This window comes from Zingiber officinale, chromosome 10A (assembly GCF_018446385.1).
Source record: "Zingiber officinale cultivar Zhangliang chromosome 10A, Zo_v1.1, whole genome shotgun sequence".
NCBI lineage: Eukaryota > Viridiplantae > Streptophyta > Magnoliopsida > Zingiberales > Zingiberaceae > Zingiber > Zingiber officinale.
In genome coordinates, this window is record NC_056004.1 from 54,247,576 (window position 1) to 54,319,664 (window position 72,089).

Consider the following 72,089-nt stretch of genomic DNA (forward strand, 5'->3'; position numbering starts at 1 on the left):
TTCTCTTTTTTCAATTTGGAAAGTCGTTTCTGTTTAAGAGAGGAGAAAGAGCTGTGTTGAATCTCTCAAGTTGGGCCATTGATTACTAAAATAGAAAAACTAGAAAGAGGTATCAAGACTTAGTCTTGTATTAGTAGTGCTTGAGGAGGAAGAAAAAAATATTGATGACTCATGTGGTGTTGCACCAACTTCAAGTAAAAAATTGAACGAAAAATAATTATCTGAAGAGGTAAATTTTACCAATTCAAATAAGATATAAAAATCAAAATAAAAAAATGGTTCTCCCAGCATGATTGGTAGTTGCACCAATTCAGAGCAGTACCTGCTCTAATACCACTTGTTGGATTGAGATGCACGTGAGAAGGGATGAATCATGTGATTTTGAAAACCTTTTTATTTTCAATTTTAAAATAAGTACGCAGCAGAAAAAACATGAAAATAAAAAGCAAGTAAAAATACAAGTTCAGTTTTACTTGGTTCGGAGTTTTTGTCGACTCCTACTCTTAGACCCAAGTCCTGCAGATATATATCAACGAGTAATCCACTAATAACCTCTTTCAGAACCGCCGGAAGAGGGGATTGAGTACAAAAAGAATTGGAAGATTGCTACATGCTACACTTTCTATTTACAGAAATTAAGTGCAGAACTTAAGCTTTGTTGCCAAACACTTTTTGTAGACAATCAGCTTGAGATCGGTGTTTGGACAGCTTCTTGGCGGTAGTCGAGCATAGTAGTCATAGTAGGACATTAGTAGGAAGCTGGAGCAGTCAAAATGTCAATCAGACGTGTAGAAGCTTATATAAGAGTTGTTCTTGAATGCATGGTCGAGCACCTCTTTTAAGGGGGATGGAAGACACCTTCTGTTGGATCATGAATTCGATAGAGGAGGGGTGAATATCGATTTAAAAATTTAAGCGAGTAAATACGCAGCGGAAAAACTGAAAAGAGAGAGCAACGCTAACACAAGTATTTTTTTTTTACTTGGTTCGGAGCCTTTAACGACTCCTACTCAAAAGCCCGCACTCGTTGAGTGCTTTCGTTGGGCAATTCACTAGCAATTCGAAAAGTATTACAATAGTAAAGTACAGAACTACTTTTAAGAAATTAATACCGACAATAAGAAAAGGAAAACAATAGCATTTTGTCGGAGAGGCGTCGCAAGAGCACGGGAGAGCAGATCGTTCGTTGTTCCTTTGCTTCAGCCTTCACCATCCTTATATAGGAGGTTCGGGGCGCCCGGATCCCTTCGAGGTGCCCTGAATGTGACATAGCCAAGCCAACCAGGGTGCTCCACATGGCGATGCTCATTTGGGGATAAAACTTGTCTCCGGGCGCACAGAGGTCCGGGCACCCGGATTCCTTCCGGGCGCCCAGACCCTTGTTTTCTGCAATCTCCTTCCTGCAAGAAAACATTAGTCCAAGGCAAGTATAAATTATATCCTGCAAAACAGAATCTTAGCATAATTTATAAATAAGCAGAATAGTAATTAGATTCCGTCTCCTCAAGACCGGAATCTAGTACCGATCTCGACTTAGATATCTGAAATGGATCTAAGTCGGATCGGCGCCTAATGTTCCCTTCCCAGGAACGCTTCCTCACAGTCACTCCCCTCTAGTGACTTACCTTCACTTATCTGCCAGACATCTTGTCAGCTCTTCGACCCGTTTGGACTTCGTGCCAACTATTCGGTCAGCCCGTCGACCTAGCTGGACTTCGTGCCAAATGTTCGGTCAGCCCATCAACCCGTTTGGACTTCGTGTCAGCTATCCGGTCGGTCCGTCGACCTAGCTGGGCTTTATGCCAGACATCATGTTAGCTCATCGACCTGTCTAGTCTTCTCCTGCACACTCGATCAGAGTGTTAAATAACAACGAAACTAACTTAACCTATTTTGTCATTCATCAAAACTTGAGTTAGATCGTTAGTACTAACCGCACTAACAATCTCCCCCCTTTTGATGCAATGACAACCTGATTAAATTAGTGAAAAACATATGCAAGTAAAAGCAAGCATTTATCAGGTTGTTAAGTTAGATTTGTTTTAAATTTTGTTGTTTAACTAACTTAAAACACCTAACCCTCCCCCTTTGGCATTCATCAAAAATAAATGCAGAGCAAATTATAACTTGAAATGCAAGGAAGTCTACAAATGTAAGTCAGATTAACTTGAGGGAGTTTAAGGTAGAAACATAAAAAGATAATTTTTGTTTTAAGCTTTTATCTTTTATCTTTTTCAAAAAGTAGCTAAATTAACTTTAGAAAGATGACTTAAAAATAGTGAGTTTTTAAAATTTGTGATTTTAACTTAATTTTTCAAAAGTTTTGCAAATTGAAAACATAATAAATATAGAATTTTTACAAAAGAAAAGAGATTATTAGGGCTAAGTCCAATTTTCAAATCGAGTTTTCAAAACTAAATAAGATTTTATTTCTCAAGACTTAGTTTGTAAAATCTAACTAAGTAAAATCTGTTTTCAAATCTAAGTTTGTAACATCTAATTTTTAAAATAAATCTTTAAATATATATTTTTAAAACCAAGTAGAATTTCAAAATCTAAGTTATAAGCCCAAATAAAGTTTTATTTTTCAAAATCAACTTTTTTTAAACCTAAGTTTGGAAGGTCTAAATTTCAAAACTAAGCTTAAAAAATATGAATTTCAAAATTAAATTTGAAAAGTTTATAGTTTGAAAATAAAACCAATTTTCAAACCTAAGTTTAAAACAATCCAATTAAGGAGATCTAAGTTTTAAAACTAAGTTTGAAAAATCCAAACAAAATTTTAAAGCGCTTAGTTAGTGTTAAACTAATTTAAAAAGAGATATTTTTCAAAAATTAATTTCAAAATAAAAATAATTAATTGTCCCTCTGAACCTGACATTACAAGAACTATCTAACCAGTTAGCTACTTACTGACTATTAGAGGATAACAACTTTTACTTGGTTGGTCAGGTTAAGTCTAATCATAATCAGTTAGTGTTTAACTAAACTGAAAGACTTAACCTGATTAATGTCTGTTTGATATTTAACGCTCAGACTTATGTCGATGCACTGAAATAAGCATCTTACGTCTAGGTAATTTGCCTATGCATCTCACTCCTTTCTATGTTCGACAATCACAAACAAGGGAATCCTAGGGTGTTGGTGAGATGCTCAAGTACTAGCCCAAAGGGAACATGCCTTCTAAGGAATTGTCCTAGTCTAATGTCACGCCCCAGCTAGTCCCTGTCCGAAGAAATTTCGGCAGCATCTCCCCTGTACGGGTGACAATATGAATCCAGAATACATATATCTATACCTCGGCCACACACGGCCGGAACAATACAATACAAATAAGAAACAAACCACGCAGTTTATATCAACATTCCACACAATTCAACATATAATCAATCCACGCAGTTTAATAAGGAAAGACGATATAGAATCTCGAAGATATATGTAAACATCCTACTCCACTACAACGAGGAAAGACAAAATCCACGAAGTAATGAAAATATATCCGCAGTAGAAAACCAAAAGTAGTAAACCCAAGTGTTCGATATAAAGTCCACAATACAAACCCACAATACAAGTATATAAGATGCAAAAGCAAAATATAATCCGACAAAGAAAATCCTCGCGATAATGGGGCTAGCGACTGGAATATCTCCTGACGGCCTCAACCTGAAAAATAGTAACAACGGGGTGAGTCCAAAGAACTCAGCAGGTAATCCAATAGATATGTACAGCAACATATAACTACCAGCAACAATCCTACGGTACAACATCCTAACAATATGCATATATAGTGCAGTCTCCTAAGTATAACAGGTATGCATAACTAAATAAACTGCAGTAACCAACAATAAGCATGAAATACAATCTACTGCAAGAATATAAGAAGTGCATAACTGAAATAAACTGTACTCACCTACGAGGCTTGGGCGAATGACTGTGGACATACACAGATAAAGATAGTCAGAGCAAATATGCATGTATCATGTATGCATGTCAATCATATGCAGTCACCCAAGTGCACCATCCAATATGCAACAATCACAATAAATGCAATTTGTGCATATGATGCAATATGACATGGTCACCCCTGACGCCAGTCAGCATCTCACGCACAATGGTGAGACCGCGTGGGTCATGCACTCTGCCGTTACTACCCCTGAAGAGTGACCGAGTGGACGGGATGCACCGGAGTACACCTATCCTCCAACCTCACCTATAGGAGGGAGCGCAATGCTCTCATCTCCCGGTACACAATGACGGGGAGGGACCCCGGTGTGCTACCACGCTACCTATCACACTACCCATGAGTGGAGCCTCCAGCGGAGCACCACCGGGCAACCTACACACCCTGTGTGCTGTGCCACTACCCATGCAGTGGTCACGTGGTGCGCAGGTCAATGTAGCCGGCCGACGAGCTCAACAATAATGGAGTCGTCAATCGCCCAGCATGCAATCATGCGATATGGTGCATGCGGCTACAATATGTCATACCTGAACATATCCTCCATATGTGTAGATGCCAAACAGACAAACACATATATAACAATGATAATAAAGAGCATAAACCCAACATCACATATCCAGCATGTATAACAACTAATATAAGCAACGCAAATCCAACAACATATAACAAGTATCTCCAGCAACTAATCCTGTGTAGATAAGCACTATAAATATCCATCTCTATAAACATACGTACACATGGTAAGCAGTAAAGGTATATCATACGAAAGTATAGCAGATAACAGTAGCAACATGTATCAAGTATCAAATAACTAAACCAGGGAGGTGCTAAAGCTACCAATACCACTAGTCATATATATATACTAGACTAACATATAGCAGACAACAGTAGCAACATGTATCAGGTATCAACTAAGCTAACACTAGGGAAATGCTAAATCTACCAATCACTAGTAATTATATATAAGTTACACATATCATAAGACAATATCAAAAAGATAAGTCAAAGGGTACCCGCCTCAAATAGAAGGTACAATCCCAAATCTGAAGTCAACGTCGAGACGCCTGTCTCGAATCAGAATCCTGTGTCAAACAACATATATATTTTATTTAGCTAAATCCAAATGAAATAGCTAAATAAAATTCCCAAAACTAAATAAGGGCAAAACCCTAATCACCACAATCACAACTTATCTAGTAATCATGTCATCTCCAACTCAAACCTACACATAAACCTAATTCATCCACAACAGGCATAACCATCTAAAATAACCAAACTACAGGATGATCTACAACTAAGATCATTTATCCTAACTAATCATAATCCAAAACATACCTAATTCTACACACTGCTGTTGATAGCTGGAACCAGAAGAGCTACTGGATGAGGTGGCTGTCGTAACCAATAGAAACCCCACAGAAACAGGACCTCAATTCACTGCCCTGATTGTAGATCTACAGCAAGGATTGTTGCTGCCGGTAACAGGATGAATTGCTGGATCAAAGAACTCACAGCATTCAATTTGAAATCCACAGAACAGGTCCTCACTGGAATAAATCGGACGAATCAATGAATTAAACTAGAATTCATTGATCAGATTAAGATTGAAGATCACAGAGCAAATAATAGATCACACCATGGAAACCATAGATCAAACAACACCCTAATCTTACCTCAACTGATTGTCTCCAGGAGGTGTCGCCAGATTCGATTCTATGTTCCCGAAAATTCCTCTGCCCCTCAATCAACAAGAAGGAAGGAATCTACGACCTAACCTGAGATCGCCAACAATCAATGAGGAAGCGAGCAAGAATCGGTAAAGAAGATTCGAACTAGGGCACAAATCAGAGAGTCGAAGGATACCAAAGAATCGACTTAGCTTTAACCCCTTCAAAGCTCCAAGATCCACTCCTCGCCGGCAACACCAAGAGACGGAGAAAGAATCGCCGATCGCCAAGAACTGGTGCGTCGGTGATCTAGGGCAGAGACATGAGAGGGGGAGGGAGGAGAGGATCGAGCCGCCCGGTAGCCAGGGACCCTGACGTTGGTGAGACTCCAGAGAGGAAAACCTCCATCGGCGGTGAGCTCGCGGAGATCGGCGACGACGCGAGAGAGGCTCGGTGGAGAGGAGAAGAGATCGAGAAGAAGGGTCGGGGAAGAGAGGGTGGATCGGCGGTTTTGGGGAAGAATTAAAAAGAAAAGGAAATATTTAATTAAAACATTTCCTCACTTAAACATGTATCCCCAAACAGGCTTTATCCGAACCCATCAATTCGTCCCCACAATACCCATCGTACAAGCTCCGAAAAATTTCCAGAAAATTTCTAAAAATTCCGGAAAATTCCTATAAGGCTATTTTTAAATCACCCTATTTATTTAAATTTTCCGAGATCTCACATCCTCCCCTACTAATAAAAATTTGGACCCCAAATTTCACTATAACTAACAGCAAATACTATAATATAACCAAACAGTATAAATGCTGAAAGAAACTCCAACCCACATACCTCAAGTAAAAAGATGAGGGTATCGAGCTTGGATCGTATCCTCCAGCTCCCAAGTAGCCTCCTCGTCAGAATGATGCTGCCATCCGACTTTAACCAGTCGGACAGTCTTGTTCCGCAGCTGACGCTCTCTATGGTCCAGAATCCGCACTGAAACCTCCTCATAAGTGACGTTAGGCTGAATTGGAACTGATACATCTGACAGAACATGTGCCGGATCGGATACGTATCTCCTCAGCATAGATACATGGAATACATCGTGGATGCCAGCTAGAGATGGTGGTAGCGCCAAATGGTAGGCTACTGCTCTAATCCTCTCCAAGATCTGGAATGGCCCAATATATCGTGGAGCTAACTTACCTCGGAGACCAAATCTCTTCACCCCTTTCGTGGGTGAAAATCTAAGAAATACATGATCACCAATGGAGAACTCCAGGGGTCTCCGTCTCTGATCAGCATAACTCTTCTGACGGTCCTGAGCCTCTGACATCCTCCGTCTGATAGTACGAACTAACTCTGCATCCTGCTAAGCTCTCTGAGGTCCTACCAACTGGGCCTCCCCAACCTCTTCCCAGAGGATGAGTGTTCGACAAGACCTACCATACAACGCCTCAAACTGTGTCATCTGGATAGCCGAATGATAGCTGTTGTTGTAGGTGAACTCCACTAATGGCAGGTGGTCCTCCCAACTGCCTCCGAAGTCCATGACACAAGACCTCAGCAAGTCCTCCAATGTTTGAATAGTCCGCTCTGACTGCCCATCGGCTCGCGGATGGAATGTCGATCAAACGGCTGTGCCCAAGGCTCGCCGCAGATTCTCGCCGAATCGGACGTGAACCGTGGGTCTCTACCGGATATAATGCTCAACGGAACTCCATGCAATCGATAACCTCTCGACAATATAACTCACTAATCGATCCAGAGAATCGCCTTCCGGATCGCTAAAAATGCGGATTGGTTAATCGACAACGACACCAAACCGCATCACGGCCTCGTCGAGTCCTAGGCAATCCTACCACAAAATCCATAGTAATACGCTCCCACTTCCACTCGAATAGGATCCTCTCAAGTAAACCAACAGGTCTCCGTGCTCTTCACCGCCGATGACAAGACATCTAGCTACAAACTCTACGATGTATTTCTTCATACCTTTCCACCAATAGAACGCCTCAAATCACGATACATACGGGTCCCACCGGTGGATAGCAAATCTAGAACGATGAGCCTCCTGAACTCCTCCATGATCGGGTGAGACCGAGGTACACACATCTACCTCGAATAAACAATACCTCGCTATCTCGTAAACTCGCTCATCTAAGCTATCCGTCGCTAATGAATCAGAATGCCGATCTCCTACCGAGCCTCGAATCCTCATCCCGATCGACGATCGAGCAATCATGGTAACAAGAATACCCCGCTCTGTCCGTCCCTCTCCTCAAGACCCAACTCGAGAATTTTCGAATCAAGTCCGTGACTAAAACTCTGTGACGAGCTAAAGTCCCTCTTCCTGCTAAGTGCATCAAGAACCACATTAGCTTTACCCGGATGATAGCTAATAGTACAATCATAGTCCTTCAGAACTCCATCCATCTCCTCTATCGGAGATCGAGTTCCTTCGTGTAAAAATATATTTGAGACTTAGTGAGAATCTCAAAAGTAATACCATAAAGATGATGTCGCCAAATCTTCAAAGCAAAGATAATAGCTGCTAATCATGTACTCGGTAGTTCTTCTCATGCTCCTTCAAGTGACGAGAAGCATAGAGACTACCCTATCGTGTCGATCAAAACAATACCAAGCCCTCAAGAGACGCGTCTGTAAAGTACGAATCCATCACCAAAAGGTAAAACCAAACTGCATCGATACTAATCTCCGCTCACTCCCTGAAGTCGGTCTCGCAAGCCTCGACCACGTGAACTTCACGCCTTCCCGTCGACGTGTCAATGGCATAGCAATGCTGGAGAAACCCTCAACGAATCGTCGGTAATATCCACCAAGCCCAAGAAACTACGAATCTCCTGGACTGATTGCTCCCAACCGGTGATAGCCTCGATCTTCCGAGGATCTATCAAATACCTCTGCTAGAAACCACATGTCCTAGAAAACCAACCGAAGATAGCCAAAATGCACACTTCATGAACTTCGCATACAGATGATGTCGTCGCAGAGTCTCCAAGACTATAAGACGTTGTTCCTCCTCGGAACGCGAATAGATCAATATATCATCGATAAACACAATAACAAACCGATCTAGGTACTCCGGAAAGATACGGTTCATCGATCCATACTTCAGGAGCATTGGTAAGCCCAAACGGCATTACCAAAACTCGTAATGTCCGTATTCAGGCGAAATGTCCGAATATCGTAATCTCTAACTCTTAGTCGATGATATCCGCATCGCAGATCAATCTTAGAATACACCGATGTATCTTTAAGCCGATCAAATAAATCCTCAATCCGTGGCAAGGGGTACTTATTTCCGATAGTCACTGCATTCGGCTACCTATAATCGATGCACAACCTCGAGTATCATCCTTCTTGACGAATAGTACAGAGAACACTAAGGCGGAATACCGTGGGGTTCTCCACAAGGATACCGAATGCTCCTACCTGCACGTCATACGCACAATGCCGCAGTGGAGTCGCCCTCCACGACGGTGTGAAGATTGGCTTCTCGCTGAGTCCCGGACTGACTAAACTGTCCTCCCGAACCAGAGACCTCGGAGGCTACATGCTGAGCCTTCAGCGAACAATCTCGGCTCAAGTGCCCAGGCAGTTTGCAATAATAGCAAACTGGTTGTCCTAGGGTGCACGCAGAGGTGATGTGGTCTCGGGATCCGCATCGGATACAATGAGGGTCATCGACGGACTATTTCCAGTTCTATTGAGAAGACCAAAAACATCCTGATGAAGATCGTCCTGACTTCTGGGGTCGGCCAGATGACCCAGAAGTACCCTGACCCGTCTGAGTGCGACTGCTCTGCTGCTATCCCGTAGTTTGTGTCTGCTGGATCTGTCCGGAAGTCCAACCAGTCTGTGTCCTCTTCTTGTCTACTTCACTCTCTGATGAGTAGACTCAATCGTAAGCGCTCTATCCAGTGCCTCTATGTATGATGCAATACCAAAACCGGCAATCTTCACCTGAAGATGCCCGTCTAGTCCCTCGACAAACTAGAGCATACGAGATCTGTCCTCGGCAATTAACTTAGGACAGAATCTGGCCAACCAATTTAAATTCGGCATTATAGTCCATCACTGAGCGGTTATTCTGCCGAAGACTCAGAAAATCCTGCCGACGTGTCATCTGATACGCCCGGGGAAAATACTGACTCTCGAATGTCTCCCTAAATCTAGTCCAGGTAATATGCTGCTCGCCTATAATCGAGCACTGCGTGTCCCACCAGATCTCTGCCTCATCTCGTACCTCAAGATCGCAGTAGTAGGCACGACTGGAGTGGGTGCCGAGTATACTAAAGGTGATACCACTAGTGGTACAGTCGAGGTATGCACCTCTGAAGTCGGAACCGTCTGGATCTTATAATCCGACGTGCCTATAATATCCTGACGAGTCTGTCCCTAACGGACAAGCTCGACCCGAGCAGATCTCTCCGGGGACTCTATCTCCAGAGAATCTATCGACCACTTACGTGGGCGACCACGTCTCGGTACCGGAACACATGTATGTGTCATATCTGTAAACAAAATGTTACCCAGATATCACTACAGGTATAAGAACTGAAAAATTACCTAATTTACCTATTTACCGTCTGGAGATATCCTGTCGCTGCTTAGCCCCCAAATAGAACCAATAAAACCTCGTCAAAATACCTCAAAATTCTGAAACAAGCAAGTTGACGAAAAATCGTACAAATCCGAAAACACCCAGATAAACTCGTAAATTCCAGAACACGAGAAACAAGTATCAGAAATCCGCTCTGATACCAAATAAATTGGTATCAGATAAAATCCCGAAAATCCAGATACGCTAACAAACTCCAGGACATGAAAATCCGAAATCGGAGCCTAGCTCTGATACCAAATAAATTGGTATCAGATAAAATCCCAAAAATCTAGAATACAAAAAACATGTATCATAGACCTGGCTCTGATACCAAATAAATTGTCATGCCCCAGGTAGTCCCTGTCCGAAGAAATTTCGCAGCATCTCCCCTGTACAGGTGACAATATGAATCCAGAATACATATATCTATACCTCGGCCACACACGGCCGGAACAATACAATACAAATAAGAAACAAACCACGCAGTTTATATCAACATTACACACAATTCAACATATAATCAATCCACGCAGTTTAATAAGGAAAGACGATATAGAATCTCGAAGATATATGTAAACATCCTACTCCACTACAACGAGGAAAGACAAAATCCACGAAGTAATGAAAATATATCCGTAGCGGAAAACCAAAAGTAGTAAACCCAAGTGTTCGATATAAAGTCCACAATACAAACCCACAATACAAGTATATAAGATGCAAAAGCAAAATATAATCCGACAAAGAAAATCCTCGCGATAATGGGGCTAGCGACTGGAATATCTCCTGACGGCCTCAACCTGAAAAATAGTAACAACGGGGTGAGTCCAAAGAACTCAAGAGTAATCCAATAGATACGCATGAACATATAACTACCAAAGAACAATCCTACTAGACAACATCCTAACAATATGCATATATAGTGGCCTCCTAAGTATAACAGTACGATAACTAAATAAACTGCAGAACCAACAATAAGCATGAAATACAATCTATCGCAAGAATATAAGAAGTGCATAATCAAATAAATCAGACTCACCGCGAGGCAGCGAACGATCGTGGACATACATGTATAAAGATAGTCGAGCAATACGATGTATCACGATGATGCCAATCATACGCAATACCCAAGTGCACCATCCAATACGCAACAATCATAATAATGCACTCAGGTATACGATGCAATACGACACGGTCACCGACGCCAACAAGATCTCACGACAATGGTGAGACTGCTGGTAGGCGACACCGCACTCGTCACTACCTCAAGAGTAACCGAGTGGACGGATGCAACCGAGTACACCTATCCTCCAACTTCAACTATAGAGGAGCGAACGCCTCATCTCCTACACAATGACGGGAGGGACCCCATGTGCTACCACGCTACCTATCACACTACCCACGAGTGGAGCCTCGGTGAGCACCACCGGCAACCCACACACCTCAGGTGCTATGCCACTACCCACGCAGTGGTCACGCGCAGGTCAACGAGTTACCGACGAGCTCAACAATAATGGAGTCGTCAATCGCCCAAAGATGCAATCATGCGATATGGTGCGGCTACAATATGTCATACCTGAACATATCCTCCATATGTGTAGATGCCAAACAGACAAACACATATATAACAATGATAATAAAGAGCATAAACCCAACATCACATATCCAGCATGTATAACAACTAATATAAGCAACGCAAATCCAACAACATATAACAAGTATCTCCAGCAACTAATCCTGTGTAGATAAGCACTATAAATATCCATCTCTATAAACATACGTACACATGGTAAGCAGTAAAGGTATACCATACGAAAGTATAGAAGATAACAGTAGCAACATGTATCAAGTATCAAATAACTAAACCAGGGAGGTGCTAAAGCTACCAATACCACTAGTCATATATATATACTAGACTAACATATAGCAGACAACAGTAGCAACATGTATCAGGTATCAACTAAGCTAACACTAGGGAAATGCTAAATCTACCAATCACTAGTAATTATATATAAGTTACACATATCATAAGACAATATCAAAAAGATAAGTCAAAGGGTACCCGCCTCAAATAGAAGGTACAATCCCAAATCTGAAGTCAAAGTCGAGACGCCTGTCTCGAATCAGAATCTTGTGTCAAACAACATATATATTTTATTTAGCTAAATCCAAATGAAATAGCTAAATAAAATTCCCAAAACTAACTTAGGGCAAAACCCTAATCACCACAATCACAACTTATCTAGTAATCATGTCATCTCCAACTCAAACCTACACATAAAACTAATTCATCCACAACAGGCATAACCATCTAAAATAACCAAACTACAGGATGATCTACAACTAAGATCATTTATCCTAACTAATCATAATCCAAAACATACCTAATTCTACACACTGTTGTTGATAGCTGGAACCAGAAGAGCTACTGGATGAGGTGGCTGTCATAACCAATAGAAATCCCACAGAAACAGGACCTCAATTCACTACCCTGATTGTAGATCTACAGCAAGGATTGTTGCTGCCGGTAACAGGATGAATTGCTGGATCAAAGAACTCACAGCATTCAATTTGAAATCCACAGAACAGGTCCTCACTGGAATAAATCGGACGAAGCAATGAATTAAACTAGAATTCATTGATCAGATTAAGATTGAAGATCACAGAGCAAATAATAGATCACACCATGGAAACCATAGATCAAACAACACCCTAATCTTACCTCAACCGATTGTCTCCAGGAGGTGTCGCCAGATTCGATTCTATGTTCCTGGAAATTCCTCTGCCCCTCAATCAACAAGAAGGAAGGAATCTACGACCTAACCTAAGATCGCCAACAATCAATGAGGAAGCGAGCAAGAATCGATAAAGAAGATTCGAACTAGCGCACAAATCAGAGAGTCGAAGGATACCAAAGAATCGACTTAGCTTTAACCCCTTCAAAGCTCCAAGATCCACTCCTCGCCGGCAACTCCAAGAGACGGAGAAAGAATCGCCGATCGCCAAGAACTGGTGCGTCGGTGATCTAGGGCAGAGACATGAGAGGGGGAGGGAGGAGAGGATCTAGCCGCCCGGTAGCCAGGGACCCTGACGTTGGTGAGACTCCAGAGAGGAAAACCTCCGCCGGCGGTGAGCTCGCGGAGATCGGCGACGACGCGAGAGAGGCTCGGTGGAGAGGAGAAGAGATCGAGAAGAAGGGTCGGGGAAGAGAGGGTGGATCGGCGGTTTTGGGGAAGAATTAAAAAGAAAAGGAAATCTTTAATTAAAACATTTCCTCACTTAAACATGTATCCCCAAACAGGCTTTATCCGAACCCATCAATTCGTCCCCACAAAACCCGTCGTACAAGCTCCGAAAATTTTCTAGAAAATTTCTAAAAATTCCAGAAAATTCCTATAAGGCTATTTTTAAATCACCCTATTTATTTAAATTTTCCGAGATCTCACATCTAAGGTTAAAACTAATTTAAAATTCTAGAAATGGAAGATTTTATAAAAAAAAATAAAGATTTTATCCTAGAATTTGAAAACACTATTTTTGAAAACAGTTTTTGTAATTTAACTATCCTAGTCTATTAAACACATCAAGATAAATCATTGTCAGAGTCGAGATATAACTAAGTTGGAGTAAATCAGAATAGCATAAGTCAATGTCTAAGTCAAAATACAACGATCATAATAAAATATACATAGTGATGATCAAGTCTATCGAGATGAGGAGGAGGGTGGTCCGGACCCCAAGGAACGTAACATCTCGATCAACTCAGTATGATGGGTCCGGTCATCCTCTCGGGAGCTGGATAGATCACGTCGAAGGTCGGAGATCTCCTGTCTCACATCTCATCGCAAGTCGGAGACCTCCTGCCACACCTCCCGTCGTAGGTCAGTGACCTCCTGCTGTATGCCTCGATGAAAATCGGAGACTTCCTGACGGATGCCTCGATGAAAATCGGAGACCTCCTGATGGAGACTCATCATGGATAGCTCGAGTCTGGCAACTTGGTCGCCTAGAGTGCGAGGAATGGGATGAGGTGCTCGACCTAGAGGTGGAGATGGTACAGGGGTCGGAGCGTCCTCGCCGAATAGTGCGACCATAAACTCATCCCGCTCTGCCTCCTCCTGGGTATATGGGTCTGGCTGGTGTTGTGCCCCCCTCCGCCAAGATAGGACACCCTCATTATCTATATGGGCACCTCAAGCAGTGGTGGTGACTCCAGCTGAGTGGATAATGGTTTGAAAAATATGTAAACTAATATCTATGTCTAATCTATGTCAAAGGGCATACAAGAGAAAGGAATGAAATGGATGCATCATCGCTTTGTCGCGAGTGGACAACGGTAAGATGCAGAAGACTAAAACCCTATAGAGTACATAATCATGAACTTCAAGGAATACTAACCTAAACATATTCACAGTGGGTACTCGCTCTTCCCCAAAAAAATACGAGTAAATCGTATCCAGAGTAACGTGCGAGTAAGGATCACCAAATGGTAGATCCCTAGGAGGGTAACACTGAAAAGTGCACGTAGATGGTCATAACTTTAAAAAGGCCTGGATAATGGTAGGAGATAACGTGATATCCGTACCAGCTATCCTAGTAGTATAAGTAAGATCATCTACCCTAACTAAATTATTATAAAATTCAGCACATAAACTTATGTTTACTGAACTGGTACAGTAAACAAGGTTCTGTAAGTTATAGTGGTTAATGACCTCTACAGATGGAATACAAGAACACAAGAAAAACTATCTATCTAAGCACCTAGTCCTAATAGGCATATAGATGGTAGACTTAAACCTAATCCTAAGTTCGTCAGTAGGGAACTTAGGGTCAACACTAGCAGTAGAGGGCCCAACACCAAATCTAGAATGTTTCCTAAATTAAAAAAACTATACTAAGTATAAAAAAATAAGTGAAATATTTAAAAAAACTTAAGGGGGAAAAAGAAATTTACCGAGGCATTGTGAATAAGATTTTTAGAAATGACGACCTCGGTTGATTCGCAACCACGTAATAACCGAAGAAACGAGAAAAAATTTTAATTAGCACTTCCTCTCTCGTTGAGGCTTGAAGAAAGCCTTTACAAGAGATGAATAAGTGAGGTGCAAGAGGAGGAGGAGGGGGGCCCCCCCCCCCCCCCCCCCCCCTTCCTTTTATTGAGGGGTCCGGGTGCCCGGAATCAGTCCGGGTGCCCTGGTTTTAGTTGATCGGGGCACCTGGAGTACCTTCCGGGCGCCCCGGGTTACTATACCAGGGGCGGCCGCCCCTGGTTTTTGATCGGGTAGATTTTTTTTTTTAAGATTGAAAATTAAAATGAATTTTTCAACAGTTTGAAAATGAAATTTTAAAGAGTTTTAAGATAAAAAAAAATTAAAAGAAATTTTAAAATATTTTTAAAAGATTTTAAGAGAATTTTTAAACGAATTTTTTAAAGTTTTTTTTTAAGAAACTTTAAAATAATTTTTTAAAGTTTTTTAAAAAATAATCTTTAAAATAATTTTTAAAGTTTTTAAAAGAATTTTTAAAATAATTTTTTAAAGTTTTTAAAAGAATTTTTAAAATAATTTTTAAAGTTTTTAAAAGAATTTTTAAAATAATTTTTTAACAGTTTAAAAAATAATTTTTAAAAGTTTTTAAAAGAATTTTTAAAATAGTTTTAAAGGTTTTTAAAAGAATTTTTTGAAATAATTTTTAAAGTTTTTAAAATAATTTTTAAAATAATTTTAAATGTTTTTAAAATAATTTTTAAAAGTTTTAAAAAGAATTTTTAAAGGTTTTAAAATAATTTTTAAAGTTTTTAAAAGAATTTTTAAAAGAATTTTTAAAAGAATTTTGAAAATTTTTAAAAGAATTTTTAAACTAATTTTTAAAAGTTTTTAAAATAATTTTTAACATTTTAAAATTTTTAAAAGAATTTTTAAAGTTTTTAAAAGATTTTTTAAAATAATTTTTTAATAGTTTTTAAAATAATTTTTTAACCGTTTTAAAAATAATTTTTTAAAAGTTTTTAAAAGAATTTTTAAAATAATTTTTTAAAGTTTTTAAAATAATTTTTAAAGTTTTTAAAAGAATTTTTAAAGTTTTTAAAAGAATTTTTAAAGTCTTTGAAAGAATTTTTAAAGTTTTTAAAAGAATTTTAAAAATAATTTTTTAACAGTTTATAAAAGAATTTTTAAAATAATTTTTAAAAGTTTTTAAAATAATTTTTAAAGTTTTTAAATTTTTTTTGAACATTTTAATTTAATTTAATTAATTTTATTTAATTCCTTAGTCATCTCACCCGATCTATGTTTTCAATCAGGGAATCTTATAATTTTGTGAGATGAATTAAGTTCAGTTTTAGGGTTTGGTTTAACTTTGTGTTAGATTCAGGTTTAGCATTGAGCTCAACAAATAGACATTCTTCGGATAAATTTCTGGGCTATGGTGAGTCACTTGGACATCATTAGAGTAATCATGCCTTTGAGGTTTTTCAAATAGTCATATCCACTAAACTTAATACAAAACCTTGGTCTAACTAGTTAAGATCCGTAAAGGGTAGCTTCGGTTAGTTCCACTAAGACAAATGCATCAGGTCGAAGCCATATCTTCTTAGACATGCATAGACATAGTTTTCCTAACATACTATCATCCAAAAGTTTACCAGTACAATAAGTCAAGTTAAACTGTTGTCTCTTTTTAACTAGTCCTAATTACCCTGCCGGGTAGGTTAGTTTGGTTACCCTGTCGGGTAGATTATTTTTGGAGGTGCCAGCTATTCTGGAGCCTCCCCCTGAATTATTGGCCTTTATTTTTGAATTTTAGTTCTTGGTTTATGTCTATTATTTTTATAGTTATAATTGACTTGATGATATTCTAAATTTTGATGGGGTTTAAAATATTTGGATTTTGAATTTGTTGGTCTAGATTTGTATTTTGGTTTTTGATTTGATTTATTTACATAATATATTTTTTCTTTGGGTATGTAATATTGGTTAAGTCCTACTTACGTGGTTAAGCACACTTTCGGAATCCAAGCTTTACTTAATTATTTGTGTTGGGTTATTAACGATTTAAATGTTTTATTTGAACTTGACTTGTAGCCAAGTCCGATTTTGTTGTAAATTACCTTTTGATTATTTAAAATTAAATCTAAATTCTTGGATCTTATTGTAAATTTCTCTAAAAGATCTTTTAATTTATTAATTTCTAATTTTAATGTTAAATTTTCCTCCTCAAGTGTAAAGTCTTGAGTTGGATTAGCATATATGATTTGTTCCTTGAGGTTTTGGTTTTCCTCAAGGAGCAATTTGTTTTTATTTTCTATTGTAATTAATTTCCTATTTAAACATGCATTAATTTTAAAGAACATTTATTCAAATTAAAGTATACCTCTTCGGGACCTTCAGAAATGAGTACGGACTCGTGGCTCGATTCGGGTTCGGACCCGTCTTCCGATTCGTCCTCCGATTCTTCTTCGAGGGCTATCAGTACAAGGTGACTCTGGTGCTTTTGATCTTCGGCCTCCGATTCTTTTGATGAGGAGTCATCCCAGGTTGCTTTGAGAGCTTTCTTCTTGGATGTCTTCATCTTGTCTCTCTTCTGTTAGGATCTTCGGATGGCTAGAGAGGGGGGGGGGTGTGAATAGCCTCCTCTAAAAGCTTAAAGAATTTCTTCCTACAAGTCGTTAGCGCAGCGGAAATATGCAAACGAAAATATAATACAAGAAAAAGAGACAAACACCACTAACACCAGTATGTACGAGGTTCGGGGATAACTTGCCCCTACTCCTCGGCGTGTCCGTAAGGTGGACGATCCCTTGATCTTTCGGTAGATCACACCCCGGATAGATTCCGACTAAAGATTTCCTCCTTCTCGGTGGAGTAACCTCTCCACAAAGTCTTAGAAGATATGTAAATAAAGCACAAGACTTACAATGATCAGTGGCTAAAGAGAATGAAGAATATGCTCACAGCCACGCAAAGACGACAGTGAAAGCAGAGCGCAAGAAGGAAGCAGGTTCTCAGCCAAGAGCTCAAAGCTTAGCACACTCGCTTGATCGACAGAGAGTTTTTTCCTCTTTTTTTTTCGAACATCTCTTCATCCTTCTTCTTATGCCTCTGCTTTTCCACTGCGTTCAGCCTGTACCGAATCGCTATCAACCTGCACCGAATCGCTGCTGCAAGCTAAAGCGTCGCCAATCACACTTCCTCCTCATCTGATTCTTTGAACTCACACCAATAGAACTCATGGTCTTCACAGGTGTCTCTGAGCTCGAACCAATAAGCAGGAGTCAAGTTGATTGCCAGCTGATCGCAGCCAGATCGCAGCCAGTAAACGTTGATGCTCCAATTGCACCATTTGCAACGAAACACAGTAGAAAGAACACTTTGTCTTATTCTTCTGATGGACCTTGATTTGAATTTAAGCATTAGCATGATACCTGCAACCTACAGATTTAAAAAGCTCACAGCAGATGGTTAAATCAGACGAATTAGAAGTTGTAGAGAAATAGCAGAAACTACAGACATTATTATGGATCGGTCAGCAGACTGATCCACAGACTTTTTGACCGATCAGGCTACAGCCTGATCGGTCCAGGAGGGCTCTGATCAGTTTGTGGACCGATCAGGCTATAGGTGGATCAATCCACAGACCGATCCCCCTATCCTTTCTCCCGAACTCCGTTGCCTCCTGATCGATCTACAGACCGATCAGTAATTCTCGGTGAGTTCACAGAGAGTTACTGATTGGTTACTGATCGATCTGGTGACCGATCAGATAACCATAGTATCACTGGATCGGTCAACAGACTGATCCAATGCCTATGTAAGTTTAGAGCTTCCCAGCCCTAAACCCTAAAGCCTTCCTGGTCTAGAGAACGAGCTACCGAGCCCTCTCTGACTTAGTCCGGAGAACGAGCTACCGAGCCCTCTCTGACCTAGTCCGGAGAACGAGCTACCGATCCCTCTCTGACCTAGTCCGGAGAACGAGCTACCGAGCCCTCTCCGACTTCGTCCGGTCCAGAGAACGAGCTACCGAGCCCTCTCCGACTTCGCGTGCCAAGTTTTCATACTTGGACTTTTCCCTTCCACCTAATCAACCTTGATCAGTAATCAATCTGAGTTTAATTAATATCTGATACAAACTTAAATCAGTGTCAACATCAAAATAACAGCCAGGTCAGACTGTATCAACATCTTCAACCTAGGGCACTCGTTCTTGTAGTGACCCTTCTTGTTGCATTCGAAGCAGGTCACATTCCTCGGTTCGTTTGGGGAGTTAATCTTTTGCAGGTCCTTCTTGCTGAAGCTCTTCTTCCTCTTGGTGAACATCTTCCTTACCAGGTTCACTAGGTACTCTTCGTCTTCAGAATCCTGGTCAGACTCATCTTCAACCTCAGACTTGGTCTTTGTTCTTTCCTTAGAGGAACCTACAAATAAGGTAATACCTTTCTCGGTCCCGGTGTTAGTTTGCTCGTGTAATTCTAATTCATAAAATAATTCATCTAATTTTAACTTAGATAATTTTTTTGAAATTTTGTAGGCATCCACAATAGATGCCCACAAAGTATTACGCGGAAAAACACTTAACGCATACTTGATTAGATCGTGATTCTCCATTTGATGGCATATCGCGTGGAGTCTATTGAGGATGTCTTTGATCCTCGCGTGAAGCTGACTCGCAGTTTCTCCTTCCTGTATTTTAATATTAAATAATCTGTTTAAATGAAGGTCATGTTTCGTTACCTTGGCGTCGCTCGTTCCTTCATGTAGCTCGATCAACTTGTCCCATAGTTCTTTAGAGTTTTGATGCGGTCCTACTCGGTTCGACTCTTCCTTCGTCAGTCCGCATTGTAGCGTGTTAAGTGCTTTGAAGTCTGTTGACGATTTTTTCTTCATGTCTGGAATCCACTATTTTGGGTCCAGTGGAATTTCGGAGTTGTCGACCGGCACCTTGTAGCCTCTGGTGACGCTGAACCAATGGTCGAAATCGGTCATCAGGTAGACCTCCATCCGCTTCTTCCAGTACGAAAAATCATCCCCATTGAATAGGGGAGGATGTACTGTGTTGAACCCTTCAACTTGAGACATTTTTTAACCTGCACACAATTAAATAAATAGACGAAGGGTCCCAAGACTTGGTCTTGGATTAGCAGTGCGGAATAAAATAAAAGAAATCAACTGAATTGGTGTTGCACTAATTCAGATTAAATTACAATGAAAAAAATTCCCAAAAAGGTAACAATACCAGTTTGGAATATTACGAAAAATAAAATAAAAGAATGAACCAAAAAAAATAGAAGGGAATTTCACCCTTGTCTGATTGGTGGTTGCACTAAATCAGAGCGGTAGCTGCTCTGATACCACTTTTTGGATCATGAATTCGATAGAAGGGGGTGAATATCGATTTAAAAATTTAAGCGAGTAAATATGCAGCGGAAAAAGTGAAAAGAGAGAGCAACACTAACACAAGTATTTCTTTTACTTGGTTCGGAGCCTTTAACGACTCTTACTCCAAGACCTGCAATCGTTGAGTACTTTCGTTGGGCAATTCACTAGCAATTCGAAAAGTATTACAATAGTAAAGTATAGAATTGCTTTTAAGAAATTAATACCGACAATAAGAAAAGGAAAACAGCAGCACTTTGTCGGTGAGGCGTCGCAAGAGCACGGGAGAGCAGATCGTTCGTTGTTCATTTGCTTCAGCCTTCACCCTCCTTATATAGGAGGTTCGGGGTGCCCGGATCCCTTCGGGGCGCCCTGAATGTGACATAGCCAAGCCAACCAGGGTGCTCCACGTGGCGATGCTTGTTTGGGGATAAAACTTGTCTCTGGGCGCCCGGACCCTTGTTTTCTACAATCTCCTTCCTGCAAGAAAACATTAGTCCGAGGCAATTATAAATCATATCCTACAAAATAGAATGTTAGCACAATTTATAAATAAGCAGAATAGTAATTAGATTCCATCTCCTTGAGATCGGAATCTAGTCACGATCTCAAGTTAGATATCCGAAATGGATCTAAGTCGGATCGGCACCTAATGTTCCCTTCCTGGGAACTCGTCCTCATAGTCACTCCCCTCTAGTGACTTACCTTCACTTATCTGCCAGACGTCCGACCAGCTCTTCGACCCGTCTGGACTTCGTGCCAGCTATCCGGTCAGCACGTCGACCTAGCTGGACTTCGTGCCAAACGTCCGGTCAGCCCATCGACCCATTTGGATTTCGTGCCAGCTATCCGGTCGACCCGTCGACCTAGCTGGACTTTGTGCCAGACATCAGGTCAGCCCGTCGGCCTGTCTGGGCTTCTCCTGCACACTCGATCAGAGTGTTAAATAAAAACGAAACTAACTTAACCTATTTTGTCATTCATCAAAACTTGAGTTACACCGTTAGTGCTAACCGCACCAACACCTTCCATAGCTCTAAAGGCGCATTCAACCCAAATTCTATCCCCTTCAGAAGCAGCTCCTTATAGTTAACAACGTCTCTACCTTATCCAATGGAAGACACCTTTTATAGCATCGAAGTCATTTTCTATGAATAGTGCTCAAGGCGCCTTCCATGTCCTGGAAGGCACCTTCGAGTATTGTTCACCTGAGATAAATTTTGCTCCTTTTATCTTGCAAGTTTATGTTAGCTTAAACGAATAATAACCTATAAAACAAAGTTTATCACAATAATAATATGATTAATTTATGACTTAGACCCTGCCCTTCAAACCAAAATCTAATTAGGGTTTCAATTTAGATTTTTTAAATGGACCTATATTGGACCGACGCTTACTGTCCCCTCAACTGGGACGCGCCCTCACAGAGTTGCTTTCTTCCAGTGACTTACCTTCACTTATCATGTGTCAATTTATCTCCTTGATGTCAATCTGACCCACCAGGGCTTCCTACCAGAATTGTACATCTGGACTTCTCTAACTGGGAATTGAACATCCCGATCTCCTGCCAAAATCCCATATCTGGACTTCGCCAATCGAAAATCACACATCCCAAATAGACTTCCTGCCTAGTGTTAAGTCCTCTTGATCCATCAGGTTAGTCAACCCTGCACACTCGATAATGTATTAAATCATGATAATACGTAACTTAACTCACTTGTCATTCATCAAAATCTGAGTTAGACCGTTAGTGAAAATTACACCAACAACCTGTACCAACACAGAGCTACCAAGGAAAGACTTCTCTTCGCCTCCTCTTCATTGGCGTCAATGTTGGCTAGGAGAGAGCTCAAGCCAGTTGGAGAGTGGGCCTAATAAGGAATTCCATGGCCAAAATAAATACATGGTAGAGAAGAGCTCAGGCTAAGGGAAAGAGCTACCTCTAGGGGTGGTGATAACTATATAGGAGTGGGAGGACTCGGTGATCGAGGACGAGGAGGAGAAGTTGGAAGTGGACTTAGGCTCATTGATAGCCGAGAGGAGCTTGGCTCAACAGGATGCTTCAAATGTGTACTCTTCTTGCAAGGGCATAGATTTTTCTCAGACTCTCCCAAGGAGATAGTGTGAGGAATTAAAAAGGTCGAGGGCTTGGCTCAGCCGAAGAACCTGACTTGGTAGTGGTAGGAGGTGTGGTTCAGTTGCAGCCAACTTTATGGCCTTGTTGAGGGAAGCACACCACATCTTTTTAGTTGTAAAAGAAAAAAAAAAGGAGAACTTGTTAGTCCTCCCCGAAGAAGGACAAGATTCCCACTTTACATACTTAGGAGAAGGGCGAGTTTTGTCTCCACAAGACTCAGCCTAAATGTGGTCTAGGTTAGATTGAGGTAGAAGCTCAATTTGCCAATCAGTCACCCATGTGTAGGGAGAAGAAGATCGAATAAAGAAATAATGGGTCTTTCAATTCTTGTGGAAGGTCGGGTATTACTCTAAGAATTGGGAAGAAGGTGAAGCAGTAAAGTAAAAGATCCTGGAGTACTCACTTTTCTTGGGATAGAAAAAATAGTGGAAAACAGTTGGCATAAGGGGGAGATTATAAAAATGGAAGACAATCACAACTTATAGAGAAATTGGAAAGAGTTTGGGGTTGGTTGTTGAAAAGGAATATGAAAGTAAGAAGACATTGTCTCAAAGAAGGGAGAAAAGGGAAAACGGAGTTTACCAACCATCTGACGGTAAAAGATGGTAGTATATTGGTATGTGGCAAATGGGGGTATTGGGAGGGATTGGGAATCTGAATGTGATGGTCAAAAGGGATGTTGAAGGTGGCATGGAGAGTTGAATTGCCAATTTTTGTATAAGACAGGGTGTGTCAAACCAAAAAGGAGAGGCCATGGAGAAGCAAGAAAGAGGAGTGACAATTTAGCAAAGGAAATAAGAACATGGAAATAGACTTATGAGTCATAGGAGATCACCAAAGTTTAGGGAAAGCAAAAGGCCAGGAGTATAAACATGAAAAAAAGGAAAAAGGTGACGACTATAGAATCGAGAGTGACATTGGTCAAAGAAGTCTCTGTCCTCATAAAGGACTAATCGGCTATAGGGAGCAGTCAGATCTAGGCCTGGCTATTTGGTGAGGCGGTCAGATGAGGCACAAGTGGATTAAGGGTGACCTTCAAGATATAAAACAAAATGGGGAGATTAGTAGTTAACAAGAAATCTACGCGTGGCAGAGGAGTCACGAACTCCTTAGGCAAATGATAGCATATCGACGTTTCATTTTCCAAGGAGGATATCTAACAATTGACAAGTCGACAGAGGTGATGGCTTACCAAGGTAAGGCAGCATGCCGAGGTTGTTTTAGGCGATGAGGAGGACATGTCATGTGGATTTTGATGTCAGGAACTCTGGAATCACTAATACGACAACGGTTTAATTAGTTAAACTGCTTCCTCCTTCAACTAGATTTAAAAGGGGGCTTATGATGTGGTGGGAACAACATACACCATATGGAAGGACCAAGACTTAGTCAACGTAAATCCCGATCAGCCTGATATAAGACATAGTTTGGGTCATGTCGGCCTAGCTCACAGTGAGCTCGAGTTAGGTTGGACCAATTCTTCTGAGTTCAACTCTAGTCAACACAGAACCAATCCAACTTAAGTCAAATCAACTCAACAAGGCATCCAAGCTCAAGTCATGTCCAAGTTAAATTTGACTAGTCAGACTTATGACTGGGTTCAACCTATGCTTCGCCTTGAGCTCAGATGCAATAATGTAGTTACATAAAAGGTGTTAGTTACAGAGAAGACATCAATTATAGAGAAAAGCGTCTGTAATAATGGTGTACGCTACAATAAGTGTTGGAATGACATTAATTGAAGGAAGAGGTGTGACAATTATAAAGGAAGGGGAGTGACAGTTATGGAGGTGCACCCTTTAGAGTCGCACACTTATTCAATCCCTATATAAGATAATGGTGACAGTAGGAGAAGGGAGGTGAGATCATATTGTTGTTTTTCATTTCACTATCTTTCTTTTGTCTCTAACATCTTTTCTCTGAATCTGAATTGAGTAAACCTGTTCTTAATCTTTTTAGTTGCTAGTACCAGAGGTCTTCGCTAGCGTCATTATGTTGCCTTGCCCGATGGGAGCGGACTTGATGATGATAGATAAATTCAATAAGCGCTAACCCAACAAAAGCCAACTCGACAAAAGTCGACCACAAAAGTCGATCTAAAAAAACAGACGTACATTCGACCTCCTGAGAAAAGCGGCTGTGGATCAATAAGTCGTAGCCTAAAATTTCGTTTAATACACAAATATACTAGTGTGGTTTGAAAACATCAATCAAGCTTATAACTTAACGAAATGGTAAAAAACAAATACATTCGTCCCCAACATCTTATCAATTCATCATAAAATTAACATGAAAAAATAAATTATTAATGGATATTAACTTTTAGAATAATAATTAATATATAAGAATGATATTTACTTTAATTTTATCGAGATTCGAATCCAAATCTTATAACCCAATCAGCATACATTTTGGACATTCTTCCACCCGTACGTCGGTTTATAATGATATGTCATTGCCACCGTCATTTACTTCAATTATATCGGCTTTCCTTTAAGAGAACGGGACGTTCCCAATTCCTTCGATCTTCGGCTACCGATTGCTACGAGTCTCGTCTTCAGGCCGAATGGTCATTCCTTCGATCTTCGGCTGCCGATTGGATCGAGTCTCGTCTTCAGCCGATCTCGATTAGTTCCAGTTGTATCTTCGTTCGGCGTTGGATTTGACTAACGTGTTGGGTTGATATATGGCGGCGGCGATGAGCAAAATCGACACGGCCCATCAGATGTATCGCGAGGGGCGGCACGAGCAGGCGCTTGGTCTCTACACTGAAGCCTTGGCGATGGCTAAGAGCAAGGCCCAGAAGATCGCTCTCCACAGCAACCGAGCCGCCTGCTACCTCAAGCTGCATGAATTCAAGAAGGTTTCCTCGTATCCTTCCATCTCTTTTTTCGTTCGATTCAATTTTCTGCTCATCTCTTTCGACCTTTTTTATTCATATTTTTGTTTGACTTAACGGATTGCTATTTACTTCGATCAGTGATTTGGAAAAAGGTGAACTTGTAGCTTGATGGGAGATACCGTCATGTTAAGACGATGTTGATTTTATTTTTTCTTTTCTTTTATTTTATTTTTGCAAATATAAACACTGGGAAGTTGCATGACAGAAAAGTACAGCTTTTGCTCGAAGAATTATAAGACATTGAAGTAGTTATTATTCCATTCGCTAGGTTGTTGTGTCATTTCTGGTAAACTCATTAGAATTGACAATGTTCTTAGGCTGCGGAAGAATGTACATCTGTTCTTGAGTTGGATCATCAACACACAGGAGCTTTAATGTTACGTGCACAAACATTAGTGACCCTCAAAGATTACCAATCAGCACTCTTCGATGTCAATCAACTGATGGAGTTGAACCCGTCATCAGAGGTGTACCAAAATTTGCAGGCCAGGTTGAAAACACAACTGGTAGGCTTCTTTGCTTCATATTCCTGATTATGATGTTTCAGCAACTAGTCTTCTTTCTTCGAGAGGGTTCCTCTGTTATCACTGCATACATGCCACATCTACTTGGGTGACTTGGATCTTATTGCTCAATGAACTTTATTTATCACTATATCACTGGTAAATTCAAATATCTTAGGTTTCTTTTAATTACATTAGATTAGATTTTCTTTTATCTCCTTCTACCTCTTATATCTTCCTAATTAATTCAAATTACTCTTCATACATTGCAGGCTTAAAACATAATGTTTAAGAAATTCAAATGCAAGTGAGAAATCCATTCTGTCGTTTAGGGAACCTATTTGGTGATATAGTCTGTTTATATTTGAATAATCAGATCTGTCTGCTGTTGTCTAGATGCAGACCTAGCTGTGGTTCATTTAGAAATCAAACTCTACTCGTTACTACAGTTTGTATGAATTATTCGTATCTTGACCGAACTATTCTATCCTTCCCAAGGCTCATTTGAACTGATAGTTCCTTGTCTTATTCGATCATGTGATCACTACATATCCAAACTAGATTCAAATGCTGAGATAGACCAAGATGAGTTAGTCCTTTACATTTCCCTAGCTATTATTGAATTAGATCTCCTAAACAATTTTCTCTTTAATACTATGTTAGTTGTCCATGTGTCTCCGGACCATTGGTCTAATGTCCATGGATTACTTTGCCCTCTCACTTATCCTTTGCTGCCTTGACATGTGTTAAGCTTCCCCTATGTAGTATGTTGGTGGGTAAATGTGTTAGATTGATCAATCGGAGCATATATATATATATATATATATATTTTGATTATAAGTTTTAAAAGTTCAATTTAAAAGTGTAATCTCGTTCTTTTAGTGGAATAGAATGAGATTAATAAAATATTTTGACTAAGCAAAAGTTGACTAGGTTGAAATTATTGGAGCTTAATTTAATTGGGTCTGATAGGTACCTTTGGTGGCTTGAATAAAAACTCAAATAAATTATAAGAGATAATTTATCAGAACTGTGGTGGTAAAATAAAATTTATTGCACTCATATTATTATGCATATTGTACATGCTACAAGACGCTTGATTCTTATCGAATTTTTACTAAAGGAAAGTTTCAATTTTAAAAGTTAATCAAAATATTGTATGAGTTGATTAGTCTAACAATTTATGTTAAGATAATATTTATTCCATATTGTTATCCGGAATAATTAAAACTAGTCCATAATAGAGTGTGACAAACATTATAGAATTGAGTTTTGAGAGGACACTGAAGAAGGTTTGGACATCTGGAGCATGGTCCAGTATTAAAAATATCATTGAAGCATGCTTTGAGCATAATCTCTCTTTATTTGCATGTTGAATTATTCAATTCGTGTTAAATATATAGAATAATAAAGATCCTGGTTTGAGATGTTTGAATTATATAAATCCAATTTTTATAATTGAACTTATTCATCTTGGCAAACCCAAGTGATTAATACTTAAAATTTTTCACCATGATAAACCCATTTTAGTAGCCAAAACAGTGCAATTTTTCTTATAGAGTAATCAATTAAATTGGTATGGGACATACACATTTTTACTAATATGCTAAAAATTCCACCCATGACGAACCAGTTATGGTCAATCCCAAGCCCGGATAAAGGAGGAGGGTTGTGTTAGGTTGTTAGCCAATGTTAAACTAGGGCAAATGTTCATTATCCATTAAATTGTTGTTTTAATGCTAGGTTGTTTCACAGAAGGAACACGTTGCAGGATGCGACTGTAGCAAGGACTGCTACATCTTCAAAACTCGGGTGTAGTTTTAAATATGTAAGAGTTAGCGTTGCAAGGTCTGATTGTAATGTATCGGTAAGAACTGCTACATCTTTATGAGAACTTGGATATAGTGTTAAATATGTAAGAGTTCTCATCCCATAGGTTGGATAAGAACAAAAATTATAGAAAAACTAATAGTCTTATATTTGGAACATAAACATAGGAACCCTCATTGATAAAGCAATAGAGGTTGTAGATATTAGAAGAAAAATTAGTATTTTGTATGTACAAGAGATAAAATGGATAGTCGAGAAGGCAAAGATAACAGAAAACTTGAGTTTTAAGTTATGATATACAAAAAAGAGTAAAACAAGAAATGGAGTGGGTATTTTTGTAGATAGTTCGTTAAAGGATGTAATTGTATATGTAGAAAGGGGATAGAATTATAGCTCTGTAGTGGCGAAAGAAATTATACACGTAATTAGCATTTATGCACCTCAAGTAGGATTAAATCAAGTTACCAAATTAAGGTTTTGGGATGACCTAGATGAAATATTACAAAACTTTCCGCCAAATGAAATGATTTTAATAGAAGACTATTTAAATAGGAATGTCGGAGTGTTAAAAGAAGAATATGAGTGTGCATGGAGATTATGGGTTTGGAATAAAAAATGAAGAAGGAAAAATTATATTGGATTTTGCAATAGCATTGACTTTATACTAGCTAATATATTTTTTAAGAAAAAAAAGAACATAATACTTTCAAAAGTGAGAATAATAAATCGCAAATTGACTTTCTTATGGTCAAGAAGAGGGATAGAAAGATTTGTAAAGATTGCAAGGTTATCTTCGGAGAAAGCTTAACTACCCACATAGGTTAGTAATGTTGGATATACGCCTTAATTATAGTATTAATAGAATAGAAGGAAAATATACATGACTCCTAGAATTAAGTAATGAAAGTTAAACGATTGGAAGCAAAACATATTTAAGGAGAAGGTAGAAGTACAAGTATTAGGTGAAATATATGACGACTCTAATACGACATGGGATAAGATGATATCAAAATTGAAAATAGTAGCGAAGAGTGTACTTGGTGAGAAAGGGGCATGCACCACCAAATAAGAAATCTTGGTGGTGGAATAAGAAAATACAGGAGAAAGTGAAGGAAAAACAAATATCTTATAAGGAATTATATATTTATAAGATCGAGGAAAACTTAAAAAAATATACAATAGAAAAAAAAAGATGCTAAGAAAGCAGTGAATGAAGTAAATAATGAAACTTTTGAACGTTATATCGAAAATTGGATACAAAAGAAGGAGAAAGAGACATTTAGAGAATAGCTAAACTGAGAAAGAGAAAGACAAGATATCTTATCCAAACAAGATGTATTAAAGATGAATGCAATAGAGTATTAGAAAATAATGGAGAAATAAAAGAGTGGTGGAAGAGTTATTTCCATCAACTTTTTAACGAAGATTTAGGTGATCAACTTAATTTAGGTAATTTAAGTAGGTCAAATAAGTATAGAAATTTAAATTTTTATCGTAGAATTCAAATTTCAGAAGTAGAACAAGCTTTAAATGAGATGTAAAATGGAAAAGTCTTGGACCAAATAATATTCCGATAAAAGTATGAAAGTGCCGTGAAATAAAGTATTGAATGATTTATAAAATTATTTAACATTATATCGAAAACAAAAATAATGTCTTATTAATGGAAAGTAAGTACTATAGTTCCCTTATATAAGAATAAAGGAGACAAACAAAATTGTGTAAATTATAAAGTATTAAATTAATGAGTCATACTTTGGAAAAGAGTAATAAAAAAAAGATTAAGGAGATCACGGTGATCAAAAATCAATTTGGGTTCATGCTTGGAAGGTCAACAATAGAAGCTCTATATATCTTCTTAAGCAACTAATTGAAAAGTATCGGAAGCAAAAAATAAGATCTATATATGATATTCATTGACTTAGAAAAAACTTATGATAGAGTCCAAAGAGAAATTATATGGAGAATTCTAAAAATAAGAGGTGTTAGTATAGCATATATTGAATTAATTAAGAATATGTATGAGGATGTAACGATTAGAGTGAAGACTTTAGACGGATTAACTGAAGCATTTTCAATAAAGATAGAGTAACATCAAGGATCATATTTACGTCCTTATTATTTTATACTAATCATGGACAAACTCACTAGTGCATATTGTTTGCAGATAATATTGTTTTGGTAGATGAGACACGTGAAAGAGTAATGCTAAACTAGAGTCTTGGCGGAAAACACTAGAAGTGAAAAGTTTTAGGCTTAATAGAGTAAAGACAGAATATATGAAATTTATGTTTAGCAATATTAAACGAAATCAAACAATTGTGAAGATAGGAGATTACGAGTTGCCTAGAACTGAGAGTTTTAAGCATTTAAGATCATTTTTGTAAAACAATGGAGGGATTGAGAGTACATAGAATACAAGCACAATGATTGAATAGAGGAGGGCGTCAGGTGTTTTATATGATCGTAAAGAACCTCTAAAATGTAAAGGAAAGTTTTACAAGATGATGGGTAGACCTGCTATGTTATATGACATTGAATATTAGACTATGGCTCGAGTACATGAGCAAAAGATGAGAGTTGCAGAGATGAGGATATTAAGGTAGATGTATGGACATATGAGGATGGACAGAATAATAAATGAGAGCATTAGAGAGAAAGTCGGAGTTGTATATATTGAGAGAAAACTCCGAGAGATATGTGTAAGATAGTACAAACATGTACTTAGATGCCCAATAAATGCTCTGGTTAGTTAATGTGAAATTATGATAAATACGCACATCAAATGAGGCAGAGGAAGACCAAAAAAGATTTGGTTAGCAATAATAAAACAAGATAAAATTTATTTAAGTATAGATGATGATATAGTAAGAGATAAAGCTCAATAACGTAAAAGGATTCATATCACCGATCCCACCTAGTGGGATAAGACTTGGTTGTTGTATTTATTGTTGTGCTAAAGAGAAGGCCTTGGGCTCACTAAAATAGTGCACCCTCCTTCATTTCATATTTTAATTAGTCTATGGGATTTTCCTTGATTAATAGTATGTTAACTATTTTAACTCTTAAAATAATTCAATCATTAATCCTATTTTAACCGTTTTAACTCTCGTACTAGGCATTTTCTAAACTAATTAAAATCAAAAAGAAAATAAATATTAAAAGCATGCATGACTGCACGTATAGTTCCTAGACAAAATATATGAAATCTACTTGGAATCTTATATAAATGACATGTAGTTCACAAATTATTAAAACAAGGATGAATTTATACCCCATCTTATACGTAGAATTACAAGTAAAGATTCAATTGAGTCATAAAGAGTTCCAATTATTCAGTTCCTATTCACATGTTTCAACGGGACCACCATCATTTGCCCTCCCCTCCATGGCCACCGATTAGGCGCACAGGGAGACCCTTGGGACATTGCCCAAGGGGAGGGTGATGTGGTTGTGATTGGTATTTGCAATTTGGATCTATTTTTGTAGTGGTTGTTTTGAGTTTGTTTGTGATTCTTGAAGAAGATGCACTTTGGTTTTTAAGGTTGTGGCATAATTGCACTTCACTCTGATTTTTTAAAATGTAATCGATCTGACCCTTATATTTTATTTACATGCAAAATATATATGCAACTATTTCTTAATAAACTTGAAATTAATTAGGGGGCATTATGGAATAGTACTCCACCCCATTGGTTATAGACTTGAAAAATAAAATATGATTGCATCATAAAAATTCTAGCTTAATATATTGTTCATAAAACCAAATAATTCAACCACACTATAGTCACATATTCCTAACATTGCTATTAATTAATGCATGCATAAATTATTTGAAAGACTTAACCAATATCAAAACCTAGCTCTCGTATCATTATATTGGGCCAGATTAGATAGTTCAATTACAACAATTGATTTTTTATAATTCAAACATCTCATAAGAGGATCTTGATTATTTTATGTATTTAGCACGAATCGAATAATTTAAGAAATAAAGATCATCTTTAAAGTGCTTTAATTCTTTTTAACACTAGACCTCCAAGCTCTCTTTAGTTTTCTCTTATAATTTTATAGTGATTTTTTTTGTGTGTGTGTGTGTGTGTGTGTGTGTGTGTGTGTGAGCATACTCTATTATGGACTAGTCATAATTATTCTAAATAATTATATAGAATAATTATAATTTCACCATAAATCGTCGGGTTAATTAAATCATGCCATAACCAAATTTTGATTAGTTTTTATAATTGTAATTTCTTTTAGAAAAAGATTTGATAATTACTTACCATAAGTCTCAAGTGGCAATATTGGTTCAACAAATTTTATTTTCACACTATTAGTTCCAATAAATTATAACTTTTCTAATTTATGTGAGTTTATATTCGAGCGGACTTGATCAGACCCAATTACATGAAGAATCAATAAATTAATTTCAACCTAGTTTGCTCTTGATTAATTAAATAATTTTTTATTTCATTTTATTCTATTAAAATAATAAGATTGCACCTTTGACACTGGACATGATAGCGATTATCTTGCGGGCTAACGAGAAAGGAGATTGAAGGAGAAGATAAGAAGAGAAGTACAACCGTCCTCTAGGTATTTTCAATAAAAGGAAAAATTTTGTATAATAACTGACGATTAATTCCTCATACAACTAAACATATGTTTATATAGAATTTAACCCTAATACCTAAGAAAGGAATCCCAATTTCCTAATTTGTAAAGAAAGGAAAAGAATCCTAATAAAAAAGAAAAAGACTCATAATTCTAAAATTTCTAAACGAACTCAAATCCAAAAATACATATAAAAGATATAAATTACCAAAAATACTTAAAACACCAAAAATACCTTAAATGCCAAAAATACCTTAAATGCCAAAAAAGTGAAAATTATTAAAAATAATACTAAAAATCTACGGATCCTTCTATATAAGTCATCCCGAGTTGAAAGGACTTGTCCTCGAGTTTAGAGTAGTGTTGGGTGGTAGTCCAGGAGGGAGATCATCTGCCACCAAATTAATAAAATCTACTAGCTGCTGCCGTTGGACTTTCACCTCTTTGTTATCTGGATTATCTATGTGATCACCTTTCTTGTTGGGAATTTCATGAGGATCATCTTCATAGTCATCGCCTTCATCCCCAACAAATTGCCATGCTGGAAGAGCTGTCACTAAAGTATGGCAAACGTAATTCATATCCAGGAACAAGTCTAGTTTATTATCATCCTTATCATAGTCATCTTCAAGTTTTATCAGTGCAGCAAATGGAGTTTGACCATCTTCACACTTCAATGAAATAGATTGTGGTTTAACATATGACAATGGCATGATCCCTTAGGCTTCCCATTCCAACTCTCCTGCAATGGTATAGCAGCTAAGAATCTATTTATGCACTCTTTGCAACAGTCTCTCCCTCTACAGATTATATCTTCATTGTCTTCAGTCCCCTTGTTTTCTTCACTGCACCGATACATCTCTATGGTATCGTCGAATCTTAAAATATAAGCTTGCTGACATCCTTCATGTAGTCTCTCTCCCAGTGTGCCCATGATATAATATGCAATTGTTTCCAACTTGAGGATGAAGTGATCGTTCCAACTCACAACATAGACCTTACTATCTCTTTCGATGTCATTTCCTATCTCAGCCCAATTGTCTTTGAATGACATTAAGCCATGCAAAGATTTGAAACTCTGTCATGCAAAATGGATATCGGCCTTGTTTTTGCTTCCAATATTGGTCTCGAGATCGAAGTGCTTGTCCGGAGAGTGTTCAATGTATGACTTGTTGTTGCATAACTTTTGCCACTCCAATGAACCTTCTCTAATAAGTGCATCAAGCTCTGATCTTGTTGGAGTATTCAGTTCGTTTTTGTGGAGGGCACTTGCAATCACTGTGACGATTGCTGTGCAAGCACTCTCTCCTCCAGCAGTTGGATCTCGCTGATCGTTGGAAGCAAAGAATGTTTGAGCTTTGAGTGTTGTTTGTTTGTCCCTGCTCATAAACTCTTCACTTGTCCATCTACCAATGGGATCAACAACTTCGACGATGCTTTATCAGAGAAACATAGTTCTTGAGATAAGGAAGTTCTTCTGTTTTCTCCCTCAAGGTCCCTATATGAAACACTACTTTTACTCTTCTTATCCCAGCTGAACCATCCCTTCGAAGTTGGTTCTGACTCTGGACTTGATCTTCCGCTGCTGCTAGAAGTGTGATTCCGATTACTCTCGACTGCCAATATATCATCATCATCTGTATTTCCTCAGTCAGAGCTGGATCTCTCAATCTGTCTGTCCATTCGTTCAATTTTTGTTTTTTCTGCATTGACTGATGCGCTCCATGTTACGCTGCCAGGACTCACCTCTATGAAACTGACAGCAACATAAAGCATCCCATAGCTTGACAAGCTGTCCGTTTTTAAGATGAGGAGAAGTTGCTTCTTCAGTTCCTTGTTCCCTTCTGCCCTTTCAAATGTTTCATGGGATAGGGATTCCCTAACCCATTCTACTAGGTTTGCCATTGCTGCCCCAATTCTTTCAAGTTCCTTGGCCTTAACTCCATCACCACTATTTCCATATAGGACAGAAAAGGAGACATTCCATGCTATACTAGAATCGAACCCGTCGATCGGCACAACTACCAGATCGGATTCACGAAATTGGCACACTTTCTCGAACCGGCTCGCCTCATCATCGTCACCCCAACAAGCGGCAGCAAACTCTAATCCCGCCTCCACCATCCTTCTTGATGTGATTCCTCTTTCCGTCCTCTTCCTTCCCATGAGGAAGGAGAGCACGCCAACAACCACAGGCAGCCGCCGCCTCCACTCAAACTCAATCACTGCTTTTGCACCTGCTCCCAGGAGGAAAGGGGGCAAGCCCTCAACGACCTCGACGCTCATGGTAACCTTGAACTTCCTCTTGAAAAAAAATCCTCCACCTAACCTATCTGGTCTCAATTTGTTGATTTCTTTGGAGCTGAATGCCTTTTGTCCTTGAGGAAGGCTGTGTGCATTTAGAGTATCAATATTATGACCTGGTGATGCCTTCCGTTGAATGATAACTGAATTCCCTGCTGCTGAAATCAATACACTTTCCTTCTCAATAATCTTCCAAACATCAGGATCAGAAAGCCACAAACCTCTTCTCTTCTGCTTCAACAAACTCACCACTTATGAAATCTGACTTCTTCATGTTCTGCACTCAAACAACTTGAGGGCTGAGCTTCAGCTGCACACAAATTGTTATTTTTGGCATAAATCAAATCAGATCCATGTGAATTGTCATTAGATGTTTTATGAGTCACAAATATTTCAGACAATTCGTGATCTGTTAAGAGATGTGGAAGCTCGTGTCAAACATTGTAGGATTTCAAACCTCCAACTTGAGCTGCTTTAGAATGTATTGGCTCCATATGATTTTGTATTTGTTCATCAACTGTAGTAAGTTTCTTTTGACCACAAGTGCATCCATCTAGAATATCTCTGTGTACAACTTGAATGTAAGGGGTCTGGGAACTTGTAGCGGGAACTTCATATATGCTACCTAAAAATGTCTTCCCTTAACCCATCAGTTGGAGCAACATGAGTAAAATCAGCAACAATTTACAGTGTGCCAAGATCATCAACATCTTTGGGATCAAATTCTTCATGAACAATTAAAGTCTTAGGGCCATTACCATAAAGTTCCTCTTCGTCAAGGTATTTTTGGCCGTCAAAGCTATCTTTCTCCATGACAAGACCTAGTTGTTCCTCAAACGGAATTTGTGTAACCAAAAGGAGAAAGTGATCTTTCATCTTTTTCTTCATCTTCACCCAATCCTTGATCTTAGCCTTGCCTTGTCAGTCCGTAAACATGGCAAGTGCTCCCACCATGTTGATGCTAAACCTCTAAGCTTAAAGACAACTAGCTTCACCTTCATTCGATCCGGAACTTGCTTATAGGTGAAGATTCATTTCACTTTATTGATCCAATCAATAAAATTTTCTATATGTGATGTAATAGAAAATTCGGATAGATCAACTCGAAGTCTGAGGTCTCTATGTCGATCCTCTCGACTACGTGTCTCACGATCTTCACGAATTCGCACCATTTCCGCTAGATGTTGGGATAAATTTACGACTTGCCTTTGTAAATCTTAATCATCACACGTCGGGTTAAATCGACAACTTGTCTTGTAAATCCTCAATCCCCAATCTTCTTTCATGATACTTGGCTTCCTCCATTAGAACCTATCTGTTGTTGCGATCGTGAACACGACCACGACCACGACGTCCTTCCATGGAATCTGATACTCGACTTCCTCAATCGAACATTGTCATCTTTGCTATCAATTGACGTCGGGCAGGATAGCAATTATCGTAAACAAGGGAGATTGGAGGAGAAGGCAAGAAGAGAAAAACCGCTATCCTCTAGGTATTTCCTATAAATGGAAAAATTTTATATAATAACTGAGGATTAAGCTAAATATATATTTTTATAGACTCTAGAACCTAATACCAAAGAAAGGAAATAAATCCCAACATATAGACCCTAATTTCCTAACTTCTAAAGAAAGGAAAGGAAAGGAATTTTAATAAAAAGGAAAAAGACTCATAATTCTAAAATTCCTAAGAAGACTCAAATCCAAAAATAATATAAAAGATAGAAATTACCAAAAGTATCTAAAACAACAACAATGCCTTAAGTACCAAAAAAGTGAAAATGATAAAAAATAATAATAAAAATCTGCAGATCCTCTTGCATCAACTTCTTAATCCAATTAAAATTACTCAAGTTTATAATCAATAAAAATATCTCTTATTGATGGTTCAAATAAAATGTACTCACATTAGTCACCCCCCATTGTCATGTCATGTTAGTTGCATAAATGCCCTCAAGGCGTAGTCGAGCCGGTAAACATAGGTTAACGTAGTTGGTACCTACATGAGTATTTGCTACAATATGTCTTGGGGTCAATTTGTAACGGGTGCAAAATGCCTCGTTGAGTATCTGATCTCCCCTATGCAAAGGGCCACTGTCCTAGGGCAAAATATCCCTATGATTTTTTTTTGCCTGTATCTTGCAATGGGGCCGACAATATTGGGTCGCTTGGGGTGAGCGATATCACTTTTTGCTCTAATGTTAGCTGCATAAATGCCCCCGGGCATAGCCAAGCAGGTAATCGTGTGATATATTTGTAGAATTGAGTAAGGGGCGAATCTCGACAAAGCCGTGAAAATACTCTCCCACATGTGGCCTGCTCGATACCTAATTTACTTCCTCATGTGAGGCCGTTGTGGGGTCTGCCAAGGTGATGGATTTCACCTTTTGTAGAAATGTTAGTTGCATAAATAATGTCATGCCATGTTTAGTCACATAAGATTGTGTAACATGAACTTCAATTTCTTAAAAGCCTTTTGCCGAAGTTTTTCCCCTCTCTAATTATTTTCCTTTAAAACCTAAAAATAGTAGGAACATATTTTTCAACCTACCTCAATAACAATATACTAGGTGGCCATTTGATTGGTCAATCTCTCAACTTCAATCTTATTTCTTAGAGGCTTCATTTCCGGAATAGATTTAGGATTCACATCTACTCTCCTTTGATAGAGCATAAAAAAAAAAACTCTGATGGTGTGCTTGTTAGATTCAAACGTCATGAGAGACTTTTTGAGAATCTCAAAAATACCCTTTCAATTCACCACATCCTAGTCTTTAGTTTACCGCCATATCATCAATGTCTTTCCACATTCCCAAGAAGCCCCCGAATTTGATTACTAGTCCTTGTTATGTGGTGCTTCCATCTTTAAGACCAAATACATGATTTTATAACAAGAAATTATCTTTTATGGTTTGGAAGGAACCGTGTGGCTTATTTGCAGTTATTATTAGCATCCAAGAAGCTAAACATCTTGTCGGCCTCCCAAGAATCTTATTGTATGAAGACACTAAATACACATTCAAGAAATTCACCTTTATGGTTTTGTCATACAGCTATTATCCCAAAATCACATTTGAATTGTGATTCAACCCAGCCATAGTAGTGTGTTCCTCATCAATATATCTTCAAAATGGTGATTTACTAGAGAGCTCTCTATGGACACCGGTTTTCTCCAAACTAGGCAATTAGCAACCTGAGTTCTGGCAACCAAAATGCCTTAATCTTTTTGGATTAATGCTGCAAAACACCTATTCCGATGAAGATGAAATCCCAGTTGTATCCTTGTACTACATGGACTAAGAAACATGAAACCTTCCTCCTTAGGTAGGACTTTGCCCTTGCCCCTGTCACAGGCCTATCAATGACTTCTGCGCAAGATTACTTAATTCTCCTTCCTTAGTCTCAGATATTTTATTAAATGCCCCTTCTTAGCAACACTTCAGTTCCAATGTGTCAACTGTATGCCATGCTCATGTTTGTGGTGATACCTGTAGTACTTCTATCCCTTTTGTGGGTTGTGGATATTATCATCCTCTTTCTCCATGAAAATCTCATTCTACAAAAGAATATCTCTCTTACATCTGGCTGCATCAGCAGGTCATTGTTAGTCTCAGCCACATTATGATGGGGCAAATAGATTACTTGATCCTTATAACCTATGGATTTTTGTTTCTCATAAGTCACTGGAATATTTAGATCATTTTCTTTTATATATCTCGAAGCAATGTCTCACAAAGCATCTGCAGCACTTTATCTAGTACTTACAACCACAATGTTTTCCGTATCATTTTATAGTCGATATCTAAGAGGATTTTCTCCTTGGCATTTTTGCATCAGTACATATTTAAGAGAAAAATCTTAATCAACAAGAATTGCTTGATTAGATCTTATTCATTTGGGTATTGAGATTTGTTTGTTTTTTTACTACTAGTCATTAGCTCCAATTCCTGAATCTGAGGAAGAAGCATTATACCATGAAAATGACGAAGAAGATGACCAACAAAAACAGTGGAGATCTCATTCAGGAGATAATGGGAAGGTTAAGCTTGCTCAGAAATTTTCTGAAGTGCCTGTAATTCAACCTGCAAAAGTCCATGCCTCTTCGAGTGTTTCTCCCAAACCAGAAGGCCAGCCAACACAATGGAGAACTCATTCAGGAGAGAATGGAAGAGATAAGCCTGCAAAATTGCAGGCCTCTGCTAGTGTTTCTCCTAAACCTCAGGGTTGGGAAGCAATTCCTAAACCAAAAGGGCATTCAGGTCTTGATTATTCACGATGGGATCGGGTCAAAGATGAATCGAGTGAAGAGGATGAGGATGATGACACAGAGGAGCAGCAACCTCAATATAGATTTCGTGTCAGAACTGTTGGTGCGAGGCCTGTAAAGTGATCGGTTTTTGATTATGTCTTGTGTTAAGATGCCTGGAAGATAGTTCATCTGTAATTTTTGAAATGTTTGGTAATTGACGGTCGCATGTCCATATGGCCCATGAATACCGGAAGTACCTAGTTTGGAGCACATGTTTCTAACTGGATTTGCAACAGAGGTTGTAGCATTCGTTAGTTAATCAAAGGGATTCAGGTATACTTATTTTCCTTTTAAGTTTGATTGACATGAACTTATTTTTATTGAAAATGCAGGGCATTGCGTTAATCTCTTGAAACAAGCATTTGGAGATTTCTTTGATTTGACAACAGTTTGACCAGCTGCCATTGTTCTCCTTTTGGTGGCAAAAGGTCATATGCTGATCCTGGACGTCCCACAAGACCGGTCCCATGGTCATTTGTAGAGGTAAATTACGGATGACTTTGCCTTTAAGCAGTGATCATTGCATGGGGCGCCATTGTTCTCCTTTGTTTATAACACCGGGAGATTCATGTGCATGATGATTATTGCTGTCTCACATTTCCTCTCAGTTATATTTCGACCAGCAGATCTGGCCTGCCCTCCCTAGTGAAGAAAGGATAAATTATATTATGATGAAAATCCCGGGTGCCTATCTTCCTCTATGTTACATCACTAGGTAAAAGCTGCTGTTCGGATAATCAATGCTAATCATCCTTAATGTTTCTAGCGTGATAAAATGCCTGAAGCCCTTAGCCGCTTTGTAGTCTTGACTATCACCCAACATCCTCAGATAAAAGTACCCTTTTGTGTCGGTATTTGTAGTTTTTTATTTATTTATTTTTTTTGTTCATATTAACAAGCAGAATCTACCATTTGGCTGAATTCGTATTTCTAGAACATAATTTGAAGACTGCACCTTACCCAAGTAATCAATATTGGATTTACCTGAGAGGGTAACGTATTACAGTGTAATAACAACATGATTGTGTTTTGAAAATCAAGTTGTTTAGGAAAAAAAGTAATCTTGGTTTATAGCTCTTTTTTTGTGTTTTTTTTTGGGAGAACGGTAAATGATATTATATATCAGTGAGGGAATACATATTAGACACTCGTGAAACGCGCCTGAATCTTGAGAAATATGCTCTCTATATTGGGAAAATCACTCTCATATTGACATTTATTACGAGCTTACCAGATTAGAAGAACTATACAAGGCATCGCCAAGTATCGAGTTTTGATTAACTCGTTGCCTCAGTATCTTTGGAGGAAGACCTTCAGCATCCGTTTGGAGGTTCCCATCTCATGTTGTAGATGAAGCTAAGTCTGCACTTTATCCCAAAGAGCTTTGTTGATCACACACCCAAAGAAGGTGTGGTCTAAGGTTTTGTCAGTGAGCTTATGCGATAGGTAGGTTTTGCACGCCTCATTTGATAGCTTGTCTTTCATGCGGAGGCGGCTGTGTTCAAGTAGCCACAATGTAAACTAATGCTTCAGCATAGGTCTTCAATACAACTTCCTCCCGAGTTTTGGGCTCACTCCGGCATGAAAGAATTGGTAGGAGGGTGTCGAGCCTTGCTGGACAGATTGGAACCAATCGGCCAAACAATTTTGAGCTTGCTGTACAGAATTTGTTCTTTCATGTAATATGTCCTTGATCTGCAACCTTTTATTGATTAAAGCCGAGTCCGAGGGCTTGGCAATTCAATCCCATAAGTCTACGTGCGAGAGGTATTGATGATAAACCCATTTCACTCAAAGAGAGTCCTACTACGCATTCCATAATGATTTGAAGAGTAGTGCTGAGTTCCATACCAATAAGTCGCAAACCCCGAATTCCATAATGATTTGAAGACTAGTGCTGAGTTCGATACCCATAAGTCCCAAACCCCGAATTCGCCTTCCTACTTTGCTAAACACATGATAGCCCATGAGATTGGCAAGTGCATGGAGGTCAAAACAAAGGAACTACAAATGACATAAAGTTTATCAATCATGGCACACTCGATGTGCACAGGAACAGGGTGATGAAGAGCAAGAGAGGGTCACCTTGATGAAGACCATGCTCTCCTTTGAAGTAGCCATACATGGCTCCATTGACCACCACTGAGTAAGAGACTATCGTCACACATTCTGAAATCCAGGTCACATACTATAGAGGGTAGCCAATAGAAAACTCCAATCCACCATGTTGAAGGCTTTTGAAGATCAACTTTGAGGACACACCAGAAGGAGATCCTTGTCCTTGCCTATTTCCTCAAAGCTCTTGCGCGAGGTGTATATTCTCAACTAATGGCCAGTCTTCAATGGAAGCCACTTGTGCTAGATCTAGGATGTTTCTGGTTACCTTTTGCATTCATTTTGGCAATATCTTAGAAATGATCTTGTAGACAGCCATGCAACATGAGATTAGCGATAGTCAGTGATGAGTGGGGTGTGGTATGAGTTAGGGAAAAGCATCAATAGGGTATGATTCCATTTCTTGCGGAGATGCCCTGCCGTGAAAAATTTCTTCACATCATTGAGTAGGTTGTTCTTCACTGTTTCCCAATTGAAGAAATTTACATCGTATCCATCCGACCTCGGTGCCATATCATTGTTGATGTTCATTAGTGCTTGTCATACGTTTTCTAGGTTGATGGAGGTGATTAAATGCAGTTGGTCAGTAGTAGACAGAATTGGCCCTGTGATAACAACCATTTTGACGTGTATTATTTCACTCTTATACTTGATGTTTTAATCCTCTTGTAGGTTTAAATTGTCATTCCTATCATGTTTTACATGTAAGGGTTAATTTGGAGCTTCATCATAATTCTCCTACATTTAGAGTATTATTTACTAAAATTTGATCTTTATCTTGTAGAATATCAAAGGAGAGCAAAATTAGAGTCAAAAGAGGAACTGAAGCTCACTAGAAGCCAACACGCCCTAGTCATGCCCCTTGACACAACCTGTGTAAGGAACTAGGGCGCTAAACACATAGAAAGTGCAATGAAAAATATCTAGTTCCTATCAGAAGATCCATGCGAAGGAAGAAAATATATACTAAGTTTTAACATGATAGGGAGATACCTTTGATGCGTGTACTCGATCTCCCAACAGCTAGGATTTCAGCATGATCACATGTCCGTGCCTCTTTCGGTATCCACATGAACACAAGAAAATAGAGAATATCAACACTCAAGGTTGTGTGCTAGCAACCCTCTAATGAGTTTCGGCTAAAGAAAGAGAGGAGAAGAAGAAGAATGAATTCACACTCAAAATGAGAGAAAATACTTTTTGTACTTCATCTAATAAAAATATTTAATGAGCATTAATTCACTTAATGAGACTTAATGAGCATTAACACTCCATTAAGGTCATTTTTGAACTCTTCATTTTTTAATTCAATTTTGAAATTAAATGAATTTCAAAATTAACTGTTCTAATGTTTTATTAATCTCCATTAATCCTCTTTAGTGAATGAATTTACTTGAGTCTAACTCAAGTCTAATTCGGATTAGATTGAATCCATATGGTTGGATTCACTTGAGTCTAACTCAATGATTCTAATCCGAATGTGTCAATCATTTCATAATTGACTGTTAGAACTAATATTAATAATCTCCCACTAGCTCAAGCGTCAATCACTAAAATAATCTCATCCAATGGTTCATCACATTTTAGTCAAACTAAAGTGAATATATCTCCAAATCAATATGTTCTTTGTGTGTGACCCAATAGGTTCTCGTAACGTTGGCAATATCTCTAAAACTATTTTAGATACATAAGCAATGAGTGACATTTAACAAGGCATCATTGCTACCCAAGTGATGAGAATGTCAAGATCCGACTTAACCTTTCCGTGACTATTATCTTGTATGACTCAATCCTTCTATCCTTGATATCTAAATTGATCAATGAGGTATACACTATGTTATCCTTTTACCAATCTTTGTGTTTCTTGATCTTTAAGGTAAACACACTCAATTAAATAAGCTCAATATTTCATATTGACTCATATGAGCATGACCATGCTTTATTATGTCCTACTAATCAAGGGGTCTACAGATATTGCTTTCGTCATATGGAAGGGATAGATCTCATCTACATCACTCATATCCTTCCACATAACTCATTGTATACCCAGTGATCGACTTTATAGTTCATCCTGTTACAGATGACGTTTGACGATATCAAAGTACACAACTCCTTATGTAGAGAACCGTAGTGACTTCAGGTCTAAGAGCTATTCATACCAATAGTCACATGAGAATATTTATGACACTCGTATAACGATCCATAAAATATTCTCATGGCAGGTCATTCAGTATATATTCTCTAATATATACCCATGTGTCAACTTGATATCTCATATATATGACTTGTGAGATTAAGTCATCTGTTGACCTACATGCTAATCTCAACGCATTAATATTGTCATTGCATATTAATGCTTGACTAGGAATAGTTTAAAGTAGTGTTCTATGTATATCTACAATATCTCACTATCAATTCACCAATTAATATGTTGTTGATTAGAACTTTCTACTCTAAGACATTATTATACTTATTCATTCAGTACGGAATTGAAATAAATATAATAACTAACTTTATCTTTTATTAATAATAAAATATGATACAAAAAAATCCCTTTACAATCATCTCATAATTGGTACTAGGGCTAATACTAACAATCTCCCACTAGCACTAGTGTCAATCACTGAAATATCTAATACCTAGTGACCTAGTATGACCATCATGCTTCCTTTGTGCCAAAGTCTTGGTCAAGAGATCTACAATGTTAGCATTAGTCGGTACTCGCATATTCTCACATCTCCTCTATCGATGATCTTTCGAATGAGATGGAATCACTGTAGTATATATTTGGATCTCTGATGAGAGTGAGATTCCTTAGCCTATCCAATAGCCCCATTGTTATCACAATAAAGGTCTATTGGATTCGCTATACTAGGAACAACACCAATCTCTGTAATTAACTTCCTGATCCAAACAACCTCTTTAGCTGCAGTTGAAGCGACAATGTACTCGACTTCTGTTGTCGAATCAACAACTGTGTCTTGCTCTGAATTCTTCCAGCTCACAGCACCATTATTTAAGCAAAATACATACCCTGACTGCGATCTGTAATTATCCTTGTCAGTTTAGAAGCTAGCATTGGTGTAACCCTTTACATCAAGCTCTTCATCGCCTCCAAAGATCAAGAAATAATCTTGAGTTCTTCTCAAGTACTTAAGAATATTTTTGACTGCTGTCTAGTGACCTTCACCTAGATCTGACTGGTATCTGCTCGTCTTGCTTAATGCATACGAGACATCTGGGCGAGTACAAAGTATGATGTACATGATAAATCGTATAGCAGATGTATAAGGAATCTGATCCATGCAATCCCTTTCTTCCTTAAAAGAAGGGCATTGAGTCTTTGAAAGACTAACACCATCTGACATTGGCAGGGATCCCTTCTTGGAATGCTGCATGGTAAAACGTTTAAGCACTTTGTCAATATATGTACTTTGACTTAGACCAATCAATATCTTAGATCTATATCTACAGATCTTGATGCCTAAAATGTAGGCTGCTTCACCTAAATCCTTCATTGAGAAATAATTCCCAAGCTAAGTCTTCACTGATTGTAGAGTATGGATATCATTTCCAATGAGAAGTATATCATCTACATACAGTATGAGAAAGATGACTGTGCTCCCGCTAACCCTCTTGTAGACATAAGGTTTATCTTCATTCTTGATAAAACCAAATGCTTTGATTGCATCATCGAATCAAAGATTCCAGCTTCTAGAAGTTTGCTTTAATCCATAAATGGATCATTGCAACTTATATACTTTTCCAGCATGTTCTGGATTGACAAAACCCTCAGGTTGTGTCATGTACATATTTTCGAGTAGATTTCCATCAAGAAATGTAATTTTGACATCAATCTGTCATATCTCATAATCATATTAAGCGACAATAACAAGCATGATCTGAATAGATTTAAACATCACAACTGGTGAAAAAGTTTCATCATAGTCTATACCATGAATCTACTTGAATCTTTTATTTATCAATCTACCTTTATAGGTATGCATATGACCATCCATGTTAGTCTTCACTTTGAAGACCCGCTTACACCTAATGGGTTTGATCCCTTCAGGTGGATCAACCAAAGTCCATACTTGGTTAGTGTACATGGATTTCATTTCAGATCTCACGACCTCTAGCCATTTTTCAGAATATGGGTCATGTATAGCTTCCTGATAAGATGTATGCTCGTTAAGACCATCAAGTACTACATCATCGTGGTCAGTCAGGAGAAAAGAATAACTCTCAGGTTGACGACGAATCCTATCAGATCTACATAGAGCTTGTGCTACTTGAACAGGTTGTGTAACGACCCGCCTTCTACTGACTAGGCTGTAAGGCCGGGGGTTACATTATGCTAAACTATTCTTGGGCTATCATTAAGAATCAAGGTGCGGAAAACCTGAAATAATTAAAACCCTCTGCTATTTACTATAAAATATGGAAATTATACTCAGAATACACTTCTGAAGTTGTACATATACCAAAGAAGGGAACCTAAACTTTCTATTTGATCAAAAAGCTGAAATCAAACACTTCTAGCTGAAATCAAACTCTCTAATCGATCGGCTGATCGATTGGAGTTGTCTGATCGATCCACTGATCGATTCAACTCGCTACTGTGCACGGGGTCAATTCTGGATCGATCGGCTGATCAATCCAACCTGGCTAATCAATCCGATAATCGATTCAGAGGCTCTCTGTTCGCGGAAATTAAATTCCCGATCGATCGGCTGATTGATCCATGGCCGATCGATCAGCTAATCGATTCAACAGCTCTATGTACGCGACAGATTACCTCCCAATCGATCGGCTGATCGATTGGAGCTCTGATTTCTGCTGCATTTCAGAATTTCGTGTACAACATGGATATATCAACTAATAAACACTAAACTCTTACTAAACAGGTCATGATTCATAACTTACCGACTAACATCAAGGTAACTAGAAGTCTAGGCATAACCTAATGCGTACTTCATGATTCATAACATTTAGACACTAAAAAGGTGCAGAAAATAAACTATAAGGAGTTCTAATCCTTTAACTTGCTGGTCTCCAAGGTCTTTATTCCAAGTTCCTTCTCACACACATCTGGTTGCATTGAACTCCAGCCCCCGCTAATTCATCTTCCCTTTTATCTGCAGTATAAGGAAAATGAAACTATAAGCTTGGGAGCTTAGTAAGAACCATCTACCTCACAAAACATGCATTCGAAGAAATCATGCTTTCTTTTAAAAGATGCTATGCTGATATACATGATGAGAATCATACTAGAATACTGAAGCATGGTAATCAACTACTAAACATAGCTATTTGTTGTATCAACAAGAAGACTAAACTGATATATAATCCAAGCTGATATTAATATTAGGTTCATGCTGAAACTGTACCATATTCACATATCTAATTTGTGAGGTTTTGAAAACTATTTTCATAATAGATAAAAATACTAATCATGCTGCTGATGGGCCCGGCAACTGTACTTGCTATGCGCGCATCCCTAACTAAACCCGAGGTAGCTAGTCCCGAATCTAGTAGGGTTTATTAGGTTATCTAAACCTAGGGACGACTATGGGAGCCCAACCCTAGGACATCTGAGAGTCTAGTACAGTGCCACTGATAAAAGTAAAATACTATTCATAACTGATTTATCTCATCTTTCTTTTACTAGGTTATCTGAACCTAGAGCTAGATTATCTGAACCTAGAGGGGACTATGGAAGCCCACCCATTGGACCATAGTCCCATATAAACTTAAGCAAGGCTATGTATGCTATTTAAAATGCAACTATGAAATTTAACTGAACTATTAAAATGCCTACTGTAGCATATAACTGTACTAGGCATTTTATCGAGCACCTGGCGTGCTCTAATTCTGCATATGGCTGCACTAAGTACATAAGAGCGAACTAAGGACATAAAAACATACGATTAACTACTTATACTGCAGGTGAGGGGTTACTTACATCCTGCGCTAAGTTTCCTTACAATCTGATCGCTAAGTTTCCGGGGAAGAAGATCTCTTCGACGATCTTCTTACGTCTACGCGTTCTTCTCGCGGAGAGGAACATCCTCGTACCGGAGTTGTCGCCGGAAAGTGTTCCAACGATCCTAGGGATGGAACCCTAGGTTTCCTTGGGCTTGGCGTGAAGAGAGGGTGCGGGAGAGAGAGGTTCGGCGGTGAGGGTTTGAGGGAGGAAGAAGTTGCCGATAAAAATCATAACTCTCACTTAAATTCCCTATTTATTTTAAGTGATTAATATGACCCAACTCAATCATAAATAAAATTTCTCTCCTCTTCTTTCAGCACACCCCTGCTGGGGCCCCTTGGTTACTAGAGTCACCCTATAAGTCATAGAGTCCATAGGTTGCGGGTTCAATTCCTACTTAGGCTGTTTTACGTTTTTATTTAATTTTGCTACTTTTGCTACTCTAAAAATTCTATAAAAATATTCCAAAATCCAGAAAAATCATAGAATATTTCTAAAATTTATTTGAGAATTTTCGGGTGTTACAACCCCCCATACCTTATAAAAAGTTCGTCCTCGAACTTAGAATAACTCTGGGTACTTTTGTCTCATACTAGCTTCTGTCTCCCAAGTTGCATCTTCTGTTGTGTGATTTTGCCAAATAACTTTTACTAATGACACTTCCTTGTTCCGCAATTTCTTAACTGTTCTGTCTACTATCTGAATAGGCTGACTGTCATAGCTGAGGTCTTCGCGAACTTGTACCGACTGGGGCTTAATCACCTGGGTGGCATCTGGGATATGCTTCTTCAGCATAGAGACATGAAATACATTATGGATAGCTGACATCTCCTGGGGTAGCTCTAGCTCATATGCTACCTTGCCAACTCTTCTGGTGATAAGGTATGGTCCCACATATCTGGGACTTAATTTGCCCTTCTTCCCAAAACGCATTACTCCCTTCATGGGAGCTACTCGGAGGAATACTGTATCCCCAACTGAAAACTCTAAGGGTCGGCGCCGTGTATCAGCATAGCTTTTCTGGCGGCTCTGAGCTGCCTCTATCCTCTGGCGGATCTGCTGTATAGCTGTTGTGGTATCTGCTACTAGATCTGTCTGAAGTTCTAGTTCTTTCTGTTCACCACTTTCATACCAACAGATTGGAGATCTACACCTCCGCCCGTAGAGAGTCTCGTAGGGTGCCATGCCGATAGTGGCCTGATAGCTGTTGTTGTATGCAAATTCTGCTAAACACAGATATTTGCACTAACTTCCCTTGAAGTCTAGGGCACATGCTCGGAGCATATCTTCGAGTACCTGATTTACTCACTCCGTCTGGCCATCTGTCTGAGGATGGAAAGCTGTGCTAAACTTTAACTTGGTGCCCAGTGCTGACTATACACACTCCCAGAAGTGTGATGTGAATCTACCGTCTCTGTCTGAAATGATGGTCCGTGGGACTCCATGCAGTCTGACAATCTCCTTGAGATACAACTGAGTTAGCTGCTCCATGGAGTAGGATATCCTGATAGCTAAGAAGTAGGCTGATTTAGTCAATCTGTCGACTATTACCCAGATGACATCAAAACCATTCGTGGTTCTGGGTAGTCCCACTATTAAATCCATCGAAATATCCTCCCACTTCCATTCTGGAATCTGAATAGGCTGCAGAACTCCTCCTGGTCTCTGATGTTCTGCCTTGACCCTCTGGCAGGTCAGACAGGTACTGGCATATCTAGCGATGTCTCTTTTCATTCCCGACCACCAAAAACATTTCTTTAGGTCTTGGTACATCTTAGTGGAACCAGGATGCATCACATAAGGAGTCTTGTGAGCCTCCTCTAGGATCTTCCTTCGCAGTTCCTCCTGATACGGAATGCATAGTCTGCCACCAAAATACAGTACCCCACTATCAGATACTCTGAACTCTCTACTTTCTGATTCTGCTAACCCTTGCTTGATTTTCTGAATTTCAGGGTCCTGATCCTGAGCTATCTGGATGTCACCAAGTAGGGTAGATGCTAATGTCATAGTAGAGAGCTGTCCTACTATAAGTTCGAGACCGAAATCTGTAATTTCCTTCTGTAGGGGCGGTGACATGGCTGCTAGGGATAGTAAGGTGACACTGGACTTCCTGCTAAGTGCGTCTGCCACCTTATTGGCTTTTCCTAGGTGGTAGAGGATGTCTATGTCATAGTCCTTGACCAGCTCAAGCCATCTGCGCTGTCGCATATTTAGATCCTTTTGAGTGAAGAAGTACTTCAGACTCTGATGATCTGTATACACTCTGCACTGAGCTCCATACAAGTAATGTCTCCAAATTTTGAGGGCGAAAACAACTACTGCAAACTCAAGGTCATGAGTAGGATAGTTCCTCTCATAGTCCTTGAGTTGTCTGGAAGCATAGGCGATCACCCTGCCATTTTGCATCAGTACTGCTCCTAGTCCCAATTTAGAAGCATCACTATAAATATCAAAGCTGTCAGTGTTTTCTGGCAGAGTCAGAATGGGAGCACTGGTCAATCTTCTTTTGAGCTCAAGGAAGCTGTTCTCACAGTCCTCTATCCACTGAAATTTTCTGTTCTTCCTGGTGAGAGCTGTCAGTGGGGAGGCTGTCCTGGAGAAATCCTCTACAAATTTTCTGTAATAGCCTGCTAGTCCCAGAAAGCTTATGATTTCATTGGCGTTCTTAGGTCTTTTCCAGTTACTCACAGCCTCTATCTTACTGGGGTCTACCATGACACCATCCTTGGAGATTATGTGACCCAGAAAGGATACCTGATCAAGCCAGAATTCACATTTTGCGAACTTGGCGTACAGCTGGTTCTGCTGAAGGGTCTGCAGTACTATCTTCAGGTGCTCTGCGTGTTCTTCCTGACTCCTAGAATAGATAAGAATGTCGTCGATGAACACGATAACAAACTTATCTAAGTATTCTCTGAATACTCTGTTCATGAGGTCCAGAAAGTAGCTGGAGCATTCGTCACACCAAAGGGCATGACTACGAACTCATAATGTCCGTATCTGGTCCTGAAAGTCGTCTTGGGTATATCACCTTCTTTAACTTTCACCTGGTGATATCCCGATCTGAGGTCTATTTTAGATAACATTGCTGCTCCCTTTAGCTGATCAAGCAGGTCATCTATCCTGGAAAGAGGATACATGTTCTTAATCGTGACTTGATTTAGTGTCCGGTAGTCTATACACAAGCGCATGCTCTCATCCTTCTTCTTCACCAACAATACAGGAGCTCCCCATGGTGAGTGACTAGGGCGTACGAAACCCTTGTTAAGTAGCTCCTGTAGTTGCTCCTGAAGTTCCTTCAGTTCGGCTGGAGCCATGCGGTAGGGTGCTTTGGAGATGGGATTTGTACCGGGGATGAGTTTTATCTCAAATTCAATCTCTCTGTTTGGTGCTAGGCCCGGTAACACCTCAGGGAAGACTGTTGAGTAGTCACATACAACTCGGACCTCTTCTAGATTTTGGTCCTTGTTCTGACTGGTACTGACTACATGTGCTAGGAATCCTGTACATCCTGAATCCAATAGTTTCTGTGCTTTCAGAGCTGAGAGAAACTTCTTGGCCTTCCTCTTTGGTTCTCCGATGTACCCAAACTGCACTCCTGCTTCGGGTTGGAATACAACTTTCTGTTTACGACACTCTATGGAGGCACCGTACTTGATCAGAAAGTCCATTCCCAAGATGACATCGTAGTCATCCATATCTAGCACTATAAGATCACCAAAAAGCTCTCTGTCTACTATAATGACTGGTACTGCTCGGAGCCAGTGCGTGGATGCCATAACTTCTCCTGAAGGTAGTGTTGTCAAAAACTGACCACTAAGTACCTCTGGAGATATTGCCAACCTTTCGGCGAATGCCCTGGATATATAAGAATGGGTTGCCCCAGTATCGAATAAGACAGTTGCACTTTGCTGTAAAATACTGATCTGACCTGTAACAACTGTCGAGGCATTCGCTACATCCTCTCTGGTGAGTGAGTAGATCCTCGCGTTCGTTGTGACTGAGGGGACTTCTAGTCTGCCCTGGCTGATGTGTGGACCATCTAAAGCAGCCTGCATCTAGTGCAACTGGGCTGGTTTGTCTCCGTACTGAATAGGTTGCGGTGGGGGAAAACTGGTCTTGTTCGGGCATTGCTTAGCCATATGCCCTTCCTGGCCACATTCGAAGCATCCTCGTGTGCCCTTGCGACAAACTCCTGGGTGGAATTTCCCACAAGTAGAACACTTGGGATAGCTAGGCTGTTTACTAGCTGGTCCTCCTTTTGGGTAACTCCCTGACTTACGTTTGTGACTGGAGTTCCCTTTCCAGTTAGGGCTGTCGCCCTAGTGCTTCTGAGTACCTGAGCCTCCTTGGCCTTTGGACTCTGGGAAAGCTTGCTTCTGCTGCTTGATGCTGTTCTGGTAATGCTCGGTGATCAGAGCACTACTTACTAGTTCTTAAGTGGTTTGCGGCCTATGAACGCCGCTGGCCACGTTCATTGTTATTTCCGGCCTTAGCATTTTGAGCATCAACCGGACTCGTTCTCTTTCAGTGCTGACTAGTTCAGGGCATAGACGAGCCAACCTGTTGAATTTCTTCACGACTTCCTCAACTGAAAGGTTGTCATGACGAAATTCAGTGAACTCGTCGTAGTGGCGGTTTGTGACCCGCATGTGAAAGAACTCCTCGAAGAATTCTCTCTCGAAGTCGGCCCATGTCATCTGGTTCACTAGGCGCTTCGCTTTAATCCTCTCCCACCACATACGTGAGTCTCCTATCAGGCAGAATGAGGCGCATTTCACCTTTTCAAACTCTGGCCAGTCCAGAAGCTCCATCGTACTCTCTAGTGTTTTGAACCAGGCTTGGGCATCCCATAGTTCACTAGTGCCTGAGAAGTTCTATGGCTTGATTTTCTACCACTGAATCAGATAGGCTTCTCTCCTTGCCCCTGCTGATGGGGCTACTGGTGTTGTAGGTTGGACTAGTGGAACCTCTGTAACTACTGGGGTTGCTAGGTTAGGTTCTGGAGTGGCAGTGGGAGTGTTCTGTTGATTAGCCCTTAGGGTGGCTATCTCCTGTTGCTGTTCAGCTAATTGCTTCTATTACTGAGCCACTACCTCTGTAAGGTCTGGAAGAGGCACTGAGCTGTCTGCCTCATGCTGGGGCTCAGTAGCTGGTGCCCTTTTTGCTGGGCGTCCTCGTACCATTTTCTAGAAAAATAGAGGACATACATAACTAATACAATCATATTTACATGACTACTGTTATCATGTTAGATGCTATCATATATGAACATACTTTAGTTATCTATAAACATGAAAGCAAGAACATAAATAAGGTGAGAGGTATTCTTACTTGGAAGCTGCAGGTTCAATGCTGATGTGTGTGTGGAGGAAGTATGGAACTTGCTCTGATACCACTCTGTAACCACCCGCCTTCTACTGACTAGGCTGTAAGGTCGGGGGTTATATTATGCTAAACTATTCTTGGGCTATCACTAAGAATCAAGGTGCGGAAAAGCTGTAATAATTAAAACCCTCTGCTATTTACTATAAAATCTAGAAATTATACTCAGAATACACTTTTGAAGTTGTACATATACCAAAGAAGGGAACCTAAACTTTCTATTTGATCAAAAAGCTGAAATCAGACACTTCTAGCTGAAATCAGACTCTCCAATCGATCGACTAATCGATTGGAGTTGTCTGATCGATCCACTGATCGATTCAACTCGCTACTGTGCACGGGGTCAATTCTGGATCGATCGGCTGATCGATCCAGCCTGGCCAATCGATCCGATAATCGATTCAGAGGCTCTCTGTTCGCGGAAATTAAATTCTCGATGATCGACTAATCGATCCATGGCCGATCGATCAGCTAATCGATTCAACAGCTCTCTGTACGCGACAAATTACCTCCCAATCGATCGGCTGATCGATTGGGGGCCCTCCAATCGATCGGCTGATCGATTGGAGCTCTGATTTCTGCTTCATTTCAGAATTTCGTGTACAACATGGATATATCAACGAATAAACACTAAACTCTTACTAAATAGGTCATGATTCATAACTTACTGACTAACATCAAGGTAACTAGAAGTCTAGGCATAACCTAATGCATACCTTCATGATTCATAACATTTAGACACTAAAAAGGTGCAGCAAATAAACTATAAGGAGTTCTAATCCTTTAACTTGCTGGTCTCCATGGTCTTTATTCCATGTTCCTTCTCACACACATCTAGTCGCATTGAACTCCAACCCCCGCTAATCCATCTTCCCTTTACCTTTATCTGCAGTATAAGGAAAATGAAACTATAAGCTTGGGAGCTTAGTAAGAACCATCTACCTCACAAAACATGCATTCGAAGAAATCATGCTTTCTTTTAAAAGATGCTATGCTGATATACATGATGAGAATCATACTAGAATACTGAAGCATGACAATCAACTACTAAACATAGCTATTTGTTGTATCAACAAAAAGACTAAACTGATACATAATCCAAGCTGATATTAATATTAGGTTCATGCTGAAACTGTACCATATTCACATATCTGATTTGTGAGGTTTTGAAAACTATTTTCATAATAGATAAAAATACTAATCATGCTGCTGATGGGCCCGGCAATTGTACTTGCTATGCGCGCATCCCTAACTAAACCCGAGGTAGCTAGTCCCGAATCTAGTAGGGTTTACTAGGTTATCTAAACCTAGGGACGACTATGGGAGCCCAACCCTAGGACATCTGAGAGTCTAGTATAGTGCCACTGATAAAAGTAAAATACTGTTCATAACTGATTTATCTCATCTTTCTTTTACTAGGTTATCTGAACCTAGAGGCGACTATGTAAGCCCACCCATTGGACCGTAGTCCCATATAAACTGAAGCAAGGCTATGTATTCTATTTAAAATGCAACTATGAAATTTAACTGAACTATTAAAATGCCTACTGTAGCATATAACTGTACTAGGCATTTTATCGAGCACCTGGCGTGCTCTAATTCTGCATATGGCTGCATTAAGTACATAAGAGCGAACTAAGGACATAAAAACATATGATTAACTACTTATACTGCAGGTGAGGGGTTACTTACATCCTGCGCTAAGTTTCCTTACAATCTGATCGCTAAGTTTCCGGGGAAGAAGATCTCTTCGACGATCTTCTTACGTCTACGCGTTCTTCTCGCGGAGAGGAACATCCTCGTGCTGGAGTTGTCGCCGGAAAGTGTTCCTACGATCCTAGGGATGGAACCCTAGGTTTCCTTGGGCTTGGCGTGAAGAGAGGGTGCGGGAGAGAGAGGTTCGGCAGTGAGGGTTTGAGGGAGGAAGAAGTTGCCGATAAAAATCATAACTCTCACTTAAATTCCCTATTTATTTTAAGTGATTAATATGACCCAACTCAATCATAAATAAAATTTCTCTCCTCTTCTTTCAACATACCCCTGCTGGGGCCCCTTGGTTACTAGAGTCACCCTATAAGTCATAGAGTCCATAGGTTGCGGGTTCAATTCCCGCTTAGGCTGTTTTACGTTTTTATTTAATTTTTCTACTTCTACTACTCTAAAAGTTCTATAAAAATATTCCAAAATTCCAGAAAAAATCATAGAATATTTGTAAAATTGATTTGAGAATTTTTGGGCGTTACAGGTTGTTGCTCCATAACTTTTTGCAGTGTAATAAAATTATGATCCATAACATCTTGTGGTACCTGTTCAATTTCTATCAAGGCGTCAGTGTTAGTTTGTGTATCTTGAATTTCTTCAAGATCGACTTTACTTCCACTAGTTTTTCTAGAAACAAATTTCCTTTCTAGAAAAACACCATTCCTGGCAACAAACACTTTGCCATGTGTGAGATTATAAGAGTAATATTCCTTCGTTTCCTTGGGATATCCTACAAAATAGCACTTGTCCAATTTAGGTCCTAGTTTATTTGAGACTTGTTGTCGAACATAAGGCTCACAACCCTAAATCTTCATGAAAGACATCTTGGGACTTTTTCCAGTCCATATCGTATATAGTGTCTTTATGACAGCCTTAGATGGAACGCGATTAAGTGTGAAAGCGGTCGTCTCTAGAGCATGCCCCTAGAAGTAGGAAGATTTGTATGACTCATCATTGATCGTACCATATCTAATAAAATATGATTTCTCCTTTCTGATACTTCATTCCATTGTGGTGTTTCAGGTGGAGTAAGTTGAGATATGATCCCACACTCAACGAGATAGTCATGAAACTCTTGGCTAAGGTATTCCTCATCTTGATCTAATCAAAGCATCTTAATATGCTTACTAAGTTGGTTTTATACTTCATTCTTGAATTTTTTGAACTTTTTAAAGGATTTTGACTTATGTCTCATTAGATACACATAGTCATATCTATTGAAATCATTAGTCAAAGTAATGATAGCCTCCTCTAGCTGCTATTTTGAATGGGCCGCATACATCATTATGTATGAGTCCTAACATATCATTAGCTCTTTCACTATGCCCACTAAATGGAGTCTTAGTCATCTTGCATTGAAGATAAAATTCACATGCCTCATATGATTCAAAATCAAATCAGTCCAGAAATCCATCCTTATGGAGTTGAGATATGCAACTCTTATTTATGTGATCCAAGCAACAATGCCAGATATATGTTTAGTTCAAATCATTAGACTTGAACCATTTGGTATTTATATTATAGATTAGGTTTTCCAAGTCTAGAACATATAGTCCATTTAGCAGAGGTGCACTACAATAAAATATATCATTTAAATAAATAGAATAAAATTTGTCCTTTATTATAATTGAAAACCCCTTCTTGTCTAAACAAGAAACAGAGATTATATTTTTGGTTAAAGCATGCACATAACAACACTCTTCTAGTTCTAAAACAAGCCCAGTGGGTTTTAGGAATATGTTCCTACAGTGACAGCAACAACTCTTGCACCATTGCCTACTCGTAGGTCCACTTCGCCCTTCGTCAATGTTCTACTATTTCTTAGCCCGTGCACATTAGTACAAATATGAGATGCACACCCGATATCTAATACCTATAAAGAAGAAATAGATAGATTGACTTCTATAACATATATACCTGAGGTAGAAGTCTCACTTCTCTTCCTTTTCAGTTCCTCTAGGTACACCTTGCAGTTCCTCTTCCAGTGTCTGGTCTCACCGCAGTGGAAACAGGTTCCTTCCTTAGCAACTTCGCCTTTAGGTTTCAGTGCATGAGTCTTGCCCTTGCCTTTGACTTGGGTTTTACCGATACCTTTAGGCTTCCACTTGCCTTTGTCCTTTGTCACCATCAAAATGGTACTAGGCTTTGCCTTCTTAAGGTTGAATTCAGCAGTTCTCAACATGCTCAACATCTCAGGCAATGGTTTGCCAATTTCATTCATATTGTAGTTCATGACAAATTGATTGTAGCTTTTAGACAATGACTGTAGAATAAGGTCAGTGGTCAATTCTTGGCCTAGCGGAAATCCCAACCTTTGTAGATTCTCCATATACCCGATCATTTTGAGCACATAAGGCCATACAGGACTTCCTTCTTACATCTTGCATTGAAATAACGCCTTAGAGATCTCAAATCTCTCATGTCTGCCTTGTACTTGATATAGTTGTCTAAGATTTTCAACCATATCATAGGTATCCATGTTCTCATATTGCTTCTAAAGCTCAGAGTTCATGGTGGCGAGCATAAGACATGATACATCTAATGCATCATCTTGATGCTTATTATAAGCATCCCTATCAGCTCTAGTGGCAGTAGTGGGGGGTGCTTCAGGAATGGACTGCTCTAGGACATACAATTTTTTTTTGCTTGAGAACTATTCTCAAGTTTCTGTACCAATATAGGAATTTAGCTCCATTGAGCTTGCCCTTATCAAGGACAGATCATAGAGAGAGGGTATTCGACATATTTGACGGCATGATAATCTATAATAATAAAATATAGAAATAAGTATCATATTTAGGTCATTCAATTAGGACTTTAATTAAATGATTCTCCCACTAAATTATAAAGTTTGGTAGTAGCAAGTCATGAATATAGTTTTACCCACACTACTAGCTCCAAATCCAATCGTGATGACATTCATGTGGGACAAGATCCACACATTATACCTCATCTTTAGTTAACTTTGGCTAATCACCTAAGACTTAATATAACATAGGTAGATAATGTTTACCAATTACATCTTATGTAACTCTTGTATCATTCGGTGAACAAGACTATTTGTTTGTTTACCCATCTTATGAAATCCACATTATAGCTCATCTTGAGTTAGCTTTGGCTAATTGTCCAAGACTAGTATAACTTGAATTTCATCATATGAAATATGCCTCTAAGTTCTCAATCAAATTGATATAACTTAGTTAAGTCACACCTAAAGTTTAATAGTCGAACATCACAATTGTCTTGTCATACTCTAGCAAGATAAATCAAGTCACTTTGGTTTGGCAAAACCTTACTATAATTGATCGAGCTAGAAGTGAGTACCGAACTTTGGTAGACATATATTAAAAGAACCTAATTATTGTTAAACTACACATGTACCACATACAATCATAGCACACATCAACATATATGCTAAATTAAAAGTTACATGGTTATGGCCCCATAAACTAAGATCTTCTCAAGCCAGTGAGAAGATCAAAATGTCAACCTAGGTCTAAGCATCTTCTCCAAGTGTTTCCTTGGTCACTGTGTGTTATTGTCCTTCTCCCTTTTCCACCATCGTCCAATAGACTAATTCTTCTCTAATTTATACATTACAAAACCTAAAGAAACCTTGAGTTACATTTGAGGGTAGTCTAAATTTACAACAATAGTGAAAAAAGATGAAGGCACGACATGCATGCCATATTATGAATTACAACACACATCCAATTACATTGCGGTTAAAGGTCATAACCATGCACCATGTCATATATATATTCGTAATATCCTTATGATATAAATCTACTATGATTTCAACAACTAATTATGAGCCGCAACGCCACGGTGGTCGTGCTAGCCAGTTAGCGGGCGAGGTCAAGGGGGTAGTGCCCCCGGCGAAAAATTATTTCGCATACTCATTGTATGAGTTGCTCCCATACCTGAGACCTTGCAACCCACAAAAACTGAGAGTCCATGTTGTTCACAACACTTTGGTCGAGACCACCTTGCTGTTCACAATTTCTATTGGCCGAAACCTTGGAAGTATATTTCTATCAAATGAAATAGGTTATAACACTCGTTCATAACAAGTATGAAGATGCTATATCCTTTAGTTTGTTCATATACTCACTTGATCATGTCTGAAATCTGTAAGGTGGTACGCTGGCTTCAATGAATGGTAGTTTTTTATGAAGATGAACTCCTGAATATCCGGAACAGCTCCTCCACAATCCTACGTACAGTAAGATGAACCAACAAAGCGTTAGTGACCTAAGGCCGGGGTGAGGATCCCTGGCTAGGCCCTCCGATGCTCAAGTCAGTTCCTCTCTCAAAAAGTGGAGGAAGAAGAAGAAGTACAGTAACTGAAGTACATTGAAATAGAGTTTAGATGCTAGAACTTGCTTACCTTGCCAACGGAGAGGATCCTCCTTTTTATACTACCTCATATAACCTCTGTAATCATGAAGTGGTCCCTGATTTGTTAGAGTTTGTTAGGAGATGGAGTCATCTTCAAAGCTTCGTGCAATAATACTTTAAGAAATCTTTTTTGTACCCCAGATGTACCTCTTTTGTCATTTGTGACTCATATTTATGATGAGATATGCATATGAACACGTCATTATAACAGAAGAAGCTTCTAGAAAATATTTCCAGCCAAACTTACTAGCCTATCATACTTATATACTTCTATTAAGCATGACTCTGTTGGTGCGGGAAGCATCCGATGATCGAATCCAAGTTTTGATAATGGCAAAGGGATTCAAAGTTAAGGTTATTTGTTATCTGATATGTTGAATGAGTTTGCAAGAAAGTCCTATCTGCGGTTAAGTAGGTGGAAAACCCTAAGGGGCGGTAACCTTAGGTCCTAGGGGGTGGTAACCCTAGGTGGTGGAAAATCCTAAGGGGGAGTAACCTTAGGTCCTAGGGGGAGATAACCCTAGGTGGCGAAAAATCCTAGGGGGTGGTAACCCTAGGCAAAAAGTCCAGTCGGTCTGGAGGACCGGACTGACATCAGGTATGCTCTCCTGAGTGGAGTAGGTGAGGGCGCGTTTCCCGCGGAGGAAATAGTAAGCGTCGGTTCGACCTAGGGCTTCCGGTCAGAAATCCGACGTCAGAACCGGACAGTCCAAAGACTGTCAAAATATTTTATTATCATGTTTATTATGTGCTAACTTTGTTTTGCAGGATGTATGGTTGTTTTGTGGACTAATATATTTTGCAGGGACAAAAGAGCACATTATGCCTCGGATGAACAGTACCCCAGGCCATCCGAGGCACCCTCATGGAGCTTGGAGGCGCCTCGGGTGCAAGGTAGAAGAAGTGTGCGCTGCAGAGATGGAGGTACCCTCATGGAGGCTTGAGGTGCCTCGGACAGCCTTGAAGGCGCCCTCAAGGAGAATGGAGGCACCTTCAAGTGGATGAGCGACGACAGGGTCTGGGCTTATCCGCGCGGCTGACTCGCTGTGATGGAGGTGCCCTCAAGGGGCTTTGAAGCGCCTTTAACAGTCCATATAAGGAGGACTCGATCAGCAACTCAAGACAACAATCCACAAGCGATCATTCAACTGTTTGCTACTTAAGAGACAATCCAGAAGTGCTGTAGCAAGCCCCGACGACCCGGAGCTTCAATTTCTGTAATTCTGTTGTCGGTATTGTTTAAATTTCTGCTGTACTTATTTCACACTTGTACTCTTTGCGATATTATAGTTGTTGCCCACCGAAAGCAATTAACGATCGCGGGCCTTGGAGTAGGAGTCGCTCAAGGCTCTGAACCAAGTAAATACTTGGGTCTTTCTGTATGTTTTCTTATTTCCACTACATTACTCGTCAAATTTCTGAATACGAAAAAGTGAAAGCCACGAGTGCTATTCACCCCCCTCTAGTACTTCTCGATCCAACAATTGGTATCAAAGCGGGGTCGCTTTGATTTGGTGCAATCACCATTCAAGCAAATTTTTCGTGGTGTTTTTCAGTTTTTTCGGAGTCGATCAAAATCGGTATTCTTACCGTCTTCCGATCTAGCTTTTCATAATCGGATTCTTATCTCGAAGTCGGTGCAACACCACTTGAGATCGTCATTATTCTTGTTTTAAACTACACTGCTAATCCAGGATCTATTCTTGGGACAAGTTTTTTGTTTGCTTTGTATGCAAGTTTTATCGCAAGTTTCAATGGCTCTTCAAGAAGGGTATAGCATTGCTCGCCCACCGCTCTTCACCGGAGATGACTTCAGTAACTGGAAGGGCTGGATGGAGGCGTATCTGCAGGCTCACTTTGAAGTCTGGATGATCGTCAAAATCGGCCTTGAACTACCAACTGACGGCACCGGCAAGCTAATACCATACGAGAACTGGGACGCGACTCTTATAAAAAAGGTAGAAGCAAACGCCAAGGAGACCTGCACCCTCCAATGTGGACTGACGAAAGAGGAGCTGAACCGCGTCGGCCCATTCACAAGCGCCAAAGAACTGTGGGAGAAACTGATCAAGCTTCTTGAAGGTGTTGGTTGCTACTCGGAAAACCTAATAGTTCCACTGTACAAAAATTTTGTATAAAGGTCTGAACCTTTTCCTAGCTACCATGTGTTCTTTTAAATTAAATTTTGGATCGCCTGCGGAACTTAACACGTTTGATCCAAAACTTAATCTATTTGTTCTTTTAGGTTTTGACTTGGATCTCCTGCGAAACTTAACACGTTTGATCCAAATCACCTAAGTTATTAATTCCATTAAATATTAATTTCCAAAATTGGTTCCCAGTACTGACGTGGCGAGGCACATGACCTTCTTGGATATGGGAGCAACCACCACCGACAAGACAAAACCTTTTAAGGAAAGCTAATATTTAATTTCCTAAAATAACTTTAGGTCAACCGAAAAGAACAATCAAATCACAAGGAAAAGAAAAACAAAAGAACACTATATCGAAAACAAATTCGAAACACTAGAATCGTATGCCTCATGTATTTAGTATTATTTCCAAAAATAACTAGTATGATGCAGAAAGAAAAATTACTAGTTATACCTTTTAAAAAGACCTCTTGATCTTCTACCGTATTCCTCTTCTAACCTCGGACGTTGTGTGAGCAACGATCTTCCAAGATGAGAACCACCTAGGCACCTTCTTCCTTCTTCCTTCAAGTTTCGGCCAAGCACAAGAACTTCCAAAGGATGAAAAATTTTCAACCAACCAAGCTCCAAGGGATGCATGCTTTCTCTCCTTCTTCTCCTTCCTTGATCCGGCCACATCCTCCAAGCTCCAAGAGATGATAGATTTCGGCCACAACAAGAGGAGAGAAGAGAAAGGGAAGGGCCGACCACCACACCAAGGAAAAGAGGGAGAAAAATAGAATAGAGTCCTTCGCCTTGAAGCCTCCTCTACCCCCTATTTTATAATCCTTGGTCTTGGCAAATAAGGAAAATTTAATAAAAACTTCCTTAATTCTTTTTCCATTGAAAAGGAAAATTTATTTAATTAAAACAATTTTCTCTTATCAAATTACAATGGCCGGCCATAACAAATAAAATCTCCAAGCAAATAAAATTTTAAACACCAATTAAAACTTCCTTATTTGCTTCCAGAAATTTATAAAAATTTCTCCAATAATTTTTATCCCTTCATGATTGGTTTATAAAAAGGAAATTTAATTAATTAAAATCTTTCTTTTAAACACGTGGATAAAAAGAAAGTTATCTCTATAAATTAAAATCTCTTTTAATATACAAATAAGGAAAGATATCAAATCTTTTCTTAATCTTTTGTAGAAACTTATAAAAGAGAATATTTAATTTTAAACTCTCTTTTAAATCATGAACATGATTAAAAAGGAAAGTTTTCTTAAAATTTAAAATTCTCCTTTAATCAACAAATAAGGAAAGATTTCAAATTTTAAACTCTCTTTTAAACATGTAGATGATTTACAAATAAAGAAAGTTTTTACCAAAAAATTAAAACCATCCTTTTAAACTACAAATAAGGAAAGAGATTAATCTCTTCTCTTAATCTTTTGTAGAAAGCTATAAAAGGAAATTTTTAATTTTTAAACTCTCTTTTAAAATCATGATATCCACATAAGAAATAATTTTAATAAAAATCCTTTTTAATATTCTAGTGGCCGGCCATCTAAGCTTGGGACCCAAGCTTTGACCGGCCACCTACATGGCTCATCCACTTGGTCTTGGCCGACCCTAGCTTGGCTTCCAAGCTAGCTTGGCCGGCCCCATTGGATGGGTAAGAAGGTGGGTATGCGGTGGGTATAAATCTCTATATACTAGAGGCTACGATAGGGACCGAGAGGAGGAATTGGTTTTGGTCTCCCGATAAAATTAAGCATCCCGTGCTTGCCCCGAACACACAACTTAATTTTATCAATAATAGTTCATTCCACTAGAGAACTATTATTGAACTACCGCACCAATCCCAAATTACATTTTGGGCTCCTTCTTATCATGAGTGTGTTAGACTCTCTGTGTTTAAGATAACAAATGTCCACTAATTAAGTAAGTTACTGACAACTCACTTAATTAATATCTAGCTCCAAGAGTAGTACCACTCAACTTCATCGTCATGTCAGACTAAGTCCACCTGCAGGGTTTAAAATGACAATCCTTATGAGCTCCTCTTAGGGACATTCTCAACCTAGATTACTAGGACACAGTTTCCTTCTATAATCAACAACACACACTATAAGTGATATCATTTCCCAACTTATCGGGCTTATTGATTCTTCGAACTAAATCTCACCCATTGATAAATTAAAGAAATAAATATCAAATATATGTGCTTGTTATTATATTAAGATTAAGAGCACACACTTCCATAATAACTGAGGTCTTTGTTCCTTTATAAAGTCAGTATAAAAGAAACGACCTCTAATGGTCCTACTCAATACACTCTTAGTGTACTAGTGTAATTATATAGTTAAGATAAACTAACACCTAATTACACTACGACCTTCCAATGGTTTGTTCCTTTCCATCATGGTCGTGAGCTATTGTTTATAATTTATAAGGTACTGATAACATGATCTTCTGTGTGTGACACCACACACCATGTTATCTACAATATAAATTAATTGAACAACTACATTTATCACAAATGTAGACATTTGACCAATGTGATTCTTATTTCTAGATAAATGTTTTATACCAAAAGCTAGGATTTTAGTATACATTCTAACAATCTCCCACTTATACTAAAAGACTAAGCTGTCATATCTGTTGCCATACATCTGATTCCCATGCCTTTCAAAAAGCACTTGCCTTAAGGACCTTAGGTTATCATCTGATGCAATCTAGGCGGCAACAACTTCTCCTCGTTATACAATTTCTCGTATTGGGCTCTATTGTGTTTACTTGCCTTATAGACTCATGGTTTCTTCTAGTTTGCTACTGCACCACTATTATTACAATAAATTGTAATAATCTTTGGACAAACCAGAAATCATATCTAAGTCTATCTTGAGGTTATTGAGTCATTCAGCTTTTATGGCTACCTCAGAGGCTTGCCATATACTCAGCTTCTATGGTGGAGTCCAGAAAAACACCTATGCTTATCATTTTTCCATAGTTATGACTTTACCTCCTAAAGTAAACACAAAAACCCCGAGGTTGACTTAATATTGTCCCTATCCGATTAGAAGTCAAAATCCGTGCAACCCACAGGGACCAAATTAACTGCCTTGTAAGCTAGCATATAATCTCTAGTGCCTCTAAGGTACTTCAATATATGCTTTACTGCAGTCCAATGTTCTTGTCCAGGGTTACTTTGATATCTGCTAACTATGCCCTTGGCAAAACAAATTTCTGATCTCGTGCATAGCATACATTAGGCTTCTGACAGCCGAAGCATAAAGAACTGCCTTCATTTCCTCTATCTCCTTTGATGTCTTCGGAGACATCTCTTTAGATAAAACTACTCCAAGCCCAAAAGGTAAGAAACCTTTCTTGGAGTTCTGCATGCTTAAAATGAGCAAAGATTTTTTCGATATATGAAGCTTGGGATAATTAAAATATTCTTTTCTTGCGATCCCTTATTACTTTGATCCCAAGAATATATTCATTCTCCCAAGTCCTTCATATCGAATTGCTTGGACAACCATACCCTTGCTTCTAACAACATTTTGATATTATTTCCAACTACCAAAAATGTTATCTACATATAGTACAAGAAATACCACCACGTTTCCATCACACTTTTTGTATACACAAGACTTATCCGGTTACTAAATAAATCCATAGGTCTGGATTCCTTTGATAAACCGGATGTTCCAAGACCTTGAAGCTTTGCCTCAGTCCATAAACTGATTGAGCTTGCACACAAAATGCTCTTTGCCCTTTGCAATGAACCCTTCTGGTTACTTTGTATGGATGCTTTTTTCAAGACTTCCATTAAGGAATGCTGTCTTGACATCCACTTGCTAAATAGATAAAAGAATCCGGATAGACTTAAGCATGACTACCAGTGAAAAAGTTTCCTTTTTCATCAAGCCTTGCTTTGAAAGTTTCCACCTTCCTGTCTATCCATCTTTTCCTATTGTAGACATATTTTCACCCAATGACTTTTACACCATCTAGTGGTTCTACAAGCTTCCAGATTTGATTAGAATACATATATTCTAATTCTGTATTCATTGCTCTTTGCCAAGATGTTGCATCTTTATTTTGGAGTGTTTCATCATATTTCTAGGATCAGACTCATGTTCATTTGGGATCAAGTCCAAAAACTCTCCCAAAACATGAATCCTTTTGATTGTTTGACAACCCTCTCATTACGATGATGTACTGTCTATAATTGTGTATCAATTGTGATACGTGTTGCAGTTTCTTGTGATATTTCATCTTGTACAGTTGGTACTAGATTAGACATGTCCTTTATAATTTCTTTAAGAACAAATTTACTTATGGGCTTGTGGTTTATTACATAGTCCTTTTCTAAAAATCGATCATTGATGCTAACAATGACCTTCTGATTTTTAAGACTATAAACCTACTTTCATTTCTCTAGGATAACTTACAAACAAGTGAATTCCTGTCCAACTTATCATTGTCTCTCTTCAGCATATGTGCTGGACTACCCGAATCCGAATATGCTTCAAAATAGGCTTATGCCTATTTAGCAATTCTATATGAGTAGAGAGTTCTGACTTTGGAAGGTACTATATTCACTTCCGTTTCCAGAGTATATCCTTAAAATGAATTTGGTAATTTTCCAAATAACTCATCATCAATCTACTTATTTCGATAAGAGTCATATACCTTTCTTTTTCTACACCATTCTGTAGGGGTGTACCAGGTGCAGTTAGTTTGGATTGAATCCCTACTTTTGATAAGTGACTCCTAAATTCTCCCAAGAGGTATTTGCCACTACGATCTCACCGTAGTGTCTTGATACTTTTACTTTGACGTTTCTCCGCATCAGCCTTGTACTCTTTGAACTAATCAAAGTACTTAGTCTTGCGGCACATTAAGTAAATGTATTTGTATCTTGAATAGTTATCTATAAAATAGAAAAAATATTCAATACTACCTCTTGCCTGGATAGTCATAGGATCACACAAATCAGAATGAACCAATTCCAACATATCTTTGGCTCCATACCCCTTAGACTTAAAAGCTTCTTGGTTATTTTTCCTTCCAAGTAAGACTCGCAGGTTGGAAAAATTTCCACTACTAATGAACTAAAAAGTTCATCAGCTACCAATGAATCCTACTTAAGTTAATATAACCTAGCTTTAGATGCCAAAGATATAATTGGTTCATTTCCGAAGGTTGCTTTCTCTTAAAGTTAGAAGATGTGTTACTAATTTTCATTTGTTGCATCGTGGGAGTTATTGGATTATAAATTGTCAACCAACATACCAGAATAGATAACTTCCCTATTTTTCTTGATAACAACTTTGTTATCAAAATAGACACAATATCTATTCTATAATAGTTTAGAAACTGAAATCAGGTTCTTTCTAAACTTAGTATGTAAAGACAATTTCTAATAATCCATATTTTATTCCTATTAGAGAATAAACCTCTCCCACTGCAACAGCTGCTACTTTTGCAGTAATGCGCATGTGGACGGTGTTTTTATTTTCATTTAGTTGTCGGGTTTCCTGGAACCCTGCAATGAATTGCAGACATGATTAATGGCATCTGTATCTACACTCCAGGTTCTGGTAGATAACACCACTAGACATGTTTCAACTAATGAATTAAATACATCTAAATTGTTCTTAGTTCTAAGAAGACAGTCTACCTTAATGTAAGTCATATTTCCAATCATTATAATTGGGACTACTAAGTCTTTTCTATAGTATAACAACTAGGGGATTGACAAACATTTTAAATCCTAAGAATCACAAAAATATTTGGTCAAGATCAATTCTTTTAAAATCCCTATGAATTTTGTATGCCACGATAGTGTGGACGTATACAAAATCAAAAAAGAGATTTTATCCATTAATTTTATTATCTCGTCAACTTTACTTTATGACGAATAAAATTAATAGTTGATCTATCTTTGATCAAATATTTGGTCAAAACTTTTTGAATTTAAAATAACATTGATTCCTCAAACAATATTATTTAAATTCACCAACACCTCAAACACCATGAATTTTGCATGCCACGATAGTGTGGACGTATACAGAATTTAAACATTTGTAAGAGGAGGGTTTTACCCATTAATTATCTTGTCAATAATTCTTTATGACAAAATAAAATTACCTCAAACACCGTGAATTTTGTATGCCACGATAGTGTGGACGTATACAAAATCAAACATTTGTAAGAGGAGTTTTTAATTTTATTATCTTGTCAACTTATTTATTTGACAAATTAATAGTTGATTTTCTTCGTTCACACAAACAATAGCAGTGACTCCGATGGGGAGGATACTATTAGACATGCCTAAGTGTATACCATTACTTGACACTAAGTCCATTAATAAGATTGTGCCCCTTCCGATGGGGAAGATCACACGCTCTTAATTAACTTCCTATAGTCATCCAAAATGGAAGTTTAAGCTAGTGATCTGCAAACAAGCTCATCCGATATGGAGGAAGGCACTCAGAGGCAACGCGCAAGCTTGTTGCATCACTTATAAACCAGTAATGGAGACCGTGGAATTTATTTAAAAATAAATCCCTCTCCCACTTAGTTATTTAAAGTGAGGAATTTTGACTATGCTAGCCTACTTAGCATGCATACTAACAAGCACACAAAACACAGCATAAAAAGCAATAAATAGAAAAACTAATTTTCAACTATTATGGCTTTTATCTATTGCTGTCCTCCGTATGTCGCCAACCCTAGCTGCTGCCATTTTTGGCCACCGCCACCGGGTCTAGTTGTCGCATCCATCTTGCTCCTTGTTCCGCTACGCCTCTGGTCCTCAAAAGGTTCCACGCCTTGCAAGATTCGATCCGCGACATAAATAGAATTTTACATTTTTTGATCCTATATTCCTCGAAGGAATGTACATGTAAACTAGATCGAACATAAAATAAAATTTATATCCGTCGATCCTATATTCCATAAAAGGAATGTACATGTAACTAGATCAAAAAATAAAATCCTAATAAAACTAAATACAGTTCCTGCTGTATTTTATAATACAATCATGCACACACAATAAAATGCCCTTGACATGTCCAAGGGTCCAATCACACACATAATAACTATAAGCCATAATAGTTGGATCCTGCATCCACAAAGTTAGCACATCCTACTATTAACCTGCCTAAATTATGTATGACATGTGCATAATTAAACTAATACCAAATACACAGAGGCAAAACCCTAGCTCTGATACCAATTGTTAGTTGCTACTCGGAAAACCTAATGGTTCCACTGTACAAAAATTTTGTACAAAGGTCTGAACCTTTTCCTAGCTACCATGTGTTCTTTTAAATTAAATTTTGGATCGCCTGCGGAACTTAACACGTTTGATCCAAAACTTAATCTATTTGTTCTTTTAGGTTTTGACTTGGATCTCCTGCGAAACTTAACATGTTTGATCCAAATAACCTAAGTTATTAATTCCATTAAATATTAATTTCTAAAATTGGTTCCCAGTACTGACGTGGCGAGGCACATGACCTTCTTGGATATGGGAGCAACCACCACTGACTAGACAAAACCTTTTAAGGAAAGCTAATATTTAATTTCCTAAAATAACTTTAGATCAACCGAAAAGAACAATCAAATCACAAGGAAAAGAAAAACAAAAGAACACTATATCGAAAACAAATTCAAAACACTAGAATCGTATGCCTCTTGTATTTAGTATTATTTCCAAAAATAACTAGTATGATGCGGAAAGAAAAATTACTAGTTATACCTTTTAGAAAGACCTCTTGATCTTCTACCGTATTCCTCTTCTAACCTCGGACGTTGTGTGGGCAACGATCTTCCAAGATGAGAACCACCTAGGCACCTTGTTCCTTCTTCCTTCAAGTTTCGGCCAAGCACAAGAACTTCCAAAGGATGAAGAATTTTCCACCAATCAAGCTCCAAGGGATGCATGCTTTCTCTCCTTCTCCTTCCTTGATCCGGCCATATCCTCCAAGCTCCAAGAGATGATAGATTTCGGCCACAAAAAGAGGAGAGAAGAGAAAGGGAAGGGTCGGCCACCACACCAAGGAAAAGAGGAAGAAAAATAGAATAGAGTCCTTCGCCTTGAAGCCTCCTCTACCTCCTCTTTTATAATCCTTGGTCTTGGCAAATAAGGAAAATTTAATAAAAACTTCCTTAATTCTTTTGCCATTGGAAAGGAAAATTTATTTAATTAAAACAATTTTCTCTTTTCAAATTACAATGACCGGCCATAACAAATAAAATCTCCAAGCAAATAAAATTTTAAACACCAATTAAAACTTCCTTATTTGCTTCCGGAAATTTATAAAAATTTCTCCAATAATTTTTATCCCTTCATGATTGGTTTATAAAAAGGAAATTTAATAAATTAAAATCTTTCTTTTAAACATGTGGATAAAAAGAAAGTTATCTCTATAAATTAAAATCTCTTTTAATCTACAAATAAGGAAAGATATCAAATCTTTTCTTAATCTTTTGTAGAAACTTATAAAAGAGAATATTTAATTTTAAACTCTCTTTTAAATCATGAACATGATTAAAAAGGAAAGTTTTCTTAAAATTTAAAATCCTCCTTTAATCAACAAATAAGGAAAGATTTCAAATTTTAAACTCTCTTTTAAACATGTAGATGATTTACAAATAAGGAAAGTTTTTACCAAAAAATTAAAACCATCCTTTTAAACTACAAATAAGGAAAGAGATTAATCTCTTCTCTTAATCTTTTGTAGAAAGCTATAAAAGGAAATTTTTAATTTTTAAACTCTCTTTTAAAATCATGATATCCACATAAGAAATAATTTTAATAAAAATCTTTTTTAATATTCTAGTGGCCGGCCACCTAAGCTTGGGACCCAAGCTTTGGCCGGCCACCTATATGGCTCATCCACTTGGTCTTGGCCGGCACTAGCTTGGGTTCCAAGCTAGCTTGGCCGGCCCCATTGGATGGGTAAGAAGGTGGGTATGTGGTGGGTATAAATCTCTATATACTAGAGGCTACGATAGGGACCGAGAGGAGGAATTGGTTTTGGTCTCCCGATAAAATTAAGCATTCCGTGCTCGCCCCGAACACACAACTTAATTTTATCAATAATAATTCATTCTACTAGAGAACTATTATTGAACTACCGCACCAATCCCAAATTACATTTTGGGCTCCTTCTTATCATGAGTGTGTTAGACTCTCTGTGTTTAAGATAACAAATGTCCACTAATTAAGTAAGTTACTAACAACTCACTTAATTAATATCTAGCTCCAAGAGTAGTACCACTCAACTTCATCGTCATGTCGGACTAAGTCCACCTGCAGGGTTTAACATGACAATCCTTATGAGCTCCTCTTGGGGACATTCTCAACCTAGATTACTAGGACACAGTTTCCTTTTATAATCAACAACACACACTATAAGTGATATCATTTCCCAACTTATCGGACTTATTGATTCATCGAACTAAATCTCACCCATTGATAAATTAAAGAAATAAATATCAAATATATGTGCTTGTTATTATATTAAGATTAAGAGCACACACTTCCATAATAACTGAGGTCTTTGTTCCTTTATAAAGTCAGTATAAAAGAAACGACCTCTAATGGTCCTACTCAATACACTCTTAGTGTACTAGTGTAATTATATAGTTAAGATAAACTAACACCTAATTACACTACGAGTTTCCAATGATTTGTTCCTTTCCATCATGGTCGTGAGCTATTGTTTATAATTTATAAGGTACTGATAACATGATCTTCTGTGTGTGACACCACACACCATGTTATCTACAATATAAATTAATTGCCCCCAGGGCATAGCGCAGACGGTGGGCGCATGGTATCTCTGGCGTAATGGCCAGGGGTCGATTCTCAGGAACTGACGACCTGGGGTTTACCCCGCCATGCGCCTATGGCCTGTGTACCTGCATGAACCTCCCTCCATATCCGTGGGGCCGGCACTAGGGGGCCGCTAAGGTAGCGGATCTACCTTTACAATATAAATTAATTGAACAACTACATTTATCACAAATGTAGACATTTGACCAATGTGATTCTTATTTCTAGATAAATGTTTTATACCAAAAGCTAGGCTTTTAGTATACATTCTAACAGAAGGAACGTCCGACACCAAGGTAAGCAAGACAGATTTAATTCTTAATAAACTATATAATATAAAATTACAGAAAGGTGAAACAGCGAGCTAGTTACACACCCGCATTCAAGATCTCCTCAACGGTCTACACGCAATCGTACAGAAGGTAGAAAACAGAGATATAATCAGGTATTCTCTAAACACTTTTCCGAGGAATACCTTGTGGGCATCCATGGTAGATGCTTACAAGGTTTCTAAGGATTTTTTTTTCAATTAAGTTAGATGAATTATTTGCAGAATTTGAATTACATGAACAGATTAACTTACATTTGGCCGAGAAGGGTATAACTTTGGTTGTAGGTACAAGAAGAACCTGGGAAGCTAAGACAAAGCGTAGAACCGAACCGGAGTCAGAAGAAGAATCGGATTTGGACGACGACGACGATGAGCTCACGATCGAACTTGCCAACCTGGTGAGGAAACTCTACAGAAAGAAGAAGGGCTTCAACAAGAAGGATGTTAGAAAGGTGATCCAGTCTAAGGAGACCCAACCAAACTCAAAGCTAAAAGTCGAGGTGACGTGCTACAGATGCAACTAAAAGGGGCACATCAAGACCAACTGCCCGAACCAGAAAGACACGAAGAAACTAAGAAGAAAGAAGGCACTAAAGGCGACCTGGGACGAGTCTTCTTTCGAAGAGTCAGACAATGAAGAACTCGAGCAGACGAGTTTTCTTGCAATGACGGCTTGGGACCAACTCAACGAATCCGGAAGCGAGGACGAATCAGAAGCTGAGTTCGAGAGAAGCCACGGATTCGTATCCGTTTCCGAAGGGCCTAACATCCCTGTAAGTACGCGTCGATTATATAATTTAATTAATTACTTAATGCATAAACTTGCAAAATCCAATATTCGGATAAAGTCGCTTCTAAAGGAGGTAACATCCCTTAAAGAAGTGACTCACTCC

General features: G+C 38.7%; 1 protein-coding gene and 2 long non-coding RNA genes across 4 annotated transcripts; 1 reads left to right on the forward strand and 2 right to left on the reverse strand.

The window, feature by feature from the left end:
* Positions 1-5,022: 5,022 nt before the first annotated feature.
* On the reverse strand, positions 5,023-6,774 carry LOC122027696. Of its 2 annotated transcripts, XR_006124500.1 has the most exons (4): positions 5,825-6,774; positions 5,635-5,736; positions 5,297-5,508; positions 5,023-5,043 (listed from the first exon to the last, which is right to left on the reverse strand). It is a non-coding gene; the product is annotated as an uncharacterized LOC122027696 (long non-coding RNA). The 2 variants fall into 2 exon arrangements; XR_006124499.1 differs by lacking the exon at positions 5,023-5,043 and having other exon boundaries at positions 5,050-5,508.
* A 4,207-nt stretch (positions 6,775-10,981) lies between these two features.
* Positions 10,982-13,479, reverse strand: LOC122027394. Its single transcript, XR_006124402.1, has 4 exons — positions 13,156-13,479; positions 12,966-13,067; positions 12,628-12,839; positions 10,982-11,043 (listed from the first exon to the last, which is right to left on the reverse strand). It is a non-coding gene; the product is annotated as an uncharacterized LOC122027394 (long non-coding RNA).
* Positions 13,480-25,234: 11,755 nt separating this feature from the next.
* On the forward strand, positions 25,235-39,490 carry LOC122027938 (protein unc-45 homolog A-like). Its single transcript, XM_042586953.1, has 3 exons — positions 25,235-25,613; positions 25,970-26,158; positions 38,837-39,490. The coding sequence occupies exons 1-3, from the start codon at positions 25,437-25,439 to the stop codon at positions 39,293-39,295; spliced, it is 825 nt and encodes a 274-aa protein (XP_042442887.1). The 5' UTR covers positions 25,235-25,436; the 3' UTR covers positions 39,296-39,490.
* The last annotated feature ends 32,599 nt before the right edge of the window (positions 39,491-72,089 follow it).

Bases quoted from the DNA above. Each gene is read 5' to 3' on its own strand.
- LOC122027938 (XM_042586953.1), top strand. From the start codon at position 25,437: ATGGCGGCGGCGATGAGCAAAATCGACACGGCCCATCAGATGTATCGC. The intron at 25,614-25,969 runs GTTTCCTCGTAT...CAATGTTCTTAG, and splicing joins AGCTGCATGAATTCAAGAAG to GCTGCGGAAGAATGTACATC. The intron at 26,159-38,836 runs GTAGGCTTCTTT...TTTTACTACTAG, and splicing joins CCAGGTTGAAAACACAACTG to TCATTAGCTCCAATTCCTGA.